Genomic DNA, 72,089 nt, shown 5'->3' on the forward strand with positions numbered 1-72,089 from the left:
CACATTAGGAGACTTGACTTGGAGGGGAAGACCAGTTTTGACCATAGGTCTAGGTGTTCATCTTGTTGAATAGAAGAATTTCTCTATTGTAAAGGTTGTTGGGTTTTTCCCCTTGGTGGGTTTTCCTAGAGTAAATCTTATCTTCTCTTTGTGCATTGTGATCTTACTATTCTACCGTTCTTTATGGTTGGATTTTATGAAGTATAAGTGTTGAATGATATATTGAAATAAAATAAAAGAAGATCAATATCAAAAATAATCATTAGTATTTCAAAAATATTGTGCTAGTATACATTGCACTTGAAAAATCAATAGTTTCCACTAGTAGCCACACATGCTTCTCACTACTCCACAATGCATATGATTGATGATGCCTCTAATGCTTGTCTTGATTCTTGTTCGGGTTAAATTCTTATGGTGCCACATTCTTATGAGGTACATTATTTCCATTCTTCAAAATGAGTGTTCTTTTCATATTTAGGGTTCATCCTAGTCATTAATGGCAGATTTGTTGGATGGATCAATACACTTTTTATTTTTATATTTTACCATGTTTTTAATTCAATTGGAGGTCATCACCCTATTACAGTAAAGTATGGCATTTCTTAGGGTTGGTTGTAATACTATGGAGCACTTGAAAAGGGGTATCATGCCGATATCACCACCATATATAACATTTCCATCTTTTCTTCATACCCGTTCATGGTTGAATTGTATATGTCACTATCAAAGGTATAATTTTGAGTAATGTGTTGAAAGAAGTGTAGCTAGTTTCAGTCTTCATAAATATACTTTTGATATTTGTATTTTTTCAAGAAAAGAAATATTATTTTTATAATATATGTCAATGAGTTTCTTGCTCATTGAAATAGGTCTATCACTATTTAAAGTGTTGTAGGTGAGTCAAATAGTCAAAAGAATAAGTTGAAGACCTTAAGGGCATGTTATACTTGTATGTATATGTATTATGGTCAAGAGAATACCTCCAAGAAAAGTCACAAGCATCCTCTAAGCAACAATATCCCTGAAAGAATAAATTTGAAGCATAAAAGCAGTCCTCAAGTCGGCCTAAGTGCAGTTGACAAGTCGGCCTAAGTGCAGTTGACAAGTTGGCCTAAATGCGGTTGACAAGTTGGCCTAAATGGAGGGACAAACCTCTATATATAGAGGTTGTCCACTCCTCTATAGCGTACTCACTCAAAATATAAAATTAGCAAATATAATGAAGTCTATAGGGTCTTTAAGGGTAGCATGGAAGAAGCATATAGAACCGAAGTTAGAAGGAGCATTTATGGGACAACACAGCCAAATGTGTGAAGGAAGAAGGCCCCTCTGTGGCCTTAATAGCAGCAACACTTCAGTTCAAGTATTATCGCTATTTGGGTTGGAATTTAAGGTGTAAAATGCCTCCCTTTAAATCGAAGGAGAGACCCTCACAAATGAAGGAAGAAAAGATAAAGCTGAGGAAGAAGATGACTGTTTCTAGGGCTAGAAACAGTCACACATGCAAAAAGAATAGGACAAATCTGTAGCTAGTAAACTGTCCATAAATCATCATTGTTTGGGTAAGAAATTCAAGCCTACAAGGACTCCCAAGCCTAGTAAAGGAGCCTATCTCTCTAACAAAGGTGGAAGGACCCTAATTCACTAAGGGTACCTTCCACACATAAAAAAACTAGGGCAGCGGAACAACAATACAAATAAGGAGGAAGAAGTGTTAGGAAAAAATGTGCCGGAAGAAGTGTCAGAAGAAGTGTTAGGGTATATAGTATAGAAAGGAGTAAAGACTTGACTTGTGCTTGGAGGATATCTTTTTCAGGGGTCTAGGGTTTGGCATTGATCAATAGAAGCTTAAATAAGAGAAATTCACTAAAGGGTTTTCCTCTCAAGAGTAGAGATGTTTTGGCCCTCGCAGAGAGCCAACAACTTGTGTTCTTGTTTGTATGTTTTGGTAGCAGTTTGATGAAGTACACATATATGCACTAATAATAATAAGAAGAAGAATAAGCTAACAAGAAAAGTAAAAATACTCCACAAGCTGTTATCAAGTAATGAAGAATCACACTACACTGCTTTTCCCTAGATTCTTCAACATGGTATCAGAGCTAAGGTGACACATCAAGGAAAGGGAAGCTCAAGAACACTCATCAAGGATAATCATCTACAATATTGAAGCATCAAGCCTAGAAGTCTCAATCACTTCAAGGTGAAGAAGGGTCTACAATCCATCATTCATTAAGGAGGTCTACAAAGCTAGAAGAAGAGCCTTATATAAATTCACCCACGAAGAAGAGCAGATTGAAGCAGGGCCTACATCAAGCTACAAGTCTTCAAACAAACCTCATCACCAAGCAAGTCCACTTGAAGAACATCAATATCCAGGGAAGATAAGCCATCAAGCCTTTAAGAAGGAAGCAAATCCTTTACATCTCAAAATCTATCAAGTAAGTATGTGTCCCCTCCTAAATATACATCAATATCTTTTTGCAAGGAAAGCAATAAATTGGTAAGTACCAATAACTTTCTTGCATGGAAGAAGAGGATTGGTCTACTACTCAAACAAAATGAACTCCTAGAGCATGTCAAAGGGAATATCACTATCCCTGATAAGGAACATACTCAAGCCTTACCCAAGTACAATAAGGATGAGACAAGAGCTCAAAGGATTATGATAGAATCAATCAAAGACTCTCTCATTCCTTATGTCTCCAAGTTTGAGACATCAAAAGAAATTTATGATAAGCTAGTAGAGCTATTCTTGGTATCCACAACCAGAGAAGTAATATCTCTGAGGAATGAATTATACAAGATGAAGATAAAAAAGGAAGGAATAGCTCCCTACTTCATGAAAATCTTTGAAATGAGAGATCAACTTCAAGAGCTTGGGGAAGTAATGTCTGACAGAGAAACGACAATTGTAGTACTCAATGCTCTACCTGAGGAGTGGGGAAACTTCACATATAGCATATATTCCAAGAAGGAAGCAACCACTCTCAGTGAAATGCGGTCTCTATGTAGAACAGAGGAAACTAGACTTAAGGAAAAAGATGATGTGGGATCAAAGGAGCAAAAATTTGCCACCATGGCCAAAAGAAAGGGTAAATTTGGCAATTTTGGTCCATGAAGAACATACAACAAAGACATGTCCAAGATCCAATGTTTTGGATGCCAAGAATATGGACATTATAAAAGGAATTGACCTAAGCTTAAGAAGGACAACAACAATAAAAGAAAGAGTGAAGAAGCTCACTTGACTCAAGAGATGAAAGAAGGAAAGAAGCAAAAGAAGGAAGATCCTCCGGATCTCCACTATGACTGGATCAAACTCTTTACTTCTAGGCTTCTTTCAAAGTTTTGAGTAGGATAAGAGCATGTAGGGATAAATTAAAATTGCATGGCTAAAATCATCCTCTAGAATCTAGAAGCATGATGTACATAGAATTCTAGATACTCATGAAGGTGTAGCATTTAGAATAAGAGTAAATCATGCATAGGTGGAAATATCTTCTAGAATATAGGAGCATGGTAGATATAGCTCAAGATATTCATGTAGAAGAAGCATACCTAGTATAGACCTCGGACATGATGAAAGAAAATTGATCATGATAAGAATCTTAGAAGACCTACATCATCGAAAGAAAGGAAATGTTTGCAAGGCAGGGATATTTAAGATCCAATGATGAAATCTTCAAAAGAAGGTTCATGGACCAAAGCAAATGTCTCATTGGGAATCCCATTCATGGGTTTCAAGAAAAGAATGATATGCAGACAAGCTAAAATGAAGCAAGAAGGGCCACACCAAAGGATGATCAAAGGAGAATCGAGATGAGGTATGTATGCATCAAAGTTTAAGTCATATTTTCATTTGTATATTATTGAGTCATGGGTACAGTTCTATAACATGATCAAGCATGAAAGAACCTCTTTCACCAAGAATATGCTCGAAGGCATGTACCAATGCAATGAAGGTCAACAAAAGGATATGCTAACATAAGGAGCATAAGATTGTTGACTAAGAAGCAAGAAGAAATGTTGACAAGTCCAGAAAGCAAGCAATGAAGGAATGCTCTCACAAAGAAGCATTAGATGGTTGACCTATCTATCTGAAAAGAAGCTAATGAAGAAAGAGATCAAGCATGTGAAGAACACCATGATCACCAAGAATCACTATCTGACAAAATGCCTTAAAAGATATCTCCTGAAAGAAGGCAGGACAACTCTAATAAAGGAAGAAAGGACCCTTGACATCTATGAAGGCCTTGGAGATGTAAAAAGTGCAGATAACTGATTCTACTCCACAAAGATGTCGTGACGAAGAAGCCATCCAACAAAATAAAAGGCAATGTTGAAGCAATATCAGGATGAAGTCATGATGGGCTACTAGGTCAAAACATGTAATCAAGCAAGTACAATGAAGCATCCATGAAAAGAGTATTCTGAAGCATGGACAATATGACAAAGCAGTAGCCAAGATGACAAGAAAAACATGATATTCACTTTCCACAAAGCAATGAGATGACAAACCAAGAAGGAAAGTGATCAATGGATGGTGCCCTACCTAGAAGAAGTTCGAACAAAGACTTCATGACATCAAGAAAGGAAGGAGATCAAGTAGTTGAAGAACCCACGAAGAAGAAGTTGTTGATGAAGGAAAGAGTCCCCAGTTAAGAGGGAGTTTTGACAGGTCCCTGATCAAGAGGGAGTTTTGGATCACCCCTGATTACAAAGGAGTGACAATTATGTTTTCCATTTCATGGGTCATGCACTAGACCAAGACTAACAACCGTAAGTCTAGATGAAGGCCATGAATGGAAATGTAGACACAAGTTAGACACAACATTCTCATCTTGATCCAGATTTAAGTAGTAACGCAACAAATTACAGAGATAACCATATACACAAAGATGCAACGGAAATAATACTTCATTTCATTAATGGAAAATACTTACATATGCTTACAAACAGAAATGGCAATAAACTAGCTAGGGCGATGGTAGCTTATCTCTGAGAAGAGATGTGATGGCTACATGCCTCTGAACTATTCTGAACTATATTACAATGAGGCTCGAAGGCCTATTTATTGTTGAGAAACAATGGAAAACCCTTCACATACCGAAACCTAACCCTAGAAGATGAAACGCCAAATTGTGGGCCCCGTTTGGGTAAATTGGTACATCAATTTCCCGGGGTCGTAACTTTGGCATACGATCTCCGTTTGACGCGTACGATAGCTCGTTAGAAAGATCTATCCGAGTACTACCACTTTGGGAGGCAACATAGTGCTCGGTCGCCCCAGAATTCCAAAAAAACGTCGTTTAGGGCCTCAAAACGGCTCAGGAAGTTCAGGACCCGAAAAACTGCTAAAAATAGTAAACTGTGCTACAATTAAGGAAACTGAAAATGCTGAGAAAGACAATGGTGGGGGTCCAGGTGGACCTGGCAGGTGGCCACCAATATCCACCTGGATCATTCCTCCCCCCTTAGGAAGCAATGGTCCCCATTGCGTTGAGCTCCTCCATGAGATGAGGAAACCTCTGCTGAACTTGTTCCCTGGTGAGCCACTTGCCCTGCTGAAGGAGTTGGCCTGCTTTGACAACTCGATACAGTTGGATATGCTGTTGGCGAGTGTTCTTGATCTGTGTGTCCATGATCCGATCAGTTGCAGCTTGTTCCATGCAATCTGGATTTAATTCTGTGGGTTTGAGCTGTTCTGCAATGTCGGATGTGTCTAGCAATGGTGGAAAGTATGGCCGAAGGCGGTCCACATTGAACACTGGGTGCAGGCCAAGGAATGGGGGAATGCTGAGCTCAAATGCATTGTCTCCCATAGCCTTAGTAATGGTGTAAGGACCATATCGAAGTGGTCTCAATTTCCGATAGGCTCCAGTAAGGCGTTCCTTTTGCAAATGCAACCAGACTTTGTCGCCCACCTGAAACTTGTGTGGCACCCGGTGTTGATCATGTCGCTGCTTGTACTTGGCATTTGATTTCTCAAGAATGTCATGGACCTGCTGGCGAATATGTTGGATGCGCTCAATGAAGCTGGTGGCCTTATCTGTTTCGGACTGGACATGAGCTGAATTCATGTGAGTAGCTGCAAGTGGCATGGCCACATCAATGGGGCATAGTGGCTGGAATCCTAAACCCACCTGAAAAGGGCTATGGCCAGTGGAGCTGTGAAGAGCTCGGTTGTAGCTGTGCTGAACATAGGGGAGGCTCTCGTCCCATGTGCGTGGATGCTTTGAGTTATACATGCGCAGAATGTGCACAATCATCCTGTTGACAACCTCTGTCTGGCCATCAGTTTGAGGATGGAAGGCTGTGGACTTCGTGAGTTTGGTGTCCAGCATTGACCAGAGACTGGACCAAAATGTGCTGAGAAACCGACTGTCCCGATCTGAGATGATAGACTGTGGGATCCCAAAGTGCACCCACACTCGTTCAAAGAAGAGTTTAGCAGTGGCTTCTGCTGTGATATTCTTCTTGCAGGCCATCATAATGGCCATCTTTGAGAACCTGTCGACGACCACAAAAACACAGTCATTTCCATGCTTAGTGGAAGGAAGGCCTGACATGTAATCCATGGAGATGGATTCCCAAGGTCGACTAGGGGTAGGCAACGGGGTATAGAGGCCTTGCTTCTTAATGGTCGGTTTGGCAATGGCACAGGCAGTACATGATCGGATGTACTTCCCAACATCCTGTCGAAGATTCGGCCAATAGAAATAGTTTTGCAGTACTGCCACTGTTTTCTCGACCCCGAAATGCCCAGCAGCCCGACTGTAGTGTGCTTCCCAAATCATCTTGGCACGCTCGCTTGAAGGAACACAAAGGTGACCGAGGTGGCATAATAGGGCATCCTGGAGGTGAAAATCTGCAACCTGCCGACCCTCCAAGAGTGTCTGGTATGTGTGGCCGAATTCTGGGTCGCTTTTGTAGAGAAGTGGCCAATCAGAAGTCTCGTGCCCGCAAGAGTTGAGCACGGTGGTTAGCGCCATGATCGGTGGTCGACTGAGGCAATCTGCAACATTATTGGTGCTGCCCTTTTTATACTTGATATTCAAGTGAAACTGTTGCAGGTATGTAGACCACTTCTGATGGCGATCATTCTGCAATTTCCCTTGGGTCTGTATGAATTGCAGAGGTCGGTGGTCTGTGTGGATGACCGTTTCCTTCCCCAAAATGTAATGCTTCCATTGTCGGCAGGCCTGTACAATGGAATACATCTCTTTATCATAAGTGGGGTACTTCCGGACTGTGTCTGAAAGTGTTTCACTGTGATATGCCACTGGATGTCCATGTTGAGTAAGGACTGCCCCAATAGCATAGTCAGAGGCATCTGTCTCGACCTCAAATGGTTGTTGTAAATCTGGTAACGCGAGCACTGGTGCCGTGCAGAGGCGATCCTTCAACTCCCTGAATGCCTTCTGTTGAGATTCAGACCAAAAGAATTTTGCTTTCGCCCCGCCCTTGGTGACTTGACTCAAGGGCCAAGAAATATGAGAAAATCCCAACACAAACCTGCGGTAGAAGTTGGCAAGACCTAGAAAGCTGCGGAGCTCTGTTAGAGTGGTTGGAGAGGGCCAATCCCGAATGACTTGGACCTTGGCTGGATCGACATGCACCCCCTGTTCATCAATGATGTATCCCAGATACTGGACCTCGGTCATGCCAAAAGTGCATTTCTCCAAATTGGCACATAGCTTGTGTTGCCGCAGTGTTTGGAGAACCTGTCGGATGTGGTGGAGGTGCTCTTCCCAACTCTGGCTGAAGATCAGAATGTCATCCAAGTATACTACTACAAAGGAGTTGGTGAATGGCCGCAAGATGTCATCCATTAGCCTCATAAAGGTTGCAGGAGCATTCGTCAATCCGAAAGGCATGACCAACCATTCGAAGAGGCCCTCCTTGGATTTGAAGGCAGTCTTCCACACATCTGAGGGTTCAATTGGTACCTGGTGATATCCTGACTTCAGATCGATCTTGCTGAAATATTTCGCCCCCTTTAGTTGGTCTAGGAGGTCATCAATCCGCGGGATCGGGTACCTATTACGGACAGTGATCTTGTTCAGCGCCCGATAGTCAATACAGAGTCTCCACGTCCCATCCTTCTTCTGTACCAACACTATCGGGCTCCCACAGGGCGAAGAACTCGGACGGATGTGACCTTTCTGTAGGAGCTCCTGAATCTGCCTCTTGATTTCATTGTTCTCCAGAACGGAGCGCCGATAAATTGGTCCATTGGGTAGCGGCGCACCTGGGGTCAGATCAATGGAGTGCTTGACTTGACAGTGCAGAGGAACCCCTGCCGGGGAGGTGAAGATGTCTTTGTACTCCTCCACAATCTTGTCCATTTGTAGCTGCCGTGCAGAGGGACCTCGTTTGGAGGCCGCGGCCACTGTCTTCTTCTTCCCTTGAGGGCGTATCATCAGGAAAACAAATTTCCTGGTTTTGGAAATGATCTTACTGCATTGTTTTGCAGTAATCAAAGAGATGGCGGCAGGTGGTGGTACCTCTGGTATCCTGAACAACTTATTTCCCAATGTAATAATAACAGCACGGGGCCTTGATTCATACACAGCATGTCGCTTCCACAAGTATGGTTGTCCTAGTAATACATCACAAACTTCAAGGGGAGCAATGTCACACAATACCTCATCCGTGAAGGGCTTGATGTTGTATGGAAGGCGACACTGCTGGCTCACGCGAAGATCTCGCCCTTGGTAAAGCCACCCAATGGTGTATGGTTGTGGATGTGCTGTGGTCGGTAAGCCCAACCGCTTCACGACCTCTGCCGAAATGAGGTTCTTTTGACTCCCGCTATCAACAATGAACTGTATCGGGGAGCCCTTGACCCACATCTGGGAGTGGAAGAGACGCTCCTCCTCCTCTGGATCTTCGGGTTCATTTTTCTGGATCTTTGCGGTAGCAACAGTGGCGCTGGGATCCGCATCAATGATCTGCTTCCCTTTTTCATACCCCTTATCGGGTTCTGACTCAGAGTCGGAACATGCATCTGATTCTGAAACCTTTAGCTCAGCCACCAGTGACTGTTTGGCCCGACACTCACTTGTGTTGTGAGTGGAGCTCTTATGGAACTCGCACCATTTTCCAGTGTCCTTTCTCGGCTTCGCGGCGTTGCTCTTTGCTTGCAGCTTCAGCTGGTTGTCTTGGGCTGTCCCGCCTTGGCTTTGTCCTTTGTTCTGTGGTTTAGGGGCACCTTTCCCCTGCTTTGGATTCGCAGATCCAAAGTCTCGCTTCTTTTGTTTAAACTTCTGCTCGACTTTGACGGCATACCGGTATGCTGCGCCGAGCGAGGGGATGTTTAGGAACTGTATTTCTTCCTGGATGTACTTGTGCAGGCAGCCACGGTATTTGAGTATCAAATGTTGCTCCGAATCCTTGATACCCAACTTTGTGCGAAGGGTATGGAAAAGATTGGTGAACTCCGGCACATCTTGGTCCCTTCCCTGCCGCAGCGTGGTCCACTTTATGTATTCATCCTCATAGCTTCCGACAGGGTAGTACTGCTCCTTGATGGCATCCCGGAACGAATCCCAGGTGGGTGCGGCTGAAAATAGTGAGCCAGTACTTTCATCCTTCTGCTCGCAGTAGGTTTCCCACCAGTCCTTGACGTGGGGGGCTGCTTTGAGAAGAGCAAAAACAATCTTTTCCCGACTCGAAAATTCATGAACAGAAAAATAACCCTCTAGCAGATTTAACCATTTATCTACGGCATCGGCGTCTATCTGACCCTCGAATATGGGGATTTCAAAATTAACTTGTACCTTAAAGGGTGTGGCGTTTCCAGAGGAGCTGCTGGAAGCCGATGCGCCGCTTCTGGGTAGCCGCTGAAGGATCTGCGCAAAGCTGTCCATCATCGCGTTCCGTTGTCGCTCGAGCGCTTCTTCGAGCAAGATTTTGATGGGATCTCCTGCCCCCTCGTCTTTCTTCTCGTCCGCCATGGGAGGCCGTCGGGATTTGCGAGGCTGGTCTTGCAAAGGTTCAACCAGTTCAAGCCCTAACTCCTTATATCCCGACCTTGTTGGGGACATGCAAAGAAAAACAGAGAAAAAGCAGACCGCTCTGATACCACTGATCCAGATTTAAACAGGAACGCAACAAATTACAGAGATAACCATATACACAAAGATGCAGCGGAAATAATACTTCATTTCATTAATGGAAAATACTGACATATGCTTACAAACAGAAATGGCAATAAACTAGCTAGGGCGATGGTAGCTTATCTCTGAGAAGAGATGTGATGGCTACATGCCTCTGAACTGTATTACAATGAGGCTCGAAGGCCTATTTATTGTTGAGAAACAATGGAAAACCCTTCACATACCGAAACCTAACCCTAGAAGATGAAACGCCAAATTGTGGGCCCCGTTTGGGTAAATTGGTACATCAATTTCCCGGGGTCGTAACTTTGGCATACGATCTCCGTTTGACGCGTACGATAGCTCGTTAGAAAGATCTATCCGAGTACTACCACTTTGGGAGGCAACATAGTGCTCGGTCGCCCCAGAATTCCAAAAAAACGTCGTTTAGGGCCTCAAAACGGCTCCGGAAGTTCAGGACCCGAAAAACTGCTAAAAATAGTAAACTGTGCTACAATTAAGGAAACTGAAAATGCTGAGAAAGACAATGGTGGGGGTCCAGGTGGACCTGGCAGGTGGCCACCAATATCCACCTGGATCATTCCTCCCCCCTTAGGAAGCAATGGTCCCCATTGCGTTGAGCTCCTCCATGAGATGAGGAAACCTCTGCTGAACTTGTTCCCTGGTGAGCCACTTGCCCTGCTGAAGGAGTTGGCCTGCTTTGACAACTCGATACAGTTGGATATGCTGTTGGCGAGTGTTCTTGATCTGTGTGTCCATGATCCGATCAGTTGCAGCTTGTTCCATGCAATCTGGATTTAATTCTGTGGGTTTGAGCTGTTCTGCAATGTCGGATGTGTCTAGCAATGGTGGAAAGTATGGCCGAAGGCGGTCCACATTGAACACTGGGTGCAGGCCAAGGAATGGGGGAATGCTGAGCTCAAATGCATTGTCTCCCATAGCCTTAGTAATGGTGTAAGGACCATATCGAAGTGGTCTCAATTTCCGATAGGCTCCAGTAAGGCGTTCCTTTTGCAAATGCAACCAGACTTTGTCGCCCACCTGAAACTTGTGTGGCACCCGGTGTTGATCATGTCGCTGCTTGTACTTGGCATTTGATTTCTCAAGAATGTCATGGACCTGCTGGCGAATATGTTGGATGCGCTCAATGAAGCTGGTGGCCTTATCTGTTTCGGACTGGACATGAGCTGAATTCATGTGAGTAGCTGCAAGTGGCATGGCCACATCAATGGGGCATAGTGGCTGGAATCCTAAACCCACCTGAAAAGGGCTATGGCCAGTGGAGCTGTGAAGAGCTCGGTTGTAGCTGTGCTGAACATAGGGGAGGCTCTCGTCCCATGTGCGTGGATGCTTTGAGTTATACATGCGCAGAATGTGCACAATCATCCTGTTGACAACCTCTGTCTGGCCATCAGTTTGAGGATGGAAGGCTGTGGACTTCGTGAGTTTGGTGTCCAGCATTGACCAGAGACTGGACCAAAATGTGCTGAGAAACCGACTGTCCCGATCTGAGATGATAGACTGTGGGATCCCAAAGTGCACCCACACTCGTTCAAAGAAGAGTTTAGCAGTGGCTTCTGCTGTGATATTCTTCTTGCAGGCCATCATAATGGCCATCTTTGAGAACCTGTCGACGACCACAAAAACACAGTCATTTCCATGCTTAGTGGAAGGAAGGCCTGACATGTAATCCATGGAGATGGATTCCCAAGGTCGACTAGGGGTAGGCAACGGGGTATAGAGGCCTTGCTTCTTAATGGTCGGTTTGGCAATGGCACAGGCAGTACATGATCGGATGTACTTCCCAACATCCTGTCGAAGATTCGGCCAATAGAAATAGTTTTGCAGTACTGCCACTGTTTTCTCGACCCCGAAATGCCCAGCAGCCCGACTGTAGTGTGCTTCCCAAATCATCTTGGCACGCTCGCTTGAAGGAACACAAAGGTGACCGAGGTGGCATAATAGGGCATCCTGGAGGTGAAAATCTGCAACCTGCCGACCCTCCAAGAGTGTCTGGTATGTGTGGCCGAATTCTGGGTCGCTTTTGTAGAGAAGTGGCCAATCAGAAGTCTCGTGCCCGCAAGAGTTGAGCACGGTGGTTAGCGCCATGATCGGTGGTCGACTGAGGCAATCTGCAACATTATTGGTGCTGCCCTTTTTATACTTGATATTCAAGTGAAACTGTTGCAGGTATGTAGACCACTTCTGATGGCGATCATTCTGCAATTTCCCTTGGGTCTGTATGAATTGCAGAGGTCGGTGGTCTGTGTGGATGACCGTTTCCTTCCCCAAAATGTAATGCTTCCATTGTCGGCAGGCCTGTACAATGGAATACATCTCTTTATCATAAGTGGGGTACTTCCGGACTGTGTCTGAAAGTGTTTCACTGTGATATGCCACTGGATGTCCATGTTGAGTAAGGACTGCCCCAATAGCATAGTCAGAGGCATCTGTCTCGACCTCAAATGGTTGTTGTAAATCTGGTAACGCGAGCACTGGTGCCGTGCAGAGGCGATCCTTCAACTCCCTGAATGCCTTCTGTTGAGATTCAGACCAAAAGAATTTTGCTTTCGCCCCGCCCTTGGTGACTTGACTCAAGGGCCAAGAAATATGAGAAAATCCCAACACAAACCTGCGGTAGAAGTTGGCAAGACCTAGAAAGCTGCGGAGCTCTGTTAGAGTGGTTGGAGAGGGCCAATCCCGAATGACTTGGACCTTGGCTGGATCGACATGCACCCCCTGTTCATCAATGATGTATCCCAGATACTGGACCTCGGTCATGCCAAAAGTGCATTTCTCCAAATTGGCACATAGCTTGTGTTGCCGCAGTGTTTGGAGAACCTGTCGGATGTGGTGGAGGTGCTCTTCCCAACTCTGGCTGAAGATCAGAATGTCATCCAAGTATACTACTACAAAGGAGTTGGTGAATGGCCGCAAGATGTCATCCATTAGCCTCATAAAGGTTGCAGGAGCATTCGTCAATCCGAAAGGCATGACCAACCATTCGAAGAGGCCCTCCTTGGATTTGAAGGCAGTCTTCCACACATCTGAGGGTTCAATTGGTACCTGGTGATATCCTGACTTCAGATCGATCTTGCTGAAATATTTCGCCCCCTTTAGTTGGTCTAGGAGGTCATCAATCCGCGGGATCGGGTACCTATTACGGACAGTGATCTTGTTCAGCGCCCGATAGTCAATACAGAGTCTCCACGTCCCATCCTTCTTCTGTACCAACACTATCGGGCTCCCACAGGGCGAAGAACTCGGACGGATGTGACCTTTCTGTAGGAGCTCCTGAATCTGCCTCTTGATTTCATTGTTCTCCAGAACGGAGCGCCGATAAATTGGTCCATTGGGTAGCGGCGCACCTGGGGTCAGATCAATGGAGTGCTTGACTTGACAGTGCAGAGGAACCCCTGCCGGGGAGGTGAAGATGTCTTTGTACTCCTCCACAATCTTGTCCATTTGTAGCTGCCGTGCAGAGGGACCTCGTTTGGAGGCCGCGGCCACTGTCTTCTTCTTCCCTTGAGGGCGTATCATCAGGAAAACAAATTTCCTGGTTTTGGAAATGATCTTACTGCATTGTTTTGCAGTAATCAAAGAGATGGCGGCAGGTGGTGGTACCTCTGGTATCCTGAACAACTTATTTCCCAATGTAATAATAACAGCACGGGGCCTTGATTCATACACAGCATGTCGCTTCCACAAGTATGGTTGTCCTAGTAATACATCACAAACTTCAAGGGGAGCAATGTCACACAATACCTCATCCGTGAAGGGCTTGATGTTGTATGGAAGGCGACACTGCTGGCTCACGCGAAGATCTCGCCCTTGGTAAAGCCACCCAATGGTGTATGGTTGTGGATGTGCTGTGGTCGGTAAGCCCAACCGCTTCACGACCTCTGCCGAAATGAGGTTCTTTTGACTCCCGCTATCAACAATGAACTGTATCGGGGAGCCCTTGACCCACATCTGGGAGTGGAAGAGACGCTCCTCCTCCTCTGGATCTTCGGGTTCATTTTTCTGGATCTTTGCGGTAGCAACAGTGGCGCTGGGATCCGCATCAATGATCTGCTTCCCTTTTTCATACCCCTTATCGGGTTCTGACTCAGAGTCGGAACATGCATCTGATTCTGAAACCTTTAGCTCAGCCACCAGTGACTGTTTGGCCCGACACTCACTTGTGTTGTGAGTGGAGCTCTTATGGAACTCGCACCATTTTCCAGTGTCCTTTCTCGGCGTTGCTCTTTGCTTGCAGCTTCAGCTGGTTGTCTTGGGCTGTCCCGCCTTGGCTTTGTCCTTTGTTCTGTGGTTTAGGGGCACCTTTCCCCTGCTTTGGATTCGCAGATCCAAAGTCTCGCTTCTTTTGTTTAAACTTCTGCTCGACTTTGACGGCATACCGGTATGCTGCGCCGAGCGAGGGGATGTTTAGGAACTGTATTTCTTCCTGGATGTACTTGTGCAGGCAGCCACGGTATTTGAGTATCAAATGTTGCTCCGAATCCTTGATACCCAACTTTGTGCGAAGGGTATGGAAAAGATTGGTGAACTCCGGCACATCTTGGTCCCTTCCTCTGCCGCAGCGTGGTCCACTTTATGTATTCATCCTCATAGCTTCCGACAGGGTAGTACTGCTCCTTGATGGCATCCCGGAACGAATCCCAGGTGGGTGCGGCTGAAAATAGTGAGCCAGTACTTTCATCCTTCTGCTCGCAGTAGGTTTCCCACCAGTCCTTGACGTGGGGGGCTGCTTTGAGAAGAGCAAAAACAATCTTTTCCCGACTCGAAAATTCATGAACAGAAAAATAACCCTCTAGCAGATTTAACCATTTATCTACGGCATCGGCGTCTATCTGACCCTCGAATATGGGGATTTCAAAATTAACTTGTACCTTAAAGGGTGTGGCGTTTCCAGAGGAGCTGCTGGAAGCCGATGCGCCGCTTCTGGGTAGCCGCTGAAGGATCTGCGCAAAGCTGTCCATCATCGCGTTCCGTTGTCGCTCGAGCGCTTCTTCGAGCAAGATTTTGATGGGATCTCCTGCCCCCTCGTCTTTCTTCTCGTCCGCCATGGGAGGCCGTCGGGATTTGCGAGGCTGGTCTTGCAAAGGTTCAACCAGTTCAAGCCCTAACTCCTTATATCCCGACCTTGTTGGGGACATGCAAAGAAAAACAGAGAAAAAGCAGACCGCTCTGATACCACTGATCCAGATTTAAGCAGGAACGCAACAAATTACAGAGATAACCATATACACAAAGATGCAGCGGAAATAATACTTCATTTCATTAATGGAAAATACTGACATATGCTTACAAACAGAAATGGCAATAAACTAGCTAGGGCGATGGTAGCTTATCTCTGAGAAGAGATGTGATGGCTACATGCCTCTGAACTGTTCTGAACTGTATTACAATGAGGCTCGAAGGCCTATTTATTGTTGAGAAACAATGGAAAACCCTTCACATACCGAAACCTAACCCTAGAAGATGAAACGCCAAATTGTGGGCCCGTTTGGGTAAATTGGTACATCAATTTCCCGGGGTCGTAACTTTGGCATACGATCTCCGTTTGACGCGTACGATAGCTCGTTAGAAAGATCTATCCGAGTACTACCACTTTGGGAGGCGACATAGGGCCTAATTGTTCCAGAATTCCAAAAAAACGTCGTTTAGGGCCTCAAAACGGCTCCGGAAGTTCAGGACCCGAAAAACTGCTAAAAATAGTAAACTGTGCTACAATTAAGGAAACTGAAAATGCTGAGAAAGACAATGGTGGGGGTCCAGGTGGACCTGGCAGGTGGCCACCAATATTCACCTGGATCACATCTTCACTCAAGAAGAAAGAATGGGAGGATTGGGTAATCATATGGCATCTGATACTCTTTGAGGATGTGTAGGGCATCCAAGACAAGAGTAGGTAAGAGGACCGATATTCTTTGAGGGCTGGGAACCCAAGATAAGAATAGTCCTAGAAGGTCATACTTTGTGAACACCTGGGTGGGTATGTACCTTGAGAAGCAATATTAAGGTGTCTATAAATCATTGGTCTCACTAGCATTGTAGCTCATGGACTCGTAAAGAGATGGAGTTGTTAGTCAAGGCCTTTCAATATGACAATGTTGATGGATGTGATGCTATAATAAATGGATTGCTAATCCAGTTTCTCTTATGTGAATTATTTAAGATTGATAATAGCCAAACACCTTGGAATGTTATATGAATACCTCCCTAGTTAAGAGGGAGTGTTGAAGGAAGTATAACTAGGTTTGGTCTTCATAAATATACTTTTGATATGTGTATTTGTTCAAGAAAAGAAATATTATTTTTATAATATCTTTCAATGAGTTTCTTGCTCATTGAAATAGGTGTAGCACTATTTAAAGTGCTATAAGTGAGTCAAATAGTCAAAATAATAAGTTGAAGACCTTAAGGGCATGTTATACCTTGTATGTATATGTATTATGGTCAAGAGAATACCTCCAAGCAAAGTCACAAGCATCCTCCAAGCAATGACATCCCTGAAAGAAGAAATCTGAAGCATAAAAGTAGTCCTCAAGTCGGCCTAAATGCAGTTGACAAGTCGACCTAAATGGAGGGACAAACCTCTATATATAGAGGTTGTCCACTCCTCTATAGCGTACTCACTCAAGCTCTGAAATTAGCGAAGAGACAAGCGAAGATAAGGAAGTCTATAGGGTCTTTAAGGGCAGCGTGGAAGAAGCATATAGAACCAAAGTTAGGAGGAGCATTTATGGGACAACACAACCACACGTGCGAAGGAAGAAGGCCCCTCTGTGGCCCTAACAACAGCAACACTTCAGTTCAAGTATTATCATTGTTTGGGTTGGAATTTAAGGTCTACAAGGCCTCCCTCTAAAGTGAAGGAGATACCCTCACAAACGAAGGAAGAAAAGATAAAGACGAGGACTATTTCTAGGGCTAGAAATAGTCACACATGCGAAAAGAAGAGGACAAATCCGCAGTCGATAAATAGTCCATAACTCATCATTGTTTGGGTAAGAAATTCAAGACTACAAGGACTCCCAAGCCTAGTAAAGGAGCCTATATCTCTAACAAAGGTGGAATGACCATAATTCACTAAGGGTACCTTCCACACATAAGAAAACTAGGGCAGCAGAACAACAATACAAAGAAGGAGGAAGAAGCGTTAGGAAACAAAGTGTCGGAAGAAGTGTTAGGGTATATGGAACAAAAAGGAGTAAAGACTTGACTTGTTCTTGGAGGATATCTTTGTCAAGGGTCTAGGGTTTGGCATTGATCAATAGAATCTTCAATAAGAGAAATTCATTAAAGGGTTTTCCCCTTAAGAGTAGAGAGGTTTTGGCCCTAACAAAGAGCCAACATCTTATGTTCTTGTTTTTATGTTTTGGTAGCAATTTGATGAAGTACACACATATGCACTAATAAGAAGAAGAAGAAGAGTAACCTAACAAGAAAAGTAAAAAGACTCCACAAATTGTTATCAAGTAACATAAAATCACACTACACTACTTTGCCTTAGATTCTTCAACATAATGATCCCATGAGAAGAAGGGGCTAGTAAGCCCAAGACTAATGCTAATAAAAATAAATTCATTAGCAACTAGGAAAGGTCAATATGCAAAAAACAATAATACAAGGGATCATAATTTCATAAAATCCAAGGAAGAAAAGAGCAATGTGCCCTCACATGGGGCCATCCCCAATTGCTCTTTGGAAGTCAATTTATGCGAACATTTCATTTATGAGAAACAAAATTGTGTAATATTCCCATATGGTGCTATAGGGGCAAAAGGGATCATGGAAATTAATACATAGTGATGTGTTTGGGCTTGTAGAGGTTCCATCACTAGGAGTATCTATGTAGTATGTCTCCTTCATAGATGATTTCTCTAGGAAAACATGGTTGTATTTCGTAAAGAAGAAATTTGAGGTTTTCCAAAAATTCAAGAAGATGAAATCTCTTGTGGAAAATCAGACAGATAGGAAGATAAATGTGCTAAGACTAACAATGGTGGTGAATTTTATGGTAAAGAGTTTGAGTATTTATTCAAGCAACATGTTATAGCGCACCAAATGACTACTCCATTCTTCATAATGAGTGTTATTTTCATATACAAGGGTTATCTCAGGAATCATTGGGATATTCGTTGGATGGATTGATACCCTATTTTATTTGTATCTTTACCTTGTTTTTAGTTCAATCATAGGTCATCACCCTCGTCTAGTAAAATATGGCATTTCTTCGAGTAGGGAATTCTTGAAAAGGGGTATCATGCCCATATCGCCATCATATATAACATTCTCCACCTTTACTTCATACTCATTCATGATTGAAATGTATACATCACTATTAAATTTCCACTATTTAGTAGTCCCGTTGGAAGAAAGCATTGGCGAGTCCATGGATGATGCTAATAAAAAGAAAGTCAAGAGCAACTATGAAAGGTGAATGTGAAAAAAATAATGAATAAAAAGGATCATGATGTTGCAAAAGCCAAGGAAAAAATGAGCAACTCCTCCTCGCATAAGGCCATTCATGATTGTTCTTTGGAAGTCAATTTTTATGAACATTGCATTTATAAGAAACAAAATTGTGTGAGATTCCCATATGATACTACAAGGACAAAAGTGATTCTAGAATTGATACATAATTATGTGTCTTAGCTTATAATAGTTTTCAATAGGAGGCTCCATGTTTATGCCTCCTAAATAGATGATTTCTCCAGGAAAACATGGTTGTATTTATTAAAGAAGAAGTTAGAGGTTTTTAGCAAATTCAAAGAGTTCAAATCTCTTATGAAAAACAAGATAGATAAGAAAATAAAGATTCTAAGAAATGATAATGGAGGTGAATTCTATGGTAAATAATTTGAGCAATCCTAAAAGTAACATGATATATTATGCAAGATAACTACTCCATACAGACCTCAACATAATGGAGTTGCTAATGTATAGGACATTGGTGGAAAAGGAAAGAAGCATGCTCAATTATGTGAAACTGTGAATTTCCACCACACTCAAGAATCTGGTTTGGGTATTAAAATGTCAAACACAAACACACTAAAATGCCACAACAATACTACTTTGCACATCAAAATAGGGCACATGACAATTTTTATTTTATTTTTTCAAACCCTCTACATATAATATTACAAACTATAATACAACAATCTTAGGGATCTTGTACTAGGGATCATGGCCCATACATACAACCCTAATACGAGGACACAACTAGGCCTTGATGTTAATCACTTTGACCACCAATCTAATATGAAACCTACTTTCTGATGTGGCGCCCCGCAACCCTTTCAGTCCACATGCCCTAAACAAATATGGTGGGTCCTCTTTCCTCCCAACAGTTGATCACTCCAGCTAGCCACTATCAATGATCACAAATCCTTTTGTGTCACCAAAATTTGGCTCATGGATCTACCAACTAGTATCCCTCCTGCTCCATTATGATGACTTTTCATTAGGTCTTCTAAAACTACCCACTGTCCAACCAAAGTTTGCCCATCTACAATTTCTAAACTAGGGCTCCACAACCTACCTTCTAATAGCTCATTAGTCCTTCAATGATAACTGTACTTGAGGACTTCATACCACTTCATACTGAATACAAAGGTCATTATTCACAACTTTGTTTGTGAACAATTCTTAGTCTTCAGATCTACCTCACTTGTCAACAATCTTCCTACTATTGATCCTAGGACCTCCAAATCTTCCCTAAATCCATGAAAATTAGTTGCTCCTTTCATTGTCTTTAGGGCCACCAAATATTCCCACATATATTCAATTTCTTAGCTTATCTATGGCTTGGAAGACTTCCCTGTTTTATGCAATTTGTTCCTCAAATTTCCCAGATCTACGACTCTTCAAATCTACTTTTCAAACCTATGAACAACCTTCCAAAATCCTTCAACACTGTACTCCTTATCCCCCAAAAATCATTCAACACTCTACTCCTCTTCATGACAGTTCCAACCCTCAGTAACATCTTACTTCTGCCTAATATTCCTGCTCAGGATATGACCTCCTTTTGGATTTTATAACCCATAAATACCCTGTAACACCCTCCTCCCACATTTACACAAGCTAGTCGTTCCTTCAAGGTAAAGATGTGATGAGGAGTTACTATGATATGATTTAGCTCCCTAAGTGCAGTTAAGGAAGTGGAACCAACGAACCAACACTTCACATACCTCCCTCAAGTGCTACAGGACCCCTAGGAGCTAATCCACCACTCTAGGTGCCCAACCCCTGAGTTAACCTAGCCTTTCAATGAATTAAACCCTCATTCGCTCCCATGACATGGGCATGCATGTGACTAGGACCCTCCAGTCGCTCCCACAATGTCTGCAAGGGAGATATTGCAGTATTTTTCAACCAATTTTGTGTGAGAGACTGCGAGATTTAAGCCACTTTTTCAGGGTTAGTCTCTAAACCACTGCCCGGAACTTGATGAGAATTTATGAGACAATAAATGACACCAAGACAAAGCCTCTAACACAAAACTTGATCAATGGATTGACCTAACCAACCCCAACCATGACAGTCATTTCGTCAAACATATCACAAATACGAAATCTACAGGTTACAACAACATACCTGAGCATAGGGGTCTCATACTTATCTGAGAATCGCTAAGAAGCATTAGTGACTTATCACATTAGCTTCATTATCATCTATTAGGTTACATATTGATTGCTTATTCATTTACAAATCAAAACATGAGGAGAGCCATACATCACCACTCTCATAAAACATGCTCATAACCAACATATAACCAATAGAAATAATAAGGATATAACAACCATAAAAATCACATATAAACAAGTATATTTATCCATCATATACAAGAAAGAATATCTTATTAACTTATGCAAAATGCAACCAGTTATGGGACTTCCACATACCACCCAACCATAGACTAGACTAAACCAAATCTCTCTTTCAGTCAGTCACTCCTAAGCCATATTCCAAGCATGAATGTGGCATCTCATGGAATAAACCAAACAAAACCGAACCAGGGATTCTAGACGCCAAACCACCTCAACCCTCAACCAATGATTCCACGTCACAGTCAGACATCACTAACCATCCCCAAATCAGTCACTAACCAAGCTGGAAATGGCTCCAGAGCGTTTGTTCCAACTCGGCTTCCAGGACTAGTAACTCAACCCATGACTGCTGCGAAGCTCTAGAGAATTTGTCTAACCAAGGCTCCACGACTAATAACTTAACTCATAGCTACTATTGGGCTCTAGAGAGTTTTTCCAACCAAGGCTCCAAGACTATTAACTCAACCCACTAAGGGCTCCAAAGCATTTGTCCGACCAAGGCTTCCAGGACTAGCAACTCAACCCAAGTTGTTACATGGCTTCCAAAGCGTTTGTTCCAACCTAACTTCCAGGACTAGTAACTCAACCCACAGCTCCTGTCGGGCTCCAGAGTGTTTGTACAACTAAGGCTTTAGTACTAGTAACTCAACCCATAGCCAAAGGAACATGAGCACCAACCAAAAACAAAGATGAAGCCTACAACACCATGGCTATCCAGGAAATGACAAGGCTAGGTAAAACCATTGTAAATCCAAAAAATCCTCCATGCCAGTGACAAATCATAACCAAGAAACCACATGCATGTGCCATGCATGCCAAAACTAATAAGGAAACCATACATGCAACTCGATACCTGCAAAGAAACCTAGTTGTAGTTGTTGATCCCGCTATCCCCTTACGCTTTCCTACTTTCCTTTACCTTCTTTCTCCAAATCCAAGTATGCTACACTCCTCCAAGAGTGCTCCAAGAAAACTCTATGTCCAAGAGTATGCGAGAGAGAGAGAATAGAGAGAGGGCTCCAACACTGAGCTGGCAAAAGTCTACCAACTAGTCCTCATAAGCCTTTTTATTAATGAGGCCTCTATTTTCTTCAATTTTCCATTATTTTCATAAATAAAATGCCAATTAATGCCTCATGCCTTTTCAAAGCATTTACCTTTTCCAATTTCCTTAGTCATAATAACTGAAATGAACACCCATTAGGATGTTTTTCCCACCATTCAGCTCAGAATACGTGTCCCATGACCTTGGTCTTATATTTTTTTACATGACTTTTTAACCGACTGTTGATGGTGCTGGTCCCACCAACATGTCAGGGGATCTCCCCAGTAAGAAGTCCTAATTAGACCTCAGACCGTTTGGTGTAGGAGTCCCAGCAGTGGGTCGTACGGTAATGCCTTGATTGCGATTTCACACAGAGGCAAGTAAGATAACTCTGTTGGTAGCAAGGGTGTGACAACTGCAGTGAGCCAAGGAAGGTGCATGAGAGGTTCTAACACATGGGGGTTGAGATGAGTGCACCCCTTGGAAACTTGTGATAACACGTAGTTAAGAAGGGAACACACGAGAAAAGATGCATCACAACATGGAAGGAAAGTTAGCTAGCAATCCAAAGTGATGGTTAAACCAACAACACATTTCAAAAAGATTCATACATACATACATAGATAGCTATACATGCATGCGTAAGTAAATAGATACATATATCATTTAGAGTAAACCAGATAGCATAGAATACAATACAACATATGCATGAAATGTGTTGGCTCTTGTTATATTAAGAAGTGTAAGTTCCAGTCATAAAATACATCCATGTCCAACCACTAGTTCCGATAGCAGAACGTTACAACCACAACCACCTGCTCCTCCAAAGAGATGTACTAGCTCTGCGCAGTGGAGAAGCCAAGGCTCGTTACAATACTGTCCAAGCTCTCTCCAAGATAGTCTTATCAGAAGCTTGGCTAACCAAAAGCCTTTACAATGAGTTATGAGGTTCTATTTATAGCAAAGGGTGGGGTGACACTTGACATTTCCCTTTGTGACAGTTCATCTACCTTCATGACTCTTCATCTACTCTATGACTGTTACATCCAACTATCGACACTTGAAATTCCACTTGACAAGATGTTACATTACAATGCACATGTGCCCACATGAGAGAAAATGGCTTGAGCAAGCCATGCAAGACATCACTGACACTTGGTCCATTATGGTGAGACCAACTCTTTGACATGCTTGTGATGGTGAAGGTGGTGAATTGATGCCAAGCTTGGTCGTTCGTGATGGTGTGCATGCGCTCCATGGTGACATCTTGCTGAAGTGAACTCTTGCCTCTGTTGCATCCGAGTGCATTGGTATGGCTCCTCCATCCAACTCGTCTGCTAACATGCACATGGTCTTCTTGGGTGCGGCTGAACCGCAACACACTGATGCATAGTGTTCGTGTTGATCTTCCAGTGTGTGTTGGTGGTCATGCGCATCAACTGTCAACTACATGTTTAGCTCCAGTTGGACTTGCTTCTTGTCTTTGCCTCGGTGAGTGTGCCAAATGGGTTAGATCGCATGCATGTGCACAATGACATGCATGCTGTTGAATTCCCTTGCATGCAATCAACAACACCACTCACCATGTCTGCTCTGTGCCAGTTGCTGGGATGAATCTATAACTTGTATGGGTGCAGTTTCATCTGTCTGTGCATGTTGTTCCCCCTACTATACATGTTCCTTCTTCAACTCATTCTCTCATATGTGCAACTCTTGCTCTTCCTTGAGTTGTTGCTTGAGCACATGCAACTCCTTCTATGTTCCGTTCTCTGCCTTCACGTGATCTTCATGTCACGCCGTCACCTCGTAGCCTAAGTCTCCAAAGTTTCTTTCACCACGAGTAGATCTGCTTGAGCTTGCAACTTTGTTCCACCTCTGTGTTGTCAACAACCTTCCTCTTGTGTTCATTGCATCCAGTATGCTGCCTTCAACTACTATTCATGGTGCTTCTTGGTGTGATGTTGTTGTTGTCATATCTTGATGTCCTTGTCTATGGACAACTTGATGTCTTCGTGGGTAGACACTTGATCGACTACATCCCCAAGTGTGCTATGAATGGTGTCTTCGACTCTACTCTCATGGAAACCATTGTACCTATACTTCTGAGAGGCAGATGAACACCTATGATACCTGGAGACTTGGAAACACTCATGGCAAGCAATCTGTTAGTCGAAAACCAAAATGAACTTGAGAACTGGCTTGCAACATACCTGTGTCACTGATCATGAAGGTTGCACAATTTCCACCGAGAGGTCGGGAGACTGAATGCCAAGACTACGCAAGGCACAGTTGATTGGGCTGTAAGGAGGCTGACTGGAAACTCGAACTGTGCAATGCACAGTCCATCCTGGCTACTAATTGTTGGAATTACGCAATGTGAAATCTCATCTAGCAATGGTTGCAGGCCTAGTGACTGCATTGCGCAATTTTCTGGGCCGACAATCACTATCCCTTAGAATTGCACAATGCAAGACTAGAGGAAAGTCATTGGGTATAAATGCGCATTTCCTAAGAGGAAGATAGAGCCTTACCTTTCAGGATTACGCAATGTTGTCTTGGTGAGGTAGAGTCTGGGCCAAGGCTACCCAAACCCGCTGAGAGGCAACTGAAAGTGAATGCATGGCGGTACTGAGTGTAAGCATAGGTGAATGATTGTGCATGCAAATGGTGAATGAAAGATTCAAAAAATGGAATAACATGCATGTGGGTGAGGTGAATCGCTGAATCAGCGACCGTTCGTGAAAAACAATTTCATGCATGCGACAACAGTGAGATGTTAATGAAAACTGAAACGGTGCTAGTACAAGCTAGTATGTATCAAAATGACAACAAGCGCTCACTGAAATTAAGCAGACAACATTCATATAAAGCAAAACACAAAAAGCACCAAAAATGCAACACAAGTCATGGAAGTCGGGGTTACCCCAAAACAATTGAGATGAATGTGCCGACAACTCCTCGATGTGATGTGGGATGTCAGAGCTGCAAGGTTGATGTGAAGTATGAGCTCTACAACATCTGGTTCGTGAGTTTTGATTAAATCAAAGATGTGACTCACATGCCACAAATCTAGGTAGAGCGACACTTGGTGGGAGGGTTCCAAAATGATCCTTGCATGCAACCTCCAGCTGCTAAAAGTAGATCCTTGAATAAAGGGATGCCTTTGCATGCTACCTTGGGAGGAGCAGGCCATGCATGCAAATCAGTTTTGCTTGGTCCCTGAGGGAACTAGTCAACTCAACTGCACACGCAAGAGGCTACTTAACTGCTCGGAGAAAATGCGCATTTTTGGAAGGGAGTTGCGCTGGCTGCCCAGGAGATTTACACAATTTCTGGGCAGAGCAGCTGACTGCTGCCCAGGATTGCACAATTCCTGGGCTGAGCAGCCCTACTGGGAAGAATTGCGTAATTTTCTGGATGAAGCCCGGCTGTAAAAATTGCGCAATTCTGGAGCCCAACAAGCTGCCAAACTAAATTGTGCAATTTCTAGAGGGAAGGTTGGTTTCCCTCCATAATTGCGCAATTTCTTGAGGGAGCTGCTCAGATTGTAGCAAGAACAAGTCCAGAAGAACAACCTATGAGGGGAATGCAACAAACTCTGATGGATAGGTTGTCATTCTGTAGGAAAAACATTGAAGTTTGTGTACTTGACGAAGCAAGACATGCTGTTGTGAAAGGTTGGTAGGGAGGCTCCAAAACGAAGCTAAGGCAAAATTTTGGAGGGTGGTTGTAGTTGCTACAACACTTGGCAACACACTAGTAGAACTCCAGCTCTCTGAATGGACCTTGTTTGTGAAAAGCAAGTCTAACACCTCCGAAAGTTTCTTTTAGTTCTAAGTTAGTGCTGCTTTTCACACTAGCTTGATTGTAATATGTAGCATCTGCCAGACTCTTGATCAATTGACACACATTCCAAGCCAAGGCAACACAGTTGTTTCGATTGGGGTTTAGGGGTATATTGATGCACAAGCAGTATAGTCTTCAGAGTCTTAGTTTCACCTCTAGTGTTGCTCCGCTGCTAGCAGGCCTAAATAGTACCCTGACGGAGTCACATAGGAACACAAGCATGGCTCTGCTGCCAGCGATCCTGGTCAATACCCCGATGGAGTTACTTACATCACCTCTCAGTGTGGGAAGCCTTTCTCTTCTTTCGCCTTATTCATTTTTCATTTTTTTTATTTTTTTTTATTTTTTCATAATCGTGCATAACACTTATTCATTTCAGAGGCGGAAGAGGGATCCTGACTTATTGAGAGAAGAAGAGGTTACTCCTATAGAGAAGTAGTTTATTATACCTCTGATGTGCCTGTTAAGGTTTTCCCCCTCACCTTACTCTACTTGATTGAGCTGACAAGGGTTAACCCAAAAACAACCAAACTAGAGTTGGCGACACTAGTTAGCATGCAATCATTGTGTTGTCACCAAGGTTGACTTCAAACAGTACATATTTTCCATTGATGTATCATGGACTGAAGACAACAAGTTCTTACATAAGGGAGCTGTTATCACAAAATCATGTACTGATGGCTGCTAACCAGTTAGATTCTATGTAACTATTTCAGACCAGACTCTTGGCTAAGGATTAGCCTCCCTAACCTGAGAGGGCTCTCTCAAAACAAACTATTGATCATGATTAACACTAAGAGGGCTAACTCTTGAAATGAGAACTTAATAAACATGCTGGTTGGACAGACAATATAAGATTTCTTCCATTGGGCTCATGGAGTCAAACACCATTTCAGTAAACCATTCAACTACTCATTCATGGAAGTCAAGGCATGTAATGTTTAAACACTCAAAACATTTTGCAAATGAACCTCAACTCATAAATATACACAGGAAATCTGAGCAACTAGGTGAATTCAGAGTGATTGTATATCTATAGAGCTGTAAAACACAAAAGAGAAGACAAAGCCAGATACATCTTGAGCATTTGAACAAAGTATGAATCTTGAGAAGGAAAAGTAGTCTATTATATTACTGCAACAAGTCTTTTACATAAGCCAATATAAAACTCTATTTTTTCCAAAAAACATCCAACCCCTTTTACATTCATCTTTCAGCTCTATATAGAATGCTTACTCTACCTGATTCGAGCTCCCTCCTCCAGCGTGAGGGGAGCTCAATAATTACCTATGATGACACCTACTAACTTTTAACTACCTAATAATTACAGCTGACCACTAATTGACAGCGCTGGAATCCTAAAGCAAATAAGATCCTAATTCTACATCATGCTGGACATAGCATTTATTACAATCAAGATTCGTTCTCTGCCAAGTGGATTATACAATGGACTTCATTCTTTGACATCTGCTCTCTTTCTGGCGGTGGCTGTGATAAACCTTTAATGCTCCATGTTTGTCTTTAATGCCACATCTTTTCTGTTACCCTGAAACATAGGCCCCTGTTTGTCGGTCTTTGATGTGCTTCACAATATTCGAATCCAAAGAAGCATGCCTTTTATCTTTGATTACTCAAAATAGCATAGGCTGCCACATCTTCGATGTGCTGGCCATTTTTCCATGTGTGAAGACAACACCTTTCAGAAAGATTCGCTGATTTGTCAATCATAATTGATTGGCTAAACTGAAACATGCAGCTACAGCAGTTTCGTAGCGCGCTACGAAACTGCTGTGTAATCACAAAACACAGCTTTGAAATAAGACTTGCACAGACCACCAAAGTGCTGGAAACAAACACTAGATAATAATGTAATCTGCTCTCTATAGTCAAACAAAACATCTCAGCAATAATATCCTCTGCCTTGGCAATATCTTTGTTGAAGGCATGCAACACAGATCTCAATGATTGAAGAAATTGTAATGCCTCATCTAGTACCCTTTGTTTCTCATTACCAGTAGATGATGTTAAACATATCTCACCCTGAACTCTTTTAAGGTATCTCAAACTCTGGTTTTCTACCTTCTGCATTCTTTCTAGATCAGACATAGATCCACATCTCAAGCACTGTCCGGGACTTACATATGTCATACTATCATTTTCTGTTGAAATAAGAAGATGGGCAACATTATTGATTGACTGGCGCAGTCGCTCATCAACAGGCAATGCTAGGTCCCGTGTAAATATGTTAGCGTATGGCACAAAATTAGTTCCAACCAATTTCTCTAACCTCGCAACTGCTTTAACCAAGATTACCTCCTGGCAATCATGCTTTGCACATCGAAATGAAGACAGGTAGAGATCTGAAAGGTTCAATTCTGAACATGCCCTGCACTTGCATGAAAGAAAAAAAAACAAAAGTAGCGTTCTTCCAACCATCTCTGCCTATCTTCAAGCCTGGATTCTCCAACCTCTTGAACAGAACGCATTATAGTCTCTGCAATGGTAGGAACTGTTCTTGATATTGCAGGCTTACCAACTGATTCCGGTGATGAAACATGCACGATTGCCATAGCATTCACTCTGACTTGTGCAATAAGTAATACAAACTTTGAGATAAAAGTACCCGTTAACTGAAACATCTCTAGAGTTGATGAATGAAGACAGAAGACAAGAACAATAGCAAATATATGCAACTCCAATTTATCTGGTGTCTGCATCTTCTCATAATGATGGCAAAGGTTCGGCGACATGTGAGTTGAATGATCATGGTATTTCCCAAAAGATTGCCTGTCTATGGACTTGATTAAGGTGCGAGCAGCCAAAGTAACTTCTTTTGGCAACACTGCAACCAACACATGCCTCCACATTCATGCTTATGTTCAAACCAGTTCACATCCTTTAGTTATGCTGGTGATGTTTGGCATGAATCATTCTCAAACAATCTTAGAGTTAGTTTCAGTCTCACAATAGGAATCATCTAAGATTTGCTCGGACAATGGTCTATTCTTAGAATCCTTAGTCCCAGATGGACTGCCCCCAGCATAGTCTCTGCAGTTCTCAGAACAAAATATCCGAAGCCGAAACATAATCACCATGAATCCAAACGTTGACAAATACATGCATTGGGGCTTCACGGATGTTCAACGACATTCTCAGTTTAAAATGCCGCGTGTTCATTACCCTGCACTGACTTTGCAAGTTCGCTGATTTCTTCACAAGATCCATTTCTGGACGAATAGCAGGATAACCCTGGAAATTGGCTTTGCGAACTGCAAAGAGTCCTTCAATCGAAAACTACACTCGTTTGTTAATTTCTCCCTCATGAAGAATACCCCTAAATCGCTCAAAAATTCCATAACGGCCTTGAAGTGATAGGTCTTGAAACATGGACCCACATTCCTCTACAAATCCAACAGCAACTCAACACTATCGTCTGTAGGTTTCTCCAGCAAAACAATAAGAAGTTCCAAAGCAATGATCTCATGTGCAACCTATTAGTTCAGTAGGTGAGCTATGAATTTTGTCGCTGCTAGTGACAGAGGCTTGTCATTTCATTTGAAAACCCTCTTAAGCTGCAATCCGTCGATATCACCGTCGGGCATCCTCAATTTAAAGTGCCATGTGTTCATTACCCTGCCTTGATGCATGCCATGTGTGCACGTTGCTGTCGTTCAATCCTTAATGCAGAAACTTGACTTTCCACCCTCTTGTATTGGAGTTTGATCACTAGGAAACCCTTTATTTTCTTTTAGGTAATCAGATAAGTATTGGATGCAAAGTAAGAAATAAAAACAAGGCTGTGCAGAACTTGCATTAGCACCGCTAATGATTTCAATATGTGTTCCAAAGTCAATATGACTAGCAGGTGCTCCAGCAAGCATGACATGATCCTTCTTTAGGTCCAAGATCCCTCGCAGCTTTTTATGCCCCTTTGCTAGCTTTGCAGAGAGTTGATATTGGAGCTGTTGATAAGAATCTGGAAAACTGCCAACAACTGCCGCCAGATATCGACCTGCGCCTTCAACTTCTTCTGCCCACTCTCTAATAGACAGGGTCTCAAACATTTGCAATGCATCATCTCTTATTTGTCTTGAGGGATCAACTACTTTATAAAGTATAAGGCTTAGCAACCTCTGTGTTTCACATTTTGAAAGTTCTTGCCGCATGTACACCTCTGCTAGGACAGTAAAGTACCCATCTGCAATTGATGAATCCGATGAGTAGCACTGGTCTATATATACCGGAAAAAGATACAAGTTACTTTGAAGAAGATCCATTAGAGCTGTTTTTGCAAGTATAACTCTGGACTGGCCCCTTCATAAAGAAAAAACAAGTTGGATTTTTTTTTCAAGATTGAGAAGTTCAAATGACAAATATGGTGACTGTATAAAAAACAATCTTTCAACATGAAGTCTTGCCCCTGTGAACAATTATCAACAATTTTGCAAATGTCTCGTTCTAGCTTTGCTGCATCTACCGGAATTGTAAGGTCAATCTCCTTGAGACTGAAGTAAAGGGTGTTCACCGAAGTATCAGGTAAAGCCTCACCAGGATTTACCACAATGCCATTAGCCACAAAAGAAGTAATTCTTAAGCATGATTCCTCTTGAAGATTAATCTTAATGGGCTGCAACTGAACAACTGAATCTGATGGACCAAAAGGCTCTTGTATGGCTCTAAACACTGCAGTGTCAATAGTAGTAAGCACCATTCGGGCAAGAACCTTATCATCAGGTGGAAGTAAATTAGAAAAATACCTCACAAACGACCCAGAGTGATTTCGTAGCACGCTACGAAATCACTAAAACAGGTTGCGCTGCGAAACTGCTAAAGGATTTATGCGCTGCGAAAACACTTTGTCCTTAAGCTAGTCTGAGCAATTTTGGCAACAGAATTTTCAGTGATAACAGTGGCTCCACTTGGGATAGTGCGCCCTTGTGGTACACTAAGAACCTGCAGTTCCAGTGCCTTATCCTCTATGACAAACAGAAATTTGCTTGACAAGCATCTCTTTCCAGCTCCTTGGGCCTTCACCTCGGGCTTTAGCTGGATGATCACTGTAGGAGAAAGAAAGCTACTTCTACTAAAAAAAATGCTCAGTTGACCTTGAGCTTATTTTGCATTTACCTACCTACCTACCCTAACAATTTCAACTTCTTTCTGCTCAATCAATATGAAATTTCCAATGTAGCCAATCCTCTATTTTATCTGATATTTGTTTTCTTTGACTGCATCGGAGTTCAAAGCCAATATGATAGTATGATGAGCGCTGCCACTGAATTTGTCTCTGATCTTTATAGGAAAACTGAAAAACTTGAGAGTAAAACTCTTCCATGTAATCAGCTACAGGATCCCAGAATACATGATCATATTGATTTTTCTTGTAATGTATTATTTCCTCAAGTGTAAAAGAGAAAGGAAACAATACTCTCTCCTTATGTTCTGCCATAGAAAGCTGCTGAAAATAATGATCATGGTTATGAAAACTATATGCCTGAATTTGTCCTTCTAAACCTTCAATTTCTTTTTCAAGGTCCTCAGCAAATTCATCCAAAAATCTCATCCTATCTTCTATCTTGCAGTCAAGGGATTTTAGATACGAGGACAAAGACAAAGAAAAATTTTCAACTGTTTCTCCATTACTACGATCATTATTCCATTGTTTAAAACTTTCAACTGAGGGAGAGTCTGCCACCACCTCTGACCTATCTATCCATTCCTCCAAAAACATGAGCCAAAGGTCTTGAAATGACTTAATGGATTTGGCAGGAAAACTTTCAATCCATTGTTTACATTTCCCTTGAAGTGAATCATAGAATAACATAATGCAAACATCCTCATTTTTAACTCTAAGAAGCTCAACAAAATGACAGAAATCTGAGATATGCTTCAGAGTTAAACTCAAATCTTCTCCATTGAATTTGGGACCATTCCTTAGAAAATATGCATCCCTGGGAAAATGATTTGGGAAACCATGAATTTCTGAAAAATCTATGCATGCATACCTTGAACTAAGAATGGTAGCTTCTGGGTCCTTCATAACTCCAGTGGAATCACCATGAACCTATGAATTTTGAATTATTCAACAATGGAGTCGCCAACGTAGTTTTGCAGCCTCAAAAACCTTCTGAGCTCCTGCTACCTTCAGAAGTTCAGCTTATAATTACGGGAATGAGTAATCTTCAGGCTCCCGGCAGACGCACCAAAATGTTATCACAAAATCATGTACTGATGGCTGCTAACCAGTTAGATTCTATGTAACTATTTCAGACCAGACTCTTGGCTAAGGATTAGCCTCCCTAACCTGAGAGGGCTCTCTCAAAACAAACTGTTGATCATGATTAACACTAAGAGGGCTAACTCTTGAAATGAAAGAACTTAATAAACATGCTGGTTGGACAGACAATATAAGATTTCTTCCATTGGGCTCATGGAGTCAAACACCATTTCAGTAAACCATTCAACTACTCATTCATGGAAGTCAAGGCATGTAATGTTTAAACACTCAAAACATTTTGCAAATGAACCTCAACTCATAAATATACACAGGAAATCTGAGCAACTAGGTGAAGTCAGAGTGATTGTATATCTATAGAGCTGTAAAACACAAAAGATAAGACAAAGCCAGATACATCTTGAGCATTTGAACAAAGTATGAATCTTGAGAAGGAAAAGTAGTCTATTATATTACTGCAACAAGTCTTTTACATAAGCCAATATAAAACTCTGTTTTTTCCAAAAAACATCCAACCCCTTTTACATTCATCTTTCAGCTCTATATAGAATGCTTACTCTAACTGATTCGAGCTCCCTCCTCCAGCGTGAGGGGAGCTCAATAATTACCTATGATGACACCTACTAACTTTTAACTACCTAATAATTACAACTGACCACTAATTGACATCGCTGGAATCCTAAAGCAAATAAGATCCTAAATCTACATCATGCTGGACATAACATTTATTACAATCAAGATTCGTTCTCTGCCAAGTGGATTATACAATGGACTTCATTCTTTGACATCTGCTCTCTTTCTGGCGGTGGCTGTGATGAACCTTTAATGCTCCATGTTTGTCTTTAATGCCACATCTTTTCTGTTACCCTGAAACATAGGCCCCTGTTTGTCGGTCTTTGATGTGCTTCACAATATTCGAATCCAAAGAAGCATGCCTTTTATCTTTGATTACTCAAAATAGCATAGGCTGCCATGTCTTCGATGTGCTGGCCATTTTTCCATGTGTGAAGACAACACCTTTCAGAAAGATTCGCTGATTTGTCAATCATAATTGATTGGCTAAACTGAAACATGCAGCTACAGCAGTTTCGTAGCGCGCTACGAAACTGCTGTGTAATCACAAAACACAGCTTTGAAATAAGACTTGCACAGACCACCAAAGTGCCGGAAACAAACACCAGATAATAATGTAATCTGCTCTCTATAGTCAAACAAAACATCTCAGCAATAATATCCTCTGCCTTGGCAATATCTTTGTTGAAGGCATGCAACACAGATCTCAATGATTGAAGAAATTGTAATGCCTCATCCAGTAGCCTTTGTTTCTCATTACCAGTAGATGATGTTAAACATATCTCACCCTGAACTCTTTTAAGGTATCTCAAACTCTGGTTTTCTACCTTCTGCATTCTTTCTAGATCAGACATAGATCCACATCTCAAGCACTGTCCGGGACTTACATATGTCATACTATCATTTTCTGTTGAAATAAGAAGATGGGCAACATTATTGATTGACTGGCGCAGTCGCTCATCAACAGGCAATGCTAGGTCCCGTGTAAATATGTTAGCGTATGGCACAAAATTAGTTCCAACCAATTTCTCTAACCTCGCAACTGCTTTAACCAAGATTACCTCCTGGCAATCATGCTTTGCACATCGAAATGAAGACAGGTAGAGATCTGAAAGGTTCAATTCTGAACATGCCCTACACTTGCATGAAAGAAAAAAAAACAAAAGTAGCGTTCTTCCAACCATCTCTGCCTATCTTCAAACCTGGATTCTCCAACCTCTTGAACAGAACGCATTATAGTCTCTGCAATGGTAGGAACTGTTCTTGATATTGCAGGCTTACCAACTGATTCCGGTGATGAAACATGCACGATTGCCATAGCATTCACTCTGACTTGTGCAATAAGTAATACAAACTTTGAGATAAAAGTACCCGTTAACTGAAACATCTCTAGAGTTGATGAATGAAGACAGAAGACAAGAACAATAGCAAATATATGCAACTCCAATTTATCTGGTGTCTGCATCTTCTCATAATGATGGCAAAGGTTCGACGACATGTGAGTTGAATGATCATGGTATTTCCCAAAAAGATTACCTGTCTATGGACTTGATTAAGGTGCGAGCAGCCAAAGTAACTTCTGTTGGCAACACTGCAACCAGCACATGCCTCCACGTTCATGCTTATGTTCAAACCAGTTCACATCCTTTAGTTATGCTGGTGACGTTTGGCATGAATCATTCTCAAACAAGCTTAGAGTTAGTTTCAGTCTCACAATAGGAATCATCTAAGATTTGCTCGGACAATGGTCTATTCTTAGAATCCTTAGTCCTAGATGGACTGCCCCCAACATAGTCTCTGCAGTTCTCAGAACAAAATATCCGAAGCCGAAACATAATCACCATGAATCCAAACGTTGACAAATACATGCATTGGGGCTTCACGGATGTTCAACGACATTCTCAGTTTAAAATGCCGCGTGTTCATTACCTTGCACTGACTTTGCAAGTTCGCTGATTGCTTCACAAGATCCAGTTCTGGATGAATAGCAGGATAACCGTGGAAATTGGCTTTGCGAACTGCAAAGAGTCCTTCAATCGAAAACTACACTCGTTTGTTAATTTCTCCCTCATGAAGAATACCCCTAAATCACTCAAAAATTCCATAGCGGCCTTGAAGTGATAGGTCTTGAAACATGGACCCGCATTCCTCTACAAATCCAACAGCAACTCAACACTATCGTCTGTAGGATTCTCCAGCAAAACAATAAGAAGTTCCAAAGCAATGATCTCATGTGCAACCTATTAGTTCAGTAGGTGAGCTATGAATTTTGTCGCTGCTAGTGACAGAGGCTTGTCATTTCATTTGAAAACCCTCTTACGCTGCAATCCGTCGATATCACCGTCGGGCATCCTCAATTTAAAGTGCCATGTGTTCATTACCCTGCCCTGATGCATGCCATGTGTGCACGTTGCTGTCGTTCAATCCTTAATGCAGAAACTTGACTTTCCACCCTCTTGTATTGGAGTTTGATCACTAGGAAACCCTTTATTTTCTTTTAGGTAATCGGATAAGTACTGGATGCAAAGTAAGAAATAAAAACGAGGCTGTGCAGAACTTGCATTAGCACCGCTAATGATTTCAATCTGTGTTCCAAAGTCAATATGACTAGCAGGTGCTCCAGCAAGCATGACATGATCCTTCTTTAGGTCCAAGATCCCTCGCAGCTTTTTATGCCCCTTTGCTAGCTTTGCAGAGAGTTGATATTGGAACTGTTGATAAGAATCTGGAAAACTGCCAACAACTGCCGCCAGATATCGACCTGCGCCTTCAACTTCTTCTGCCCACTCTCTAATAGACAGGGTCTCAAACATTTGCAATGCATCATCTCTTATTTGTCTTGAGGGATCAACTACTTTGTAAAGTATAAGGCTTAGCAACCTCTGTGTTTCACATTTTGAAAGTTCTTGCTGCATGTACACCTCTGCCAGGACAGTAAAGTACCCATCTGCAATTGATGAATCCGATGAGTAGCACTGGTCTATACATACTGGAAAAAGATACAAGTTACTTTGAAGAAGATCCATTAGAGCTGTTTTTGCAAGTATAACTCTGGACTGGCCCCTCCATAAAGAAAAAACAAGCTGGATCTTTTTCCAAGATTGAGAAGTTCAAATGACAAATATGGTGACTGTATAAAAATCAATCTTTCAACATGAAGTCTTGCGCCTGTGAACAGTTATCAACAATTTTGCAAATGTCTCGTTCTAGCTTTGCTGCATCTACCGGAATTGTAAGGTCAATCTCCTTGAGACTGAAGTAGAGGGCGTTCACCGAAGTATCAGGTAAAGCCTCACCAGGATTTACCACAATGCCATCAGCCACAAAAGAAGTAATTCTTAAACATGATTCCTCTTGAAGATTAATCTTAATGGGCTGCAACTGAACAACTGAATGTGATGGACTAAAAGGCTCTTGTATGGCTCTAAACACTGCAGTGTCAATAGTAGTAAGCACCATTCGGGCAAGAACCTTATCATCAGGTGGAAGTAAATTAGAAAAATACCTCACAAACGACCCAGAGTGATTTCGTAGCACGCTACGAAATCACTAAAACAGGTTGCGCTGCGAAACTGCTAAAGGATTTATGCGCTGCGAAAACACTTTGTCCTTAAGCTAGTCTGAGCAATTTTGGCAACAGAATTTTCAGTGATAACAGTGGCTCCACTTGGGATAGTGCGCCCTTGTGGTACACTAAGAACCTGCAGTTCCAGTGCCTTATCCTCTATGACAAACAGAAATTTGCTTGACAAGCATCTCTTTCCAGCTCCTTGGGCCTTCACCTCGGGCTTTAGCTGGATGATCACTGTAGGAGAAAGAAAGCTACTTCTACTAAAAAAAATGCTCAGTTGACCTTGAGCTTATTTTTCATTTACCTACCTACCTACCCTAACAATTTCAACTTCTTTCTGCTCAATCAATATGAAATTTCCAATGTAGCCAATCCTCTGTTTTATCTGATATTTGTTTTCTTTGACTGCATCGGAGTTCAGAGCCAATATGATAGTATGATGACCGCTGCCACTGAATTTGTCTCTGATCTTTATAGGAAAACTGAAAAACTTGAGAGTAAAACTCTTCCATGTAATCAGCTACAGGATCCCAGAATACATGATCAGCTTGATTTTTCTTGTAATGTATTATTTCCTCAAGTGTAAAAGAGAAAGGAAACAATACTCTCTCCTTATGTTCTGCCATAGAAAGCTGCTGAAAATAATGATCATGGTTATGAAAACTATATGCCTGAATTTGTCCTTCTAAACCTTCAATTTCTTTTTCAAGGTCCTCAGCAAATTCATCCAAAAATCTCATCCTATCTTCTGTCTTGCAGTCAAGGGATTTTAGATACGAGGACAAAGACAAAGAAAAATTTTCAACTGTTTCTCCATTACTACGATCATTATTCCATTGTTTAAAACTTTCAACTGAGGGAGAGTCTGCCACCACCTCTGACCTATCTATCCATTCCTCCAAAAACATGAGCCAAAGGTCTTGAAATGACTTAATGGATTTGGCAGGAAAACTTTCAATCCATTGTTTACATTTCCCTTGAAGTGAATCATAGAATAACATAATGCAAACATCCTCATTTTTAACTCTAAGAAGCTCAGCAAAATGACAGAAATCTGAGATATGCTTCAGAGTTAAACTCAAATCTTCTCCATTGAATTTGGGACCATTCCTTAGAAAATATGCATCCTTGGGAAAATGATTTGGGAAACCATGAATTTCTGAAAAATCTATGCATGCATACCTTGAACTAAGAATGGTAGCTTCTGGGTCCTTCATAACTCCAGTGGAATCACCATGAACCTATGAATTTTGAATTATTCAACAATGGAGTCGCCAAGGTAGTTTTGCAGCCTCAAAAACCTTCTGAGCTCCTGCTACCTTCAGAAGTTCAGCTTATAATTACGGGAATGAGTAATCTTCAGGCTCCCGGCAGACGCACCAAAATGTTATCACAAAATCATGTACTGATGGCTGCTAACCAGTTAGATTCTATGTAACTATTTCAGACCAGACTCTTGGCTAAGGATTAGCCTCCCTAACTTGAGAGGTCTCTCTCAAAACAAACTATTGATCATGATTAACACTAAGAGGGCTAACTCTTGAAATGAGAACTTAATAAACATGCTGGTTGGACAGACAATATAAGATTTCTTCCATTGGGCTCATGGAGTCAAACACCATTTCAGTAAACCATTCAACTACTCATTCATGGAAGTCAAGGCATGTAATGTTTAAACACTCAAAACATTTTGCAAATGAACCTCAACTCATAAATATACACAGGAAATCTGAGCAACTAGGTGAATTCAGAGTGATTGTATATCTATAGAGCTGTAAAACACAAAAGATAAGACAAAGCCAGATACATCTTGAGCATTTGAACAAAGTATGAATCTTGAGAAGAAAAAGTAGTCTATTATATTACTGCAACAAGTCTTTTACATAAGCCAATATAAAACTCTGTTTTTTCCAAAAAACATCCAACCCCTTTTACATTCATCTTTCAGCTCTATATAGAATGCTTACTCTACCTGATTCGAGCTCCCTCCTCCAGCGTGAGGGGAGCTCAATAATTACCTATGATGACACCTACTAACTTTTAACTACCTAATAATTACAGCTGACCACTAATTGACATCGCTGGAATCCTAAAGCAAATAAGATCCTAATTCTACATCATGCTGGACATAGCATTTATTACAATCAAGATTCGTTCTCTGCCAAGTGGATTATACAAAGTACTTCATTCTTTGACATCTGCTCTCTTTCTGGCGGTGGCTGTGATGAACCTTTAATGCTCTATGTTTGTCTTTAATGCCACATCTTTTCTGTTACCCTGAAACATAGGCCCCTGTTTGTCGGTCTTTGATGTGCTTCACAATATTCGAATCCAAAGAAGCATGCCTTTTATCTTTGATTACTCAAAATAGCATAGGCTGCCACGTCTTCGATGTGCTGGCCATTTTTCCATGTGTGAAGACAACACCTTTCAGAAAGATTCGCTGATTTGTCAATCATAATTGATTGGCTAAACTGAAACATGCAGCTACAGCAGTTTCGTAGCGCGCTACGAAACTGCTGTGTAATCACAAAACATAGCTTTGAAATAAGACTTGCACAGACCACCAAAGTGCCGGAAACAAACACCAGATAATAATGTAATCTGCTCTCTATAGTCAAACAAAACATCTCAGCAATAATATCCTCTGCCTTGGCAATATCTTTGTTGAAGGCATGCAACACAGATCTCAATGATTGAAGAAATTGTAATGCCTCATCCAGTAGCCTTTGTTTCTCATTACCAGTAGATGATGTTAAACATATCTCACCCTGAAATCTTTTAAGGTATCTCAAACTCTGGTTTTCTACCTTCTGCATTCTTTCTAGATCAGACATAGAGCCACATCTCAAGCACTGTCCGGGACTTACATATGTCATACTATCATTTTCTGTTGGAATAAGAAGATGGGCAACATTATTGATTGACTGGCGTAGTCGCTCATCAACAGGCAATGCTAGGTCCCGTGTAAATATGTTAGCGTATGGCACAAAATTAGTTCCAACCAATTTCTCTAACCTCGCAACTGCTTTAACCAAGATTACCTCCTGGCAATCATGCTTTGCACATCGAAATGAAGACAGGTAGAGATCTGAAAGGTTCAATTCTGAACATGCCCTGCACTTGCATGAAAGAAAAAAAAACAAAAGTAGCGTTCTTCCAACCATCTCTGCCTATCTTCAAACCTGGATTCTCCAACCTCTTGAACAGAACGCATTATAGTCTCTGCAATGGTAGGAACTGTTCTTGATATTGCAGGCTTACCAACTGATTCCAGTGATGAAACATGCACGATTGCCATAGCATTCACTCTGACTTGTGCAATAAGTAATACAAACTTTGAGATAAAAGTACCCGTTAACTGAAACATCTCTAGAGTTGATGATTGAAGACAGAAGCCAAGAACAATAGCAAATATATGCAACTCCAATTTATCTGGTGTCTGCATCTTCTCATAATGATGGCACAGGTTCGGCGACATGTGAGTTGAATGATCATGGTATTTCCCAAAAGATTGCCTGTCTATGGACTTGATTAAGATGCGAGCAGCCAAAGTAACTTCTGTTGGCAACACTGCAACCAGCACATGCCTCCACATTCATGCTTATGTTCAAACCAGTTCACATCCTTTAGTTCCGCTGGTGACGTTTGGCATGAATCATTCTCAAACAAGCTTAGAGTTAGTTTCAGTCTCACAATAGGAATCATCTAAGATTTGCTCGGACAATGGTCTATTCTTAGAATCCTTAGTCCCAGATGGACTGCCCCCAGCATAGTCTCTGCAGTTCTCAGAACAAAATATCCGAAGCCGAAACATAATCACCATGAATCCAAACGTTGACAAATACATGCATTGGGGCTTCACGGATGTTCAACGACATCCTCAGTTTAAAATGCCGCGTGTTCATTACCCTGCACTGACTTTGCAAATTCGCTGATTGCTTCACAAGATCCAGTTCTGGACGAATAGCAGGATAACCCTGGAAATTGGCTTTGCGAATTGCAAAGAGTCCTTCAATCGAAAACTGTACTCGTTTGTTAATTTCTCCCTCATGAAGAATACCCCTAAATCGCTCAAAAATTCCATAGCGACCTTGAAGTGATAGGTCTTGAAACATGGACCCGCATTCCTCTACAAATCCAACAGCAACTCAACACTATCGTCTGTAGGATTCTCCAGCAAAAAAATAAGAAGTTCCAAAGCAATGATCTCATGTGCAACCTATTAGTTCAGTAGGTGAGCTATGAATTTTGTCGCTACTAGTGACAGAGGCTTGTCATTTCATTTGAAAACCCTCTTAAGTTGCAATCCGTCGATATCACCGTCGGGCATCCTCAATTTAAAGTGCCATGTGTTCATTACCCTGCCCTGATGCATGCCATGTGTGCACGCTGCTGTCGTTCAATCCTTAATGCAGAAACTTGACTTTCCACCCTCTTGTATTGGAGTTTGATCACTAGGAAACCCTTTATTTTCTTTTAGGTAATCGGATAAGTACTGGATGCAAAGTAAGAAATAAAAACGAGGCTGTGCAGAACTTGCATTAGCACCGCTAATGATTTCAATCTGTGTTCCAAAGTCAATATGGCTAGCAGGTGCTCCAGCAAGCATGACATGATCCTTCTTTAGGTCCAAGATCCCTCGCAGCTTTTTATGCCCCTTTGCTAGCTTTGCAGAGAGTTGATATTGGAACTGTTGATAAGAATCTGGAAAACTGCCAACAACTGCTGCCAGATATCGACCTGCGCCTTCAACTTCTTCTGCCCACTCTCTAATAGACAGGGTCTCAAACATTTGCAATGCATCATCTCTTATTTGTCTTGAGGGATCAACTACTTTGTAAAGTATAAGGCTTAGCAACCTCTGTGTTTCACATTTTGAAAGTTCTTGCCGCATGTACACCTCTGCTAGGACAGTAAAGTACCCGTCTGCAATTGATGAATCCGATGAGTAGCACTGGTCTATATATACCGGAAAAAGATACAAGTTACTTTGAAGAAGATCCATTAGAGCTGTTTTTGCAAGTATAACTCTGGACTAGCCCCTTCATAAAGAAAAAACAAGCTGGATTTTTTTTTCAAGATTGAGAAGTTCAAATGAAAAATATGGTGACTGTATAAAAAACAATCTTTCAACATGAAGTCTTGCTCCTGTGAACAGTTATCAACAATTTTGCAAATGTCTCGTTCTAGCTTTGCTGCATCTACCAGAATTGTAAGGTCAATCTCCTTGAGACTGAAGTAAAGGGTGTTCACCGAAGTATCAGGTAAAGCCTCACCAGGATTTACCACAATGCCATCAGCCACAAAAGAAGTAATTCTTAAACATGATTCCTCTTGAAGATTAATCTTAATGGGCTGCAACTGAACAACTGAATGTGATGGACCAAAAGGCTCTTGTATGGCTCTAAACACTGCAGTGTCAATAGTAGTAAGCACCATTCGGGCAAGAACCTTATCATCAGGTGGAAGTAAATTAGAAAAATACCTCACAAACGACCCAGAGTGATTTCGTAGCACGCTACAAAATCACTAAAACAGGTTGCGCTGCGAAACTGCTAAAGGATTTATGCGCTGCGAAAACACTTTGTCCTTAAGCTAGTCTGAGCAATTTTGGCAACAGAATTTTCAGTGATAACAGGAGCAAACAACGGTTAACCAAATGTTGATAGTTAGACAAGTCCTCTCGTATTTTACCCGACTTGTTTCAAGAGTCATACATGGTTTCATGTGAAACTAACCTACGAACGGAAACAAGAAGACAAACAAAAAAGCAAAGCAGAGCAGAAGTAGAAGTAAATGCAAAAGCAAAGTGATTAAGAAAACAAGAAAGTAGAAACAAACATGCAAAGCAAGAAAGCAAACAAGTATGAAACAAGCAAACTGAAAGAAAACACTACTCCTACTCCTACGCTAACGGTGCATGGGCCTGATCACGTGAAGTGATACTTGCAATGCAACCACCGGTGCATTGGTTGACCCATGTTGCTGAAGGCATGGTTTGCGAACAAGAGAGTTGTGCGAACTAGCAAACAAGAAAGATGTAACAGTGAAGACAAACATACTCCGAGCTTATAAACATCCATAGAGCAAAAATGAGTTAAAGTGCATGGCATGCAGTCCATGGAGATACCATGATGTTGTGTGACACTACGTGCAGATGTTAAGCATATGCATAATCTTGACTGTGATATGTAAGCATATGTGAGGAAGGTAGACCACTTACATTGTGCAAGTGCGCTTGCTGAGTAAGATTCCTCCAATGCATGAGCAATGGGATCATGTAGTTCGAGTGGAGGAAGTGAAATTTGAGTTTTATATTGATCTTCAATGCATACAGATGAGTGATGAGGAGCCTTACATGTTTGAACAATTTCTTGATCAGAAGTGAAACCAACCTCAGGATAGTGAGGGCCTGACATAACCATCAGCTCGGGCTGAAGTGCCTCGACAATTTGGGGGGTTTCATCTTCGTTGATAGATGTATCATCATAGACCAATGGCTTAGAAGGATTGACAAAGAGTGAATCAACATCGTGATCGGATGATGAAGTGAAGATATCACGACAATTAAGATCAGAAAATGTAGAATGTTGGTCGGCATCCTCTTGATTCGATGAATTACATAGAGGGGTAAATGAGAGGCAAGAATGTTCATCCTCTGTGTTTCTAGAAAAGATAGATGAAAAATCAAGTGGATGTTCAAAGAATGACCAGTCCTCTCCATTGTCAGATGATGGACCGACATCGGGTGTGTCATGCAAATGATCAACGATGGGTGCTTCTATGACGGAGATACACATGAAAAATCAGGGATGGTAGGATCACCAAGGAGGTAAGGAAAAAACGGAGGAGGTACAGACAAACAAGGGATGGTCCTCTACTACCGGTGCATGTTCAAGCTCCTAGTCATGCTCTTCATGAATGTCAACGCATGTTGGTTGTGCAACACCAACTCTGTTGATAGATCGATCCTCATTCAAAATAGGTGTAGAGTCTGGAACAGAAGAACACAAGACAATGTCATCCAGAGTATTATCCCAGTTCAAAGATGGAGGTTGAGGTACAAAATACATGTGACAAGGTATGGGGCTCACAACCAAGTCTGCGCAAAAATCGGAGGAGCGTTGTCGGGAGAATGTGATGGTTGAACAGATGTGTGTGCATGCTCTTCCACATCACTCTGCGATGGTGGAGTTGTTTAATGAGGGGACGGATGACAGTCATTTGTGACAGTGACTATGTCCATCTGTGATTGCGTAGCTCCATCACCAAAGTATGCTGAGTGGGGTTTGAGATAGAACTTATTCTTGGGATTGATAGATTGGACAAAGAAGTATTTGAATCTATCCATGAGACACTGAAATTTCATCTGACTTTTTGGGGCTTCAAACATGAATAGACGGAAGTGCTTCGAAAACTCTATAGGTGATTTGTGTGGGGTCTTACGTTGTTTTAACATTTTTTTATCAAACACTTCACGATCAAAATGGTGGAAAACATATCCGATTAGATCGATGAACTACTTGAATGAGTGCACAGAGTTATGAGGTAGTGTGCCACACCATTGTGATGGGTGGTCGTGAAGTGTGTGTGCAAGAAGCGAACAGACCTCTATTTCATTAAAATCTTCCATGCCCTGCATGAGTGCATGGAAGTCATCTAAGTGCTCAAGCCAGGCCACTTCACCTTCACCATCATACGTGAGTTGTGACAAGTGATCCTAGAACTCCCTCTCGACGTGAAAGATATGTTCATTAGATAGACATTTCAAAGGGCGAACTATAATAAACTCCATGATAGATGTTCGAAGATTCAAAACAAATGATGAGGGCTCAACTTGTCATCTAGACATCCTTCTAGCACCAAAATGTTGATGGTGTTGGACCCGCCAACATGTCTAGGGATTTCCCTGGTAAGAAGTCCCAATTAGACCTCAGACCGTTTGGTGTAGGAGTCCCAGCAATGGGTCATACGGTAATGCCTTGACCGCAATTTCACATAGAGGCAAGTAAGATAAATCTGTTGGTAGCAAGCGTGTGACAGCTGTAGTGAGGCAAGGAAGGTGCATGAGAGGATCTAACACATGGGTGTTGAGATGAGTGCACCCCTTGGAAACATGTGATAGCACGTAGTTAAGAAGGGAACACACGAGCAAAGATGCATCAAAACGTGGAAGGAAAGTTAGCTAGCAATGCAAAGTGATGGTTAAACCAACAACACATTTCAGAAAGATTCATACATACATACACAGATAGTTATGCATGCATGCGTAAGTAAACAGATACATATATAATTTAGAGTAAATCAGATAGCATAGAATACAATACAACATATGCATGAAATGTGTTGGCTCTTGTTATATTAAGAAGTGTAAATTCTAGTCGTACAATACATCCATGTCCAACCACTAGTTTTGATAGCGAAACGTTACAACCACAACCGCTTGCTCCTTCAAAGATATGTACTAGCTCTGCATAGTGGATAAGCCAAGGCTCATTACAGTACTATCCAAGCTCTCTCCAAGATAGTCTTATCGGAAGCCTGGTTGACCAAAAGCCTTTACAATGAGTTATGAGGTTCTATTTATAGCAAAGGGTGGGGTGACCCTTGACATTCCCCTTTATGACAGTTCATTACCTTCATGACTCTTCATCTACTCTATGACCATTATATCCAACTATAGACACTTGAAATTCCACTTGACAAGACGTTACATTACAATGCACATGTGCCCACGTGAGAGAAAGTGGCTTGAGCAAGCCATGCAAGACATCACTGACACTCGGTCCGTTGTGGTGAGACCAACTCTTTGACATGCTTGTGATGGTGAAGGTGGTGAATTGATGCCAAGATTGGTCGTCCATGATGGTGTGCATGCACTCCATGGTGACATCTTTTTGAAGCAAACTCTTGCCTCTGTTGCATCCAGGTGCATTGGTATGGCTCCTCCATCCAACTCGTCTGCTAGCATGCACATGGTCTTCTTGGGTGCGGTCGAACTGGCAACACACTAATGCATAATGTCCATGTTGATCTTCCAATGTGTGTTGGTGGTCATGCACATCAACTGTGAACTACATGTTTAGCTCCAGTTGGACTTGCTTCTTGTCTTTGCCTCGGTGAGTGTGCCAAATGGGTTAGATCACATGCATGTGCACAATGACATGCATGTTGCTGAATTCCCTTACATGTGATCAACAACACCACTCACCATGTCTGCCATGTGCCAGTTACTGGGATGAATCTATAACTTGTACGGGCGCAATTTCATCCGTTTGTACATGTTGCTCCCCCTATTGTACTTGTTCCTAGTGCAACTCATTCTATCATCTGTGTAGCTCTTGTTCTTCCTTGAGTTGCTGCTTGAGCACATGCAACTCCTTCTTTGTTCCGTTCTCTACCTTCACATGATCTTCATGTCGTGTCGTCACCTTGTAGCCTAAGTATCCAAAGTTGCTTTCACCACGAGTAGATTTTCTTGATCTTGCAACTTTGTTCCGCCTCTATGTTGTCAACAACCTTCCTCTTGCATTATTTGCATCCGGTATGCTGCCTTCAAATGCTGTTCATGGTGCTACTTGGTGTGATGTTGTTGTTGTCATATCTTGATGTCCTTGTTTATGAACAACTTAATGTCTTCATGGGTAGGCAAGTTCATAGACACTTGATTGACTGCATCCCCAAGTGTGCTCTGAACGATGGCTTCGACTCTACTCTCTTGGAAACCATTGTACCTGTGCTGCTGAGAGGTAGATGAACACCTGTGATACTTGGAGACATGGAAACAATTATGGCAAGCAATCTGACAGTCGAAAACCAAAATGAACTTGAGAACTGGCTTGCAACATACCTGTGTGACTGATCATGAAGGTTGCGCAATTTCTGTCCGGAGGTCGGGAGACTGATTGTGCAAGGCACATTCTAGGCTGTCAGGAGGTTGACTGGCTGCTGGAACTATGCAATGCAAAGTCCAGCCCTGCTGCTAACTGCTAGAATTGCACAATCTCATCTAGCAATGGTTGCAGGCCTAGTGACTACATTGCGTAATTTTTTGGTCCAACAGTCACTGTCCCTTAGAATTGCACAATGCAAGACTAGAGTACAGTCACTGGGTAGAAATGCGCATTTCCTGAGAGGAAGACAGAGCCTTCCCTATCAGGATTGTGCAATGCTATCTTGGGGAGGTAGAGTTCGGGTTAAGACTACCCAGACCAGCTGACGGGAAACTAAAAGTGAATGCGAATGTGAATGCATGGCGATACTGAGTGTAAGCATAGGTGAATGATTGTGCATGCAAACGGTGAATGAAATATTTAGAAAACGGAATAACATGCATGTGGGTGAGGCGAATCGCCGAATCGACGACCATTCGTGAAAAACAGTTTCATGCATGCGACAACATTGAAAACTGAAACAATGCCAGTACAAGCTAGTATGTATCAAAATGACAGCAAGCACTCACTGAAATCAAGCAGACATCATTCATATGAAGCAAAACACAAAAAGCACCAGAAATGCAACACAAGTCATGGAAGGCGGGCTTACCCCAAAACGACTGAGATGAATGTGCCGACGACTCCTAGATGCGATGTGGGATGTCAGAGCTGCAAGGTTGATGTGAAGAATGATCTCTGTAGCGTCCAGTTCATGAGTTTTGATAAAACCGAAGATGTGATGCACATGCCACAAATCTAGGAATAACGACACTTGGTGGGAGGTTTCCGAAATGATCCTTGCATGAAAACTCCAGCTGCTAAAAGTTGATCCCCGAATTAAGGGATGCCTTTGCATGCTACCTTGGGAGGAGCAGGCCATGCAAGCAAACCAATTTTGCTCGGTCCCGGAGGGAATCGATCATCTCAACTACACATCCAAGAGGCTACTCATCTGTTAGGAGAAAATGTGCATTTCTGGAAGGGAGTTGGGCTAGATGCCTAAGAGATTTGTGCAATTTCTAGGTAGAGTAATTGATTGCTGCCCAGGATTGCGCAATTCCTGGGTTGAGCATCCCTGTTGGGAAGAACTGTGCAATTTTCTGGATGAAGCCTGACTGATAGAATTGCACAATTCTAGAGCCGAGCAGACTGCCAAACTGAATTGCGCAATTTTTGTAGGGAAGGTTGGTTGCCCTCCAGAATTATGCAATTCCTTGAGGGAGTTGCTCAGCCTACAATTGGACTAAGTCCGAAAGAACAACTTGTGAGGGGAATGCAACAAGCTCTGATGGACAGGCTGTCATTCTGTAGGAAAAACACTGAAGCTTGTGTACGACGAAGCAAGACATGCTATTGTGAAAGGTTGGTAGGGAGGCTCCAAAACGAAGCTAAGGCAAAATTTTGGAAGATGGTTGTAGCCGCTACAACACCAGGGTTGTTACAAAACCCTCCCCTTGGGGGAACACCATCCTCGGTGTTGAATGACACCTACAACCAACAACACTGCTGACAACCAAAACATACTTCCCATGGAGCTTTATAACACAACTTGTTGTAGTATTTATAATGACATCCTACTAAAAACATGACAACCATACTGTTTACTGGAGCTTTATAACATAGCTCATTACGATATTTACAATAACAACCACATATATTCTCATACACATTTGATTCAACCATCAAATAATCATATTGTCTATGGAGCTTTATAAATCCAACTCTATACAATATTTACAATAATAGACACACATGCACATTTGCTCAACCAACAAATAAAAGGATACAATTTCTGCATCTGCAACAAGGGAATCCAGAGGCTCACACCTCCACCCTCAAAGTAATACCAGGATTCACCTCCTTCCTAGAAAGTCTAGAATCCACTGCCAAAGTCAAAGCTACATCCAATGTCCAGTGCTACAATCCTATGCCACTTGTCCTCTTAGTGAACACTTACTGACTCATTGTTCCAAGGCACACTCCCAGTGTGCATCTGATTCCATATGGAAATGCTAATGACAAAAAAAACCAATCCTTGACCTTCCCTTCTATGCTACACAGTTCCTCGGGCAATCTTGTCACCCCCTTTTGTGCAGTCACACACCTTCCAAGTTCTACTAGCACCCCCACCCTGGATAGTCCTTCCCTTGGAAAGGTTTCATCACATCTGAAGGTCCAAAAACCAAATCATATACCTGCCTCAAAACCATCATACTAGTCATATCATGCTCATGGAAATCAATGAACACTATTGGATACTAGTGTCGCACAATGGCCTTGCTCCTATATTGCTTTATCAACATATTGTTGCCTGTTTCAATTCCTTTCACTGACGTTGCTAATTCTTGCAGCCGATTTCAATCATCCAACTAGGAATTTTCATGGTTTCCAGTAGCAAGCACATAATTTCCATTAGACTCAAATGAATTGAAATAAATTAAAATCATACTTCATTGGTGGCCCATCAACAAGGTACACTTGAAATTATGTTTACTTCCTGTCACAACAAGTCAAACTATTTATTTGATCAAATCATCATATATAAACATATCACATCTGATTAGCTCAAAACACAACCATCATAGATCAAAATCATGAATCACATGCAATCATCATAAACCATAATCATAAATCACATGTAACCATCATAAGTCAAAATCATAGATCACATGCATAATAAAATTGAAATAAAATAATAATACTTATCCTTTAATCAGTCCTTCACTTCTACTTTTATCCTTTGTCATTTTCTTACACACACTAGATTGGTTGCTGCACCCAACAAACACCCAATGCCTTTTTCTTTTCTTCAATCATGTACACATACACAATGTACATCACAACACATACATCCACACACAATGTACAACACCACACAATGCATACACCTCCACCTGATATACATCATGACACATATACCTGCACCCAGTGTACAACACAACACTATATATACTCCTACATCTAGTGTACAACACAATACAATACATGTACTACATAGAGTATAACACAAAAAATACACATGCCATGATACCACAACTACACAATGCACACACACAGTATCGCATGCCTGCAACACAACATGTACGACATGCACACAATACCACATGTACACCAGTACCATATGTACAACATGTAAAAAATACCACCTATACACAACACCACCTGCATAATGTGTGCATAACATCACCACCTGCACAACATGTACACAATGCCACATTTACACCGCACCACCTATACAACGTGTACATAATACCACATGTACACAACATGACATGTACACAACACAACATGTGCACAACATGACATGCACAACATGTACATGACACCACATGTACACATCACCACCTTCACACATCACCACTTATACAACATGTACACAACAACACATGTGCAATAATGCACACAACACCATATGGACACAACATGGCATATCATCACGCACACAATACAATATGTACACAGCACCACATATCCAACATGTACATAATACAACTATACCCAGTAATGCATATGCAATATACACACAACACCGTATATACAAAAGGCACACAACATCATATGTACATAATACTACATATGCTACATGTACATAACACCAGTACTACACATCCTAAGACCATACTGTCCTTACCAAACGACCTTGCTTCTAGTGTATTTCCACTATTCATGCATGTTGTAGCATGTTACAAATCACACTGCTTTTATTCTGCTAATGTATCCCTCAGCATAGCCTATCCATAACATAGACATAATATAATCACATAATATCAACTCATAACCACATGATACTGACCTCGTGGATTTGTCTAGACTACTCTTCCCACTTGATTTCTCATAAACTAGGAACCTCTTCATGTCATTCACCTGCATCAACGATCATTCCTCCACAAGAATGATTCCTAATGACCATGTTAAACAATAACATACATATTATATACATATAAGCATTAGCATAAAACAATCATGATCCCTAACGACCCTACTATAGAACAACATACATACATACATATACATGTATACACATAAACATTAGCATAATCATGATCACAACATAATTACTAGATATCATAAGGTTAAGGTTAAGATAACTCCCTTTATCAGTGCACAACATGCATGAGATTGAGAACAACAGTTCCCAAATTAGCTAAGGCATTTGATGCCTCAAGTCCATTTACTTTACCTTTCCTACTACCTTTCTCATGATTGTTCTACCATCATCCATTTATCCCAATGGACCCATCCAATCCAACCCACTATCATACTCTTGCCTTCCACTACCCTTATACATGCATCGACTTCATCTGAGTCTTACATTGCCTGCGGGATTTCATTCAGCTCTCCCCGAGCTCCACTAACTTTCCTCTTTCCCCAACAAATTCCCAAGACACTCAAAACATAAAAGGCAAGAACAAGAAAGCCAACAAGAAGAAAATCATGAAATCTAATAGCAATATGACATCACAAACAGAGTGGTATTGCCATGCACAAGACACAAACAAAATTGCACATAAAGAGCAAGCAAATCACAAAACACTGAAAGCACAAGACTAGCAACAAACACCATGACTCAATCCCATCGTTCCAAATGCTTCCAAGGGAAAGCTCAACCTGAGCCTTCTTCAAGATTTCATGGTAGTCTCTTTTGCCATGCAATCCCTACATCATACTACCATAAACTCATAACTGTCTGTGTATAAAAAAATATAACAATATACCGGTTATCTTACCTTGTTGTGCCAAGCATGCTTCCTTGCGACTAAACACATCCACGCCATCTCTCAAGGGACTCCAATTCCCTTGAAAGATTTAGCTCTAACTATACACCAACTGTTATACCTATCAAATACATGTCCATGAATATAACACATACCCACATAATTTCAGACAAGATTAGGGTTAAGAAGACCTCCTATATTCATGCAAAGCACTCATTTGTTCGGAACTGTGGTATCCAAACATAGCCAAAGGAATTCTCACCCAATTCCTTTCCTTTACCTTTTACCTTGCTACAATTGAGTCTTACTACATGTTATCACATCACCCAGCTATTAGTTATATAAACAAATCAACTATTACCTTGTCATGCTAATACCAAGCATGTTTCTTGCAATTGTTCACATATGTCGATCACATGTTCCAAAGATCAAGAAAACATATCTATTTATTTGAAATCAACCTTTACCAAGTCTAACAACCATGTCATAATCAACAATCAACTCACATTCATCGGTCATAATACATAATGCTACTATTATCAGCTTTTTACACTCAAATACATATCAGTTGTCTCAACACATAATGCATTAGTACAACCATCTTAAATCGAGACCATTCATTTGTGAAATATTTCAGACACATACTCATATCATGCAATTAATAGACATTCAATCAACAGATAGACGACATAATCAAACATTCAAGCACCAAGTAGATGACATAAGAAAACTCATACCTTAATATATCTCAAGGGAGGCTATTTTGTTTGCACAATCAATCTAGATTAGCACAATATAACTTCACAACATATCAAATAAAAAATAAATAAGGTCATGATATCCATAACAACAATTAGCTAACTTTTTCACATCAAAAACCCATAAACAATTGTCATTCATGCATAACAATCACAAATGCACAGTTAGTCTGGATTAGTACAACACACTATCATAATTAGGTCGACTCATACTTGAATGTCATAACGCTACCTATTTTCATAGGCCAATCCAAATCAACACAATACATATAACATTAAGATCTTAATGCAATAACCCTAATCATCAAGTTAACTAGCATATAAAAACAAAAAGTTAACATATAACATACTCATCAACAACATATAACATAATCATCAAGTTAACTATCATACAACATCAACAAGTTAACATACAACATAATAATCAATAACTTATAACATAATCATCAAGTTAACTAGCATAAAACAACAACAATGCATATAACAACAAGTTACTACCATGCATGACTATCTGACACATGTGCATATGACTGCACTAACCAACTAACATCTATCATGCATGTAACCACAACAACAATAAAATGACAAGCATGTACATAACCCTAATTATTATAACAACCATCAACCAACATACCTACATGCCCACCATACAAGCCTGTATGACGATGTTCTCTTACCTCGACGTTCATTTCTACAACCTCGCTTTGATGATCTGCGTATTCTTCTCTATCTCAACCAACGTATCAACATCATAACATACCAACACCATCAGGATGACCCAAAATGCATACAATTACCTCATGGACAACAACCTTAACCATGACAATGCATGCATAACAACATATAGACACTGACATGCATAAAAAATGCATATAAAACCGACATGCATTCATGACAAACATATCCCAACAACATCATTAACTTCCACCAGGAGAAACAACAATTAGAGTGACCACCACCATGCATACACAACAAGCACATAAACCACAAGCATACATAACACATATGCAATTGATGTGTATGCATGACCAACACAATGCCCATTCAGTCCAAGGGGTGAACCATGCTCTGATACCACTTTGTAACACTCTCCTCCCACATTTACTGAAGCTAACCGGTCCACCGGGGTAAACATGTGATGAAGAGTTACTATGATATGATTCAACTCCCTAAGTGCATTTAAGGAAGTGGAACCGATGAACCAACACTTCACATACCTCCCTCAGGTGTTGCAAGACCCCCTGGAGCTAATCCACCACTCTAGGTGCCCAATCCATGAGTTAACGTAACATTTCAATGAATTAAACCCCCAATTGCTCCCATGACATGGGCATGCATGCAACTAGGACCATCTAGTCGCTCCCACAATGCCTGCAAGGGAGAGACTACAACATTTTTTAGCCAATTCTGTGCCAGAGACTACGAGATTTAAGCCAATTTTTCAAGGCTAGTCTACAAACCACTGCCCGAAACTTGATGAGAATTTTCGAGACAATAAATGACACCAAGAAAAATTCTCTAACACAAAAATTGATCAAGGACTTGACCTAACCAACCCTAACCATGACATTCATTTCATCAAACATATCACAAATACAAAATCTACATATTTCAACAACAAATCTGAGCATAGGGGTCTCATACTTATCTAAGAATTGCTAAGAAGCATTGATGCTTTATCACATTAGCTACATGATCATCTACTAGGTCACATATTCATTGTTCATTCATTTACAAATCAAAACATGATGAGATCCATACATCATCACTATCATAAAACATGTTCATAACCAACATATAACCAACATAAATAACAAGGATATAACAACGATAAAAACCACATATAGACAAGTATATTTACCCATCACATACAAGAGGAAAGAAAATCTTATTAACTTATGCAACATGTAACTAGGTCTGTGATTTCCACGTACCACCTGACCGTAGACTAGGTTGAACCAAATCTCTCTTTCAGCGAGTCACCCCCGTGCCATATTCCAACCATGAATATGGGATCTCATAGAATAAACCAAACAAAACTGAACCAGGGCTTCCAAATGCCAAACCACCTCAACCCTCAACCAATGATTCCACCTCACCCCAGATCAGTCTCTACCCAAGTTTTCCAGGGCTCCAGAGCATTTGTTCAAACTCGGCTTCTAGGACTAGTAACTCAACCCACGACTGTTGTCAGGCTCCAGAGCGTTTGTCCAACCAAGGCTCTAGGACTAGTAACTCAACCCACAACTACTTTCGGGCTTCAAAGTGTTTGTCCAACAAAGGCTTCCAGGACTCGTAACTCAACCCAAGATGTTACAGTGCTTCAAGAGCGTTTGTTCCAACGTGACTTCCAGGACTAGTAACTCAACCCACAACTGTTTTCGGGCTCCAGAGCGTTTGTCCAACCAAGGCTTCATGAATAGTAACTCAACCCACAACCAAAGGAACATGAGCACCAACCAAAAAACAAACATAAAACCCACAACACCATGGCTATCTAGGAAATGGAAAGGCTAGGAAAAACCACTACCAATCCAGGCAATCCTCCAAGCCAGTGACAAATCATAATCAAGAAACCACATGCATGTGCCATGCATGCCAAAAGCAAGGAAACCATACATGCAACTCAATACCTGCAAAGAAATCCAATTGTAGCTACTGATCCCATTGTCCCCTTATGCTTTCCTACTTTCCTTTGCCTTCTTTCTCCAAATCCAAGTATGCCACACTCCTCCAAGAGTGCTCCAAGAAAACTCAAGTGTCCAATAGTATGAGAGAGAGAGAGAATAAAGAGAGAACTCCAACACTGAATTGAAAAAAGTCTACTAACTGATCCTCAGAAGCCTTTTTATTAATTAGGCCTCTATTTTCTTCAATCTTCCAACATTTTCCTTCATTTTCCTCCTCACATGCAACCTGTGACCTTTCACCTTCCTTTTATCTTATTTTCCATTATTTTCATAAATAAAATTCCAATTAATGCCTCATGTCTTTTCAAAGCCTTTTCCTTTGCCAATTTCCTTAGCCATAATAACTAAAACAGACACCATTAGGATGTTTTTCTGACCATTTAGCTTGGTATACAAGTCCCATGACCTTGGTATTATATTTTTTTACATGACTTTTTAATCGGGGTTGTTACATACCCATGAAATCCACCTCTAGCTCCGCGACCTTGTTTACAGAGATAACTTTACCATTTAAGGGACTCGAGCCTTCCCCTTATGCTTAGTTCTCGAGTGATATTACAAAATTTAGGGCATAATTTCATGAATGGATCATGCATGGACGTCGCCCTCATCTAGGGCACATAAACTCTGTCCTAAACCTTTAGGATGAACTCGTTAATCTCGTTGCATTCAATCGACACGAGGAAGCATATTAGGCACACCTTATTTCTAATGTCTTGCTATACATTTTATGGTCAATGTTCTTATGCATAGATCTTGAGTTTTTCAACCTATTTTAGGATACCTATTCCATCTACAGGTGTGCCCTAAACTCATCTTCCAATACTCCTTACACCTGTGCAAAACCTATCTCACAAACACTCTGTGTTGGACCTTTAACTTATGCAGTTCTACTTCTGCAATAGATTAGGGTTCTTGGCCTTCTAAGACAAAGCTTAGGCCTCTCCTAATGATAGGTTACAGGGTCTTGGCCCTATTCTAAGCATATCCATACCTACAACTAGATCTTGTGAGGGTTTTTCACCATCTTATGCACAGTTCTTCTCTTGCAAGTTCGACCTACGGTTCCTCCTTCATGTCCAAACATGATCTAGGGAGACAGAACCATCCTTGTAATTCTTCCATGCTTGGCTTTACACCTTATGTTTGTGACGCCTAAGAATTTCCCTCCTCCTCTTGATGAATTCTCTTGAGATAGATCAAATCTAGGCCTTCTGTATAAGCCCTACTTGGCCTACTAGCTCGGCCTCTCCTTGACTACATCTATACTAGCCTCTTTTATCCAATGAGTCCCCTTTCACTTGACTTTCTCTAGCCTTTCCTTAGGCCTGTTTAAATATATATATTCCTTAGGCCTCTTAGGAACCCTCTATATCTTAGGGTTTTAGTCCTCTTATACCTTAGGAAATAATAATTTATTTTTAAATTTTAAACTCCTTTCTTGGGTCTAAAGCCCCTCTGCTTGGATTCCTTTCCCACAAACCCTTTTGTGTTGTGAACTCACACAAACCTAATTCTTAGGGCTATGGAGTACCTCCCAAGCTACACAATTCAATAGTCCCTCTTAGCAAGGGAGGTACTTACATTGAAGTATCAAACATCATCACTGGCAACACTAGCCCATCTGACATCCACCACTGTAGCATACCTTATAGAATGGATCACATTGTTTCAGTAGTGTCTCTACCTCATCAGAACATGAAGATATAAAAATTACATAGGGACGATCCCTCTTAATTTAGACTCCCTTTGAGTCTACATGATCTCCATTGCCTCATACTGCTTCCACTATGCACACATTGATCCACTAGCTCTTGAAAGTAGCTCTGATACCATGTTTAATTTCCATGGCACTCAAGATTCTGGTTTGGGTCTTAGAGTCTCAAACACAAACACACTTAAATGCCACAAAAATAATACTTTACATATCAGAATAACACACATTAGTGAATCAACTAGTGCACATGACAATTTTTAACTTTTTCAAACCCACTACATGTTATATTTCGAACTATAATACAATAATATTAGGGCTCCCGTGACATCGATCACAACCCTTAAATACAACCCTGATACAAGGATACAAATAGGGGTTGATGTTAGTCACTTTGAACACCAATATACCATAATAAGACACAATTGACCTACTTGATGATGTGGCACTCCACAACCCTTTCAGTCCACGTGCCTTGAACACATCTAACGAGTCCTCTTGCCTCCCAACTATTGATCACTCCAACTAACCTCTATGAATGATCATAGCTCCTTTTGTGTCACTAAACTTTAGCTCTTGGATTTGACCACTAGTAGCCCTCCTACTCCATTAGGATGACTGCTCATTGGGTCTTCTAGAACTACCCACTTTTTCACTGAAGTTTTCCCCTTTGTAACTTGTAAACTAGGCTCCATAATCTACATTCTAGTAGCTCATTAGTCCTTCAATGATGACTGTACTTGAGGAATTCATGCCACTACATACTAAATATGAAATTCATTGTTCACAACTTCATTTATGAACAATGCTTAGCCTTCAGATCTGTCGCACTTATCAATAATATTTTCACTTTAGATTGTTGATCCTAAGGCCTCCAAATTTGCCCTAACTCTGTGGCAATCAACTTCTCCTGTCATTGTCTTTATGGCCACAAAAACTTCCAACAAACAATAATTTCCTTAGCTAATCTAGGGCTTGGAATACTGCCTTGTTTTCTGTAACTTATTCTCCAAATTTTCCAGATCTAGTGCTCTTCAGATTTGTTCTTCAAACCTATGAACAACCCTCCAAAATCCTTCAACACTATGCTCCTCTTCATTACAATTCCAAACCTCAGTAGCGCCCTACTTTTGCCTCATATTTTTGCTTAGTATATGGCCTCCTTTTGGACCTGTTATCCCAGAAATATCCACACACTCCACCTCACGATTTGCGACCTTGTTTGCAGAGAATTTTACCATCTAAGAGACTCAGCACTTATTCTTCTGTGAACATATAGAGCGATATGATCACAGACCTTAGGACACACTTTAATGAATTGATCATGCATGGATGCCACCCTCATTTAGTGCACACAAACTTTGTCTTAAACCTTTAGGAGCGACTCCTTCATCTCCTTACATTCAATCAATGTGAGGAAGCATATTAGGCACACCTTATTTCTAATGTCTCGTTGTATGTTTTATGGTCACTATTCTTGTGCACAGATATTGAGTTTTTCAACCTATTTTAGGGTACCTGTTCCATCTATAGGTGTGCCGTAAACTCATTCTGCAATACTTCTTGTACCTGTGCAAAACCCATCTCATAAACCCTTTGTGCTGGACCTTTGACTTGTGCGACTTGACTTCTACAATAGATCAAATATCTCAACCTTCTAAGATAGATCTTAGGCCTTTCCCAGTGATGGGTTGCAGGGTGTCCATACCTGTGGCCAGATCTTGTGATGATTTCACAACATCTTATGCACATACCTTCTCTTGCAAGGTTAGCCTACAGTTCCTCCATCACGTCCAAAATACATCTAGGTAGACGAAACCATCCTTGTGCTTGTTCCACGTATGGATTGCCACCTGAGGTCTGCGACACCTGAGACTTGCCCTCCTCCTCTTGACGAATTCTCTTGAGATAAATCGGATCTCAGCCTTCTCTAACAACCCTACTCAACCTACTAGATCAACATCTCCTTAAATACATCTCGACCAAACTCGTTTATCAAATGAAATCCCTCCCACTTAACTTACTTCAACATTTCCTTAGGCCTCTTTAAATAACTCTTCCTTTGGCCTCTTAGGAACCTTCTAGATATTAGGGTTTTAGTCCTCTTAGACCTTAGGAAATAATAATTTCTTTTTAGATTTTAAACCCCATTCTTGGGTATAAAACCCCTCTGCTTGGGTTCTTCACCCACAAACCCTTTTGTGGTGTAAAATGGCACAAAATCAACTCATATGGTTGTGGAGTACCTTCCAAGCTACACGTTTTAACAAGAACTAGCACAAGAATCATGGGTGGAGGCATTCATCTGATGAGTGAATAGACGTGCTTCATTAATGTTGGTTGACAAGATTCCAAACAAGGTGTAGTTTGGTCAAATATATCTCTTTCAGAACTAGGAATTATTATTATTATTATTATTTTGATGCATTTGTTCTTATTCGTGGGGGAAATAGGAATAAAATGGGTAATAAGGTCGTTAAAAGTATTTTCATTGTGTTGTCATTGCTACAACACCCTCCAAAATTTTGGCTTGCACCAAATTTCAAAGCCTTCCTTGGTCTTGCATATTGTCATTGCAAACATTGAAATCCATTGCATGTGTTTTCTCTAAGTGTTTTGGTCCCATTTGCGAGAAAAGAAAAATGTCATCTATTTGCATGTTAAGTGTCGCACGATGCATATGAGCTTGTTTTGGTGGATTCAAGGGGTTGTGTTTGTGTAAATGAGTTTATATTACCATGTAAACATTCTTTGCACTCATTCCAAAAGTTGTAAGCATTGTCGCACAAGTGTCATCACAATTGTCGCAAAGTGTATCTTTAGTGTCTCACTTGTCGTAAGTCACCGCAAAAGTTGTCACACTCAGGGAAAAGTGTTGTTCATGTGTCCTCGATGATCTATGTTGTTGTTTTGTCAAGTTTACTAAGTGTGTGATTATAGTCAAGTCATATCACTATTCATAGTAGCTTTATTGGTCCCAAACTTAGCAAAATTCCAGAAACTTTCCAGCAACTTAGCGTCATCTGACCCTCCTAAACTAGGCATTGTGTAGTTCTAGCCCTCAAGCTACAAAATTGACTCTTGATATTGCGCAATGCACCGTTCCAACCTCCCAGGAATGGGTACTGCATAGTGTCAGTGCCCAAGCCCCAACCTTGACCTACAGAATTATGTAATTCAACCCTCTAGCTTGGCCCCAATTGCACATTGCACAATATCTAAGCTCAAGCCCAATTATTAAGCTTGTGAGCTACGTAAATGCGTAATAACCAGGTCTTCTCTGCCTTCCAAAACTGCACAGTTGGCTTTAACTGATCCAAGTGGATGTTGGTGGCCACCTGCCTATTCTACTTGGTCCCCCACCACTGTCTCTTTTAGTTTTCCAGTTTCCTTAATTGTAGCACAATTTACTATTTTTGGTAGTTTTTCGGGTCGTGAACTTCCGGAGCTATTTTGAGGCCCTAAACGACGTTTTTTTGGGAAAACAGGGGCCAACATGATTTATATAGTGATGTTGGCCACTCAAACATTGTAATCCTCAGATAGATATTTATAACGAGGTATTGTGCGCATCAAATGGAGATCATATGCCAAAGTTACGACCCCGGGAAGTTGATGTACCAATTTACCCAAATGGGGCCCATAGTTTTGGCGCTTCATCTCCTAGGGTTAGGTTTTTGGACGTTTAGGGTTTTCCATTGTTTCTCAATAATAAATAGGCCTCTAAGTCTCATTATAACACAGTTCAAAGGCATGTAGCCGCCACATCTCTTCTCAGAGATAAGATACCATTGCCCGAGCTAGTCTTATTTCCATTATGTTTGTAAGCATATTTTAGTATTTGATACTAATGAAATGAAGTGTTATTTCTGTTGCACCTATGTATTTATGGATATATCTTTAATTTTTTGTATTCTTGTTTAAGTTTGGATCACAAACAATGCAAAACCCCTAAGCCCAGATCACTGAATCCCGAAACTACACAATCTTCCTGCCCAATCCAACCTCAATTGTGCATTGCATAGTCTCAAGGCTTAAGCTTCACCTTTGATTGCCTAAGCTACACAATTGTGTAGCCAATGAGTCTCTTCCTCAGCCTACAACCTAGTTCTGGCTCAGTAAGTGGATCAACATGCATCATCTTAGACTAGGGGTTTATCAGGCTAATGTCATCTTGTCACAAGTGAATTGCAGATGCAGGTACTCTATCAGTTTGTGACAAGATGATGAAGAAGGAGATAGAGAAGGGAAACATGTTGAAAGACATCTTTGTGATTGGCTATGCAAGCTCATCAATCAACACAAAGCAAAGGGAGACCATTTTTCAATCACAACTCAAGGCTTGATATCATTGAAGACTCCTCACCTCTAAGCCATATGGAGTTGGATAGAAGAGCATACTCAAGAATACACATGGCAAGGAGCAACAAGAATGGCTTGATATTTCCATGTCATAGTGTAGTCCATGTCAGTAGTGTCATGTCACGTCTTGTCATGAGTCATCATATGCCATATCATTACGGTGGATTATATAATTATCTATTCAAAATGTATTGTAAAGTGGAAGTCCAAAGGACACATACAAAATATGAAGAGTTATGTAAAGTTGAAAGGTTATAGGAAGTTAAACAATCATGAGGGTATTCAAAGAGTCACAAGGAGGTGAAGCATCACCCCATTGGTTATATATACACCCTCATTATATGAGCAAAGGAATTTTTCACCTTGGCTTCTCCCATAAGGCATCAGAGAGACAAAGTTAGTACTTTTGGGGAGCAATTCGTGGCTCCAACGCTCCACTATTGGAGCTAGTGGTGTCTATTGTATACATGTGTCCTGGAATTTTTACTTAATATATGAAGCCTAATGGCCAACACGTTCTTCATGCATGAATTATGAATGTTTATGATTCATGTTTGTTTTTCACTTGTACTAAAGTAGTTGAACTATTTCAGTTATTTTAGTGCTCATCATATTGAGGATGTGATGCATTAGTTGCAATGGCTGTCGCATCTTTGTGGACTATTCCGTTGGATGTTAGATGGATATTTTTGCTTGTATTGGTTGCATGATCATTGTGTCTTTGTGCACTATTATACTGGAGCTTAGACAAATCTTTCTTGTTTGTGTGTGTCTCTACTAGGGTGGTACTATTACGTCGTTCTTAGGGGCTCACCTCTTTTTCCCTCCATAGTAGAAGAAACTTAACACACCTACAACTGAACACTCACTAGGAACACTCACTTCTCGAAGGCACATAGGCAATCCTCTCTCTTGTTAACAGCTAAAGCCAAGTAAAATCTATAAGAATATATGGCAATTGGGCCAAAACTCCGAATGGGGCTCCTATTCCAAACATTATGAGGTGTAATTGGGACTTCACATTGGGGAGACCCATTTGGTTGATGGACTTCCAACACCATTAACAAAATGGCGCTAGAAGGAGGGCCATACGATAGGTTGTGCCCGTTGTGTCTACTTTGAATATCTTATTCAAAATGGCTCTTCCCCAAATCATAATCCCGAGATGTTTTTCTAAAGAGCTTAATCTTACCATCCCTACAAAAGTTATTCATAACCTGTCCCAATTCAAGTTTGATGATGAGGGTGAATTAACTCTTTGTGAATATCTATTTCAAGTTGTCAATTTTTACCTTTATAACATAATGCATTGGAAGGATTTTATGGCTAGACTACTCACCCTCACATTTGAAGGTCACGTTAATCAATGGTGTCATATATTACCCATTCCTTCTGTCCATTCATTCGACCAACTTGTGAAGGAGATTCATAAGTCATTTGATAGGTATGATTACTAGGATGTTATTAAAAGAATTAATTAACTAAGAATGAATCCTAATGAATAAGTTGAGGATTTTTCTGATCGATTCCTTCACCTTTGTTGTGAATTTCTAAGAGAAGACACAAATTGGGATTTCTTTAAATGAAAGTTTAAGTATTTGGTTCACATCTCTTTTCACGGTGAATCTAAACCCCCTGATTTTTATGCTTCCCCAACTTTTATAATCATGAAGCACGTCTAATTTCAGTGGAGGATCCTAATACTCCTTTTATTCCTTGTCCTCCTCCTTTTCTAGTTTTGATGTGGGTTCCTCCTTGTGGTGATAATAAAGTTGGGAAATCTGTAAATTAAATTCCTAATCTATCTCTTCATCATCCTTTAGCTTCTCGTGATTCATATCTAATTAAATAAACCCCATAGTGGCTCATGGAGCCTAGGGTGAAGGCTAATACTTTCATTCCTCAAGATGACAATGACACTCTTGACATTAATCTTGAATTTGGTTCCATCGAAAGTGTTATTTCTTCAAGGGGCATATGTCATACTTTATCATCTACATGTCATGACTCTGTGTATCATTATCTGTGTGATCAATCTACTCTGCCAACTAGCTCGTCACGCCCTTCTGATTTTCAAGTTGCTAGTTCAAATTGTGATTAGATACAAGGCCATCACATTATGATGGTAGAGGAGGAGGAAAGTGAAGAGACTTTTGATATCTCTTCCCTTGTTTGAAGTACCCCATGTTAAGATGATGCACTTCCATTCTTGGATGATTTTCAATTTGCTAATCTCAGTAGTTAATTAAATGAAACCAATTCCTCCGATCAATCTATAGCCTTGGGTAACAATAATTCCGATGATGATGACTTTGTCAATGTATATTGTGATCATGAATGCCCAAGTGAACCAACTGATCTTTTAGTTTCTCAAGAAGCTTCTGTTTCGGAAGATCTAGATCTTAATTTTGTTTTGGTCAAATAAGATTCACTTATGAACAATTCTTCCTCTTCACCTCCCTATCCTTTGTGCTCTACTCTTTACAACGCTTCAACTTGCGATGAAGACTTTCAATGCTCTTCAAATTTGTTATCCCATGAGTTGAATCTTGAAACGACACAGGATATTGAGAATATCCATGATGAAGAAGGAAGAAATGAAATTATAGAATATCCTTTCCATCCCTTGTCATCTATTGTTTTGTATGGGGGAATCTCTATGAATCAATGTGATCACGAGATTTCCCTGATTCATACATATTTATATTTGCGATCAGAAGAATATTATGAATTGATTAATCTGTTTATTGAAGTTGAAAAATCTGATCAAACCAGTAATGTAGACCATTGTGATCTAGATAATGGTGATCATGTTAACGTAATCAATAATAGTTGTCCACATGCAATTTGCGATTTGACTTAATTTATAAAATCTTCATATCTGTATTTCTAGAGTTCCTGAACTTGTCAGGAATTTGAGGCACTTCGAATCTCATTGATGGTTATGTAATCCTAGTAAAATTCCTGAACCATGTCAAATCTGGATTTTCTCGCATAATTATTTCATTCGTATTGTTTCACTGAATGCAAACTCGTTCTTGATGGATTTTGGAATTCCTTGTTACAATTTTCCTATTTCTCGAGATTGGGTTTCTGATCATATTGTTGTATTAAATTCATTATCATGCAAATATCTTGTATGAAATTTGATTTTGGGGTGTATACCTTTCATAAATGTGTAGAATTGCGAGGATGATCAATTTGGAGATCACCTTTGGCCAAAAATTCCATATCTGTTGAGTGCTATGGCGAATAATCAACTCCTAGTTTTTCTTGTGAATGTCTTCACGACACTAGAAATCCTCTTGAGTGTTGGCAAGCACTTGAGCTATTTTTTGAACCGGGTTCCTCTTTTTCATCCATTGCATCTTGATTGGTTTCATATGTTCGTTATACTAGCATCCCTTTTCAATTATTTCGATGATTGCGATGCTTGTAAAGTTTTTCACTAGTTACGGGAAAACAATTTATCACATTCGGCATGTGAGGAAGTTGATTCTATTATTCAGAGCATTGACATAGTTGTTCATTTTGATTTATCTTTGTTAACTACAAATCGGGAATCTGATGTTTTAATCAATCCATCTGAGCATGATTATGTCTCTAATGTCTGTCATTCAACTTACCATTTTCACATCATCACATCCAATGACAATTGTTTTACATCATTTGATATTGATGGTTTCACATCTCATCCTTCCACTACTTATCAAATAGTTAAGGCACTTCAACCTTCACTGATGTTCATGTTGGGCGTTCACTATCTTGAAAATCCAACTGAATATGATCAGATCAATTGTCTGTCACAAGATTCTCATCTTGATATAATGCTCTTAATTGAAAATTCATCTTTTCAGAGATTTCAAAATGTTAAAGAGGATTGTTTTGAGTTTCATGATCCAATCTATGATTGTGTGGAAACATCTTTCTTAGTAATCCCTTTGGCTAATTGAAAATTTTGGTCTTTTCTCATGATTGCTAAGAAGGATGACACAAATGAAGGTGCATTCATAAGAAGCTCTCATGGTTTGCCTGCTTATAATGGTCATCGAAAAGGTAAGAATATGAACTGCTTAAAAGTAGTGGCTATGTCCCATTTTTCTATTGATAGGAAAGACCTTCTATTTGTTGTGTTAGTTATTCAAGCTCTTAACTTTTCTGTTGCACAATATTTTGTATTTGTTTTAATTTCTCGCATCTTTGTGTATGCAGGTTGGGAACAATTATGATGGCTACATTGGAAATTCCATTACATGTGACCATGACCTTCTATCTAGATAGGTTAGGAGTAGGTATAGCTGCATGTTAGTTTTCCTTGCATACACATCTTGCATTCCATTTATGTAGTCCTTCGTTTGCTTTCTACACTCTCGTCTTGCATCCTCTTTTCGGTTTAGCCTCCTTTTTCTTTGTTCTTTTGATTTCAGTTTTCTTATTCTATCTTCTCTCTTTTTGTGTAAGGATTTGCATGAAGGGTATCTCGTTTCTGATCAAAAGGTAATGTGGAAAAATAGAAAAGGTCTTTGTGACTCTCCAACATTTGGCTAATCTTTGGACCTCCTTCCTTGTGTTGGTTACATCTTTTGGTCGATGAAGTTTTGACGGAAAATACGATCCATCCATAAAGAGAGTTTTGGTCGAACCATGATACTTTTGTCTATTCTGGAAACCTTATTTCCACACTGAGTTCTTATGTTTCATTGCTTTCACACTTATCCAATCAGTAGAAGAGGAAAAGGGGAAAATCTAAATAGGAAAACTTGAATCAGAGGTCTCTATATGCTTCTTTGAAGGAATAACCTCTCCTGCGCTCAATAAATCGAGATCCCTCTTCCACCCATAAAATGAATAAGTGCTTATGTACAATCCTCTTTAAATATATAAATAAAGGCGAAAGAAGAGAAAGGCTTCACGTGTACAGAGGTGAAGCGAGAAACTCCGCCAAGGTACTGTCCGGGCTCGCTGGAAGTGGAGAAATGTTTTTGTGTTCTTGTAGTGACTCCACTAGGGTATTGTCTAGGCCTACTGGTTGTGAAGCAACACCAGAGATGAACATCTATACTATGAAAATCTAAAGCTTGCGAACTACATTACCCTTTCCGATTCGAAACATTGCGATAATACTGAATCTTATGATCATGTTAAACCGAGAAGGCACAAATGGGGGCCATGCTTACTCACAGGGTAAGTGAGGAAGCCAAAGTAATCCACATGATGAATCAATACTCCTTGAAGAGATGAGACCCTAAATAGAAGGGTTAACCAATACAAAGAACCTAGAATTCTACCAGTGTGACACCAAGTGTTGTTGCTGCTACAACACCCTCCAAAATTTTGGCCTGCAACAAATTTCAGAGCCTTCATTGGTCTTGCATATTTTTGTCACACACATTGAAATCCATTGAATGTGTTGTCTCTAAGTGTTTTGGTCTCATTTGAGAGAAAAGAAAAATGTCATTTTTTCGCATGTTAAGTGTCGCACGATGCATACGAGCTTGTTTTGGTGGTTTCAAGGGGTTTCATTTGTGTAAATGAGTTGATCTTACCATGAAAACATCCATCACACTCATTCCAAAAGTTGTAAGCATTGTCACACAAGTGTCATCACAATCATTGCAAAGTGTATCATTAATGTCGCACTTGTCATATGTCATCATAAAAGTTATCACATTGAGGGAAATGTGTTTTTCATGTGTCCTAGATTATCTATGTTGTTGTGTCATCAAGTGTTCTAAGTGTGTGATTACAATCAAGTCATATCATTGTTCAGAGTAGGTTTATTGGTCCCACACATAGCTAAATTCTGGAAACTTTCCAGCAAGTTAGCCTCATCTGACCCTCCTGAACTACGCATTGCGTAGTTACAACCCTCAAGTTGCAACCTAGCCTCTTGACACTGCATAATGTGAAGTTCATGCCTCCCAGGACTACGCACTGCATAATGTGCAATTCCTGCCTCGCAGGACTGTGCACTGCATAGTATTAGTGCCCAAGCCTCGAACTTGGCCTCTAGAATTGCGCAATTCAACCCTCAATCCTGGACCAAAATACGCATTGTGCAGTGTCTTAGCTTAAGCCCAACTCTTTAATAATATCTTGAGCTATGTAATTCCATAATCACCATGTCTTCTCTGCCTTCCAAAATTGCACAATTAGCTAAAATAGTGCAAAACTCCTCAGCCTGACTCACTGAGTCCCAAAATTGCACAATCTTCCTACCCAGTCTAGTCTGAACTACGCATTGCATAGTCTAAAGGCACAAGCTCCGCCCCTGACTGCCTGAGCTACAAAATTGTGCAGCCATTGATTCTCTTCCTCCACCTGCCACCCAGTTTTGGCTCAGTCAGTGGATCAACATGCATCATCTTAGACTAGGGGTTTATCAGATTGATGTCATCTTGTCATGAGTGAATTGCAGATGCAGGTACTCTATCAGTCCATGACAAGATGATGAAGAAGGATATGGAGAAGGGAAATATGCTGAAAGACATCTTTGTAGCTGGTTATGCAAGATGATCAATCAACACAAAGCAAAGGGACACCAATTTGCAATCATAACTCAAGACTTGATATCATTGAAGATTCCTCATGTCAAATCCATATGGAGGTGGACATAAGAGCATACGCAAGAAGACACATAACAACGAGTAGCAAGAATGGCTTGACATTTGCATGTCATCGTGCAGTCCATGTCAACAGTGTCATGTCACGTCTTATCACGAGTTATCATATGCCACATCATTATGGTGGATTATGTAATTATTTATTCAAAATGTATTGTAAAGTGGAAGTCCAAAGGACCCATACATAATATGAAGAGTCATGTAAAGTTGAAAAGTCATAGGAAGTTAAACATTCATGAGGGTAGTCAAAGAGTCACAAGGAGGTGAAGCATCACCCCATTGGTTATATAGACACTCGCATTGTATGAGCAAAGGAATTTTTCACCTTGGCTTCCCCCATAAGGAATCAAAGAGATAAAGTTAGTACTTTTGGGGAGCAAGTTGTGGCTCCAACACTCCACTATTGGAGATAATGGTGTCCGTTATATACATGTATCCTAAAAATTTTACTTAATATATGAAGCCTGATGGCCAACATGTTCTTCATGCATGAATTATGAATGTTTATAAGATTGTTCTGTGAATGTTTATGATTCATGTTTGTTTTTTACCTGTACTCAAGTAGTTGAACTATTTTGGTTATTTTAGTGCTCATTGTATTGAGGATGTGTTGTACTGGTTGTGATGACCGTCACATCTTTAAGGACTATTTCATTGGATGCTAGACAGATCTTTTTACTTGTATTGGTTTCATAACAGTTGTATCTTTGTGGACTATTCCGCTGGATGTTAGATGAACGTTTCTTGTTTGTGTGTGTTTCTACTAGGGTGATACTATTACCTCGCTCTTCGGGCGTTGCAGCCTTAATCTGCAAGAAGATGTTGCTCCATGATCTTGTGTCCAAATCATATCACGAGACAAGGAAAGACAAGACCAATGAAACAATAGAGCAGTCCCAATCCCAAATGCTCAATCGTGCAGCAAACAGTGAGATCTATGTTATAAAGAAAAGAGATCACACTTGAAATCCTCGCATGCTGGCGAAGGGTTTTGAGTTTGATGTAGATCTTGTGCTCCACTTGAACGATCCAACACAGAAGCACCAAATCTCTATCCCTACACACAATCATAACCAAAAAAAGATCACAAGTGATCTTCCTCAGAAGATTGTCAGATAAAAAGAAATACATATAACCATATAACATGCTGAACAAAACTTCATGTAAGGAAGGGAACATATGTTTCTATTAATTATGAAAGATCAATACAATGTTATACCTTCACCTCCAAGCTTCCTCTCCACAATCCGACAGAGTTTCCCCACTATGTCCAAGAGATGAGTATGAAGAGTAGTAAACTAATGGAAAAAGACCTCACAAGCTCACTTTGGCAGCAAAATAGCAGCATAGGCTCATGATCAAGCTCTCAATACTAACTCTCCAAAAACTAGTTGACCCTCTCGAATGATCTAGTATAAGTAGGTAGAAGAGAGGTCCTGGGAGGATGTATCTGGACGCTTAGGACAAAGAGAAGTCATAGAAACTTCTAACTGATAAGCCCTGGCCAACTCGAATAGATGACAAATTAAACTGATCTCCTAGGGACTAAGGCACTCTAGAAGTCATCCCTAGACGCTGACACTGAAAGAGGGAAAAAATTTCTTAGATGCTCTCACAGAGAAGGCCTAAGGGTGTCTGGGAGGCTTTGGATGTCTGCATACGCTGCTGTGCTGGCGTCTACAGGTCAAAATGTTGAAAAAGGAGTCCCGAATTTGGAAAATAAGTCAATTAGACTCAAATACTGAGGGTCACTAACCTATAGGGTTAAAATAGGTTGATAACATATGCCCCCTAACGTATGAGGTCAGAAGAGAAGCTGATGGCTGAAATACATTATGATAAAACTCAGAGGTCAAAATGGGAGTGAGGAAACAAATCTAGGGTTGCAGATCATAAAAATTGGGAGCTGAAGTCTCATTTGTGCTAATAACATCCCCGAGGTGGGCATACCCATGCTCGGTCATAAGAAGATATAGAACATGGCCTCCATAAAATACACTGCGGATCCATGACATGAAATGCTAGAACATGGCCACGAAGACAGACATAGTGGATCCATGTGACACAACAAATAGATCATAGCCACTAACAAATACAATCGTGGATCTATGTCACAATATACATCGGTAAGACTATGGACACATGAAAGACAGAGAAGTGTCTCAAGATAGTCCTCAAAGTACATGAATGATACATAACTCCAACACAACCTAGGAAGGATGCCATATAAGAGTGAGATGTCCCTAACCTAGGTCTTCGACGTAACCGCAATGGTATGAATCTACACCATGCGAATAGATGAGTTGATGTTGAGCATGGTAGAAACTACTTGATTACCAGCCAATGAGGTAAACCAGTAATAAACGCAAGGGAATCTACCAATGAGGAAAATGGACCCTAATATACCTAATACAATCCACTAAGTGTGAATAGATGAGCTGATGTCGAACACCAGTCAACTTGATCAATCAGGATGCAATGATGTAAACCCACTGTCGATTGTGAGGAAGCCTGCCATTGAGGTCTACAAGCTCTAAGGTACTACCGGTTCCTAGATCAAGCCCTTGGATAATGACTTGAAGTCGGTAGGAGAAGATTTATTGAAGGAGGGACTTGATTTATCCCCCATCAATCAACACGGAACAAACCAGGATGATGTGATAAATGGATGAAGTCATGAAGCGGTGAAGTACAATTTACACAAGGATAGCCGACTAAAAAAGGTCAACATGCTACTGCAGGAGGCTGACATAGGTAGAGACTTACCTTGAGCACGTAGTGGCATGACACAAGAGTGACTTGGAAGCATGACTAATGAGCACCATGTGATATCATGCAATGACGCAAGAGGCATCGAAGCACACTCCATATGACTGGAAGAGTAACCAGCTAGAGGAGTAAAGAGACTCATATGGATGGTATGACTCCTAGGCAAGCTAAAACCCAACTGTGAGATAATGAAATAGACATGTGCCATGTTCAAGGGTGACACAACTGACGCTACCATTTCGATGACTAATGGAAAAATATGTTCCCTCCCTTCTCTTTTTATAAGTTCCTTTTTTGTAAATTTGTCCCCCAAGCCCGAAAAAGAGATAAAAGTATACAAGGGGGAACCTCCTAGCCACAATAGACTAGGGTATTCCTTTTTTGTAACTAGTATATCCCAGTTTGGAAAAGGGTTAAACTTATACTAGGTAGACGACCCTTCAAGTACTTTTACGAGCGTGAAGGAGAGAAGTTCACTCGACAATCTTTTTTAAATTAAGGAGTCTAAAAAGAGCTGAAAGAAAACCCCTCTTAGAAGAGCGAGTGGTATAGAGGGTAGAAACTAGTTCCGGTAGTGTTGGAACTACTCATGACATAAAGAGGACAAGAGGTTGGCTAATAGGACCACTCACTGCAACGATTCCTCCAAGAAAGGGTAAACACCAAATGAAAGCGAATGGTAATCCATGCAGATGATGACAATGGAAAAGAGAAACTAAGGCTCATCGTGCAGAAGTAGGTTGATAAATATTGGCAATCACAAGGGATAAAAATGGTGGAATCCTCCTAGGGTAAAGCCAAAAATGAGACGAAGAAGAGGACATGTGGCTCAGATTCTAGGTCATGGCAGGTCAGAAGGAGGAATTCCAAGAAGAGAATAAAAATGACTGCATGGACACCAAGACGGCAAAGAGGTTCTAGCTAGGGTATCCATGAGCAGGTAAGCTCTACTGCTAAGCAATGACATGCATAAAAGAGAGTGGCTAAAGTCGCAACTTGACAGGGTTGGGCCTAAGGCATAAAAATGGTGTTGACGGTCAATAATGCATAGGTGATGGTGATAAATGACCTACCCCTATATGCAAGTAAGAGGAAACATTTGTTAGGCCCATTGGATGTCACAGTAAAAAGCGTCATCCTATCCTATAAAAACCATCTAGAAAGACTAGACCCATGGTTAAATCACATAATGAAAGAAATAAAACATGGATTAGGTAAAAACAAGACAATTTATTATTATTATTATTTTTTTTAATTTTATAGATTATTTTTGGATTTTTGGCATAAACAAGGAATGGAAAATACTTGTATCACATACGAAACCAAAAAAGGGATATCACACTCCTATGTACAATATGTACAAGCACAACGCATTCCACTAGGTCATGCTAAAGTATGCCCATAACTGGGCACAGGCCAAGGGTTTCTATACATGAACTTATGGAGGGTGAGGGGACCATATGGCTTTCCAATGTGGGGCCATGCCAAAGGAAGTCAAATTTCCCAATCTAGAAAGGTTGACCATGCCAGGGACATTCTAACATAGTCATGCTCTTGAAATTAACCTAAGGACATAAGGGAGGATCAAGAGATAAAGGAGGTACAAGAAGCTTGTCGATAGGTGGTAAGGAGTTCGACAAGTCATTGGCAAGTTCGGTAGTAGAATAGCAAGACTTGACGTGGTCCATGGGTGGTATTTCCAAGGAAGGCCGAGGAGATGCCCCCTTGGCTAGTTCAAGATTTAAGTTTTCAGACTCTACTTGTTCCACATCGGGGATATTAGAGGCATAAAGAGGTGTAACCTCTGTAAGATGATCAATATGTGAATCCATGACCTCCAAGATGACTTGTTGAAAAGAAGTCTCGTCATCAAGGGAGTCACATGGAATAAGCGAGGTGACGACTTGTGTGGGCAAAGGAACCTAGTCATTTTCCATATTGTGATGGAATGATTAACCAATGTCAAGAGGTATTAACGGGACTGCCGAAGAGGTAATATCGTCCAAAACAAGTGTTGAAGTGTGCTCACTAATCTGATCAAATTCCATATGAGCAAGAGGCACCACCCAAGGATCAGGAGGTCTATGGGGTCCACAGGTTCCATAATAGATCATACGCATAGGAGCTTTGGAATATGCAGAAGGAGAGTTAGGCAAGGGTAATTGAGGAAATACCCCAATAAGATATGAGCCTTTAAACAAGCCCATACCAACACTGTCATATTGACCAGGGTGATATCCCACAAGTGGGACTGAGGTCACCATAGTGGTAAGTTGGGCCAA

The sequence above is a fragment of the Pinus tabuliformis genome, chromosome 1_1 (assembly GCF_031772625.1).
Source record: "Pinus tabuliformis cultivar Carrire ecotype Pingquan chromosome 1_1, CPIR1, whole genome shotgun sequence".
Lineage (NCBI taxonomy): Eukaryota > Viridiplantae > Streptophyta > Pinopsida > Pinales > Pinaceae > Pinus > Pinus tabuliformis.